Below are 72,089 nucleotides of genomic sequence, written 5' to 3'. Positions count from 1 at the left end.
AAACAGTCGCCCGTGTAGATTGAGTCTAGTGAAATCCTACCCGGGGCAGCAGCTGTATGGAATCTGCTGCATTGTCATAAAGACAGATGAGGACGAGTGTGTCCACGGAGCACATCGTGTTGTTCCTCTGATTAACATGTTTGCTCACAGCGGCAAACCTCTGCAAGCGCAGCTATTACAATCAATGATTACTCAGGCTAAGTGAATTCATTGACATGCTTTCTAAAAACATGATATGGATTGTAAGATGGCAGAGATAATCAGTTTCCACAGGCGGGATTAATCCTCAGTAATATGAAGAAAGCACATCTGAGGAGTCCTGATGCATGACATGGTTCAGGCTCCTTCCCTCACATCTCTGTCTCTCCGTCTCCTCTGACTGCTTGTAAAGGCGGTAAATCAGCTGATGTCCATGTTGTGATGAATAATTAACTCATATATATATGATATTAAATCCTTGGATTGCTCTGAGGAAAAATCACTTATGCATGATGCTTAACCTTCAAAGCTCAGTGGGAATGTTTGCGCCTGCAGAAAGCTGCATTTACATTCACTGTTGATGATATATTAAAAACCTCAGCTCGGTGAAAATGTGCAGGTCACTGAAAATGCTGATTAATTATGATTCAAGTCTTTAGGTTAAATTGAAGATGATTCAGTTTGATAAATATCATAAGTTTAAGGCCTTGAGAGTTTGAATTCTAAATATTAAGGTAATATATGGAGATAAATAGAGTTGTGCTCCCAGCTTCTAATATCATAAAAAGGGGGTCATGAAATGCTGTCAAAATTAAAAAGCTACTTATAATTGAACATTTCATCCATTATTTTTAATTAAGAATAAAAACTTAAAGTTAAGAATTATGTAAAACCATGCTTAATTTTTTTTTGGATCTGTTTTCTGCATTTCTTTGTCACCACTAGACCTCAGCGGTAACTAAGCACGAAAAGAGTTTGTCAGGCCGAGCTCCAGTCTAAATCTGGGGTTCATTAATTGTTTGTCTTATCCTCTCAACTTCAGTGTTTATTGTTTATATTTTGGTGATACTCACATACTTAATCTTTCGGGGTCCCTATCACTGCCAGATAGTCTTTTGTACCTTGTGTCAGAGCATCTTAGCGTACCAGTTCCCAGTGTGTGTTCTGGTGTTTTTTTTTACCTTTGCCGGCGTTCCTTGTTTTTTGGATATTTTGGCTGAATTTTGCCCTCCTGGTGTCAGACTTTTTCTGCCTGACTTTGGTTCCTGCATGTCCTTTGTCAGGTCCCTCTGCCTGTTTTTTATTGCCACAATAAAGCCTGATTTTGTTTGCGAACCCAGTCTCCGCTGAGCATTTTGGTCCCTGGCAGGGATGGCAGCAGATTCATTTGGGAAACAGCAATATGTGAAGATCTCATTTTCTACCAATCAGCTATATTATAAATCTTATTTATAAATCAAAATTATAAACCTAAATCTATTTATAACTACATAACAAAATAATAATTTGTGTTTTTTGCTTTCAAGCCGACACTAAGTAGAGATTGTTCATTTGTCTCTAACACATATTAAACGATAGGGCTGGGAAAATAATCTAATTGCGTTTTTTTTTTTTTTTTGACCAATATTGCAATTGCGATTTAGCATGCAATTTTTGGGGGGGCATTTATCCTCTGCAATGTTCACTAAACACAAGCTATAAATCATATTATAGGATGACCAACAAGACAAACTGTACTGTTGACATTTAAACAGGTCTTTCTTGCACTTTCTAATTGAAAAAGGTAAAGAAACACTGAAAGTTTACTGACCTCCAGTTGTCAGTAACAGAAACAAACCATACAGAATAAAGTAAACAAGGGTTATAGCTCTGCCTGCAATAATCATTCTACTGTATGGATCTCTGTAGCTCACAAAAAAACAGCATATCGACTTTTGCTGGTTTCAAGGAAAAATCAGTACAAGTTCCTATATTCTCTCCAGGTCTGTGACCATGAAACTTTTTTTTTCCTAATTGCAGCCTTTGGGATCTGAAAATTGCATTCTATTAAATTGCAATGTCGGTGTTTACCCTAATTTTTTGTTTAATTATTTTAAATGTGATTCTTTTTTTAATTCAAATCTAAGTCTTTCATTTCGGTTGTTGTTTATGAGCTGGATTGAAAAAAATTGAGATGTCAGATCCCCTAAATCAGGGATCTCAAACACGTGCCATGGAGGGCCAAGAGGCTGCAGGTTTTCTTTCCAACCAAAAACTCCACCAGCTGATTTCACTGATTAGCCCCTGCTCTCTGGTTGAAGATGAGGTAATCAGTGAAATCAGCTGGTGGATTTTTGGTTGGATAGAAAACCTGTAGCCTCTTGGCCCTCCATGGCACGAGTTTGAGATCCCTGCCCTAAATAAATCTTAAAAGCTGACTCACATGTGATGTTCATTTTTGAGGAAATTCATTCAATCATTCAACTTTTTCACATGGTCTGGTGTTAAAGAAGTAAACTGTAAATCTCAAAATTGGAAAAATCGAAGAAATGGAATTTCAAATAAATTGGCACCACAAAAATTGTACAAAAATCTAAGCGAGAGAAAAGCACATTGACCCAGCCCTAATAAATAACTTTAATAATTACATAAACTATGCATCAAATAGCATATATAACACAGAACACACAACTTCCTTATCTTTGACAATCCCTACAAATTTGCAGCCTTCAAATATTTGTTTTATCTATCCAGAACGTGCACTTCTATAAACCCCATATAGGGCCCACTTTAACCGGTTCTTTGAGAAACCAGTGCTTGTGAGTCAAATAAAAGACAAAAAAAAGAAAGTATGAAAAGCTATATCGCTATCTTGGTTTAGTCTCGCCAGGGTTTTTTTAACAAAGAAATGTTAAAAAAAAGATCAATAATTTTCTGTTTGCATGGTTTTATACCAAATATAGCCTCTATTTTGTTTCTGTCTTCACTTAAATGGATAAAAAATGCCATTAAACATGACCCCACTTTGGTAGACTATTTGCCTTTTTAAGCTGTTTCTCAAAGGAACATGATTTAAAAAAAAACAAAAGCTTTAAAGACTGACACAGAAGAAGACTGTGAGCCAGAGGAAGACTGACACGGGGAAAAACAGGGAGACAAACCCAGATGGAGGGAGAGACAGATACAAATAGAGAGATGTGAATAAACGCCTCAGAGCCAGGAAGGAATATCCATTTCACTTGACACCAGACAGTCACACAGCTTTGGCCAATGGGAAACCAACACAGGCTAATTGCCAGTTAGGGAGCCTGTCAGTCATCAGGAAATGCTGCCTGAACCTCATTTGCATAATTTCCAATCTATCCTGGCAGCCGGCTCGGGAACACGCTCAGCGGCCGGAGCGGAGGTTGAGTTTCTGTCGTCACATTTGACTTTGGTGGACAGCGATGGCTCTCCAATTCCAAATTTCCCCTTTTTGAATTATTCCCATCTTCTTGTGTCTGGTTTGCATTTGTGCACGCATGAGTGAATATGCATGCGTGTTTGTGTCTGAGTGCGTTAAAGTGTACACACCCCTTTGACTGGTGGCTGGTAATTGAGAGGAGGGGGTTAATAACAATGCTGTCAGACAGGCCTGAGAGGAGAGCATTATTAGTGCCTCGTTACACGGGCTACATGCTGGACAAACACACACACACTTACACACTCATACACACATGCAAAAATCCAATTTTATTTTTTTCTAAGAAGGTATTGAGGAAAAAGATGAAAGGAGGAAGCAGAGGAGGAAGTGAACAAATGTCTCTGGGCGTATTGTGTGTGTTTGTGTGTGTGAGACATTGTGTACACATATGTTCTTGAGTTACGCTTCTGCTGTCGAGTGTCTGGCACATGCCTGCAGATGCAAATGTGCCCTATGCTGTTTTTCTGATTTGACAACTGCAACAAAAGCATCCTTCCCCAGAGCCGCCCTCCACCCTCCTCTCTGCCCCCACTTCCTCCCCGTCTGCCTATCAAACGGCGTCACCTCATTCTTACATCGTGACCCTTAAACTGCCAAATCCCTGTCACCCCCCACTGTTACAAATGTTTTATTGACTCATCCAGCAGCGGCTGGCTGTGATGGTGAATCTGAGCTTCATAAAATAAGATGAACTAATCAGGAAACCAAATTAGCATTTTAAAAAGATGAGTGGTGAGGAGAAAATATGAATAGTTTGTATGACCAGTGTCTCAATTTCCTCAACAGCTGTCGGGGTTTGTTATATCAGTCTCTGACAGAACAGCACGTCATCCATTGGTTGCATGACCGCAGCAGTTTGATCCACTGGTCCGAGTTGTTTAAGGATAATCTGATTAGATAAAAGATATCACATTGGATCAAAACTTGAAAACAGGGATTACAAGATTGTTTAACATCATTTAATCCACTGTTTTTGTTTATCTCTATGTAGTTTGTGTTGTTTTGGGTAAGGACTGGGTCAGCTTTGATTAAAGAATTCTGGATTATCTTGATCTGTAGGACAGTAGGATTTATACTGAATCACATGGACATTGTGTTTGTTGACTTAGAAAAATTGTAGGGGAGTTAAACTGTGGTGTTGTGGAAAAAAAAAGTCCTTTTAAAAGTGGTTCATCATTTCTCCTAAAAAAATCAAACATTAAATACAGAGAGCAACCATTAGTAGGGATGGGTATTGATGAGATTGTATTGATACCAATGCCCTTATAGATCCAGTTCAAAGGTTTTCTGGGTCAAAACATTAAATTGAGTTTATACCTGAATAAATATGTAATTGGGCATTGCTTCTGTATATCTCTGGGCGTAAAAAGGGGTGCACCAATCACAATTATCTGGCCGATCACCGATCTTTCAAAAGCCTGACCTGCCGAAACTGATTTGGGCTGATACCGATTTTTATTTCTTTATTTTTATAATTAAAGCATCTACCTTCAATGTTCCAACCTTATTTAATTGAAAATCATTCAACAATACTTGTGAAACTAGGGATGGGTACCTTTCACATTTGAAACAATATGGTACTGATGCCCAGTACCTGGCAATCAGAACCGCTACTCAACGGTACCAATTTTTGGTACATTTTTGTGTTTATGTGGTTATAAATGTCAATTTGTTTAAAATAAAGTACTTTGTTTTTTAATTAACATATTAATTCTTCATTATAGAAACCTTGCAATGTTGTATTCATGTTCGGTATGGAAAATTGCCTACTCCTCCATTCCCTCACAGTTACAAGGATGCATTTAGGTACCTAAACATGGTACCATTTAATTTTTCATAAATCTTGGTACTTTTGACAGAATTTGGTCGATACCCATCCCTATGTGAAATCTTTATGCTTTAACCTAAACAACCACTAAAGTGTCCTAGGTTTTAGGTCTCAGAGCTAAAAGCGACAAAGGCTGGCTGTCAGACCTTCCCATGGGTATCTAAGATCAGTGTCATATGTAAGGATAGGCCGATCAGTGATCCCTGACTCCTGATAACCGATCACCCAAAATCTAGGAAATCGGCATTAATCAATTGGTGCATGTCTAAAAAATACAGAAACAAGTAAAAATTTCACGTCGTTTGACGTTGACGTACTGTTTTGTAATATATTATTGACTAAAGTAGGCCATCTAGTGTCTCGAAGTGGCATTATTCTAAGTTGTTTGGAACCTTGCAATAGCTATAAAGCCAGCCATGAGCCTGCACGTAACTTTTCTTTCATTTACCTGTGAGTATTTTGACATTTGGAGTTTTCAGGTTTTTCTTTCTTTTTTTTTTTACAAAGAGTAACTGAGATATGTCTGTGATGAAAGTTGAAATTCTATTCTGAAGCCCAAGTCACACCAATATATGCTAACTGCTACTATATCAGTACAATTTCCCATATATATTAGCATCAAGCTAGTGCTATTTTGATTATACTGTTTTTGGTAAATAAGGAGATTTATACCATTTTGAATGTTTTGATTAGGAATCTCCTGTGAGAGAGTAATGGACATTTTTTGTGAGTTCAGTTCTTTGGTAAAACTTCAAGCTGAAAATTATGAATCAGAGTTTTCTTGGGAAACTGTTATCTAACTGCTAAGCTTAGATAGTTGATGTAAGGTCCTGCAGCTCTGGCATCGTGTAAAGAATTGATAAGGGAATTGTTAAGCTGAAAAGGCAACTGATATCAACCGATTAAAACTTTTTTTTATCAATTCTCAACAGGAAACAGTTTTTGATGGAAGTGGACAAAAAATGGGTTGATCAGTGGTAATTTGGATTTAGTAATATAAGAGCCGTCAAGGGTCTACAGTAGCAGAGTCAAAGAGGGTCTAAAGAAAACAGACTGGAGCAAAGCAGAAGAAAAGAGAGGACTATGAACCACAGCAGCAGGATTCTCTTTTTGTCTTTTTTCTTGAGAAATAAACTTTTCTTGCTGAGTTATCTGACATTTTCCTCTGCCCGGATAAAGACTGTAGTTAAACTGAAGACTGTCCGAATAAAAGAGATTTGATTTTTGCTGAACTTTATAAAAAGCGAAACAGATTTTTAGAACTCTGTCCCCATTTTCTTTACAACAGAACTACCAAGAATCCACCTTTCTCTGAAGGGCATGAATCTGCAGTACCACTAAACAGACAAACTGGTGACATCACTGTTTTGTATTTGGTGAGTGGATGACACAATGCACCATTTTGGAATATAGATGGTATGAAATAAGGTAGTTTCCATGACATCACCCATTTAGTTAAACCTGGGATTTTAACCCTTTATCTACTGCGGCAGTGCATTTGGCACTATATTTATCTCAGCCAGTATTAGTACAATAACTGTCACATTCAGGAAAATTCAAAGGTCATTAAAACCTAAGAATGTGCACTTTCTAGTGATATTGTATATTGTTCATTACAGTAATCACAAGAATGTGACAAAACCCTGCAAAGCAAAACAACGGAATTAATGCAAAAATGCCAAATGGCCATAACTCCTGAAGTTTTAGCACAAACTGGAAAAAATCCAACGGTTCAGAGGGCCGAGAAGCTGTGATATTTGTTTTTTTTCTTCTTTTAAACTGCTAATACTCCCAAAGGCCGCCTCTTTCCCTTATCTGAACTTAGGTTTTTAATATGGCACCCACCAACAAAGGGCTTCAAAATTTAGCATCAGAAACAGAAGGGTGATGTCACAAAGACAATGAACATGAACTATATAAAGTCTATTGTTTTAAACGGGGATCTGATCCCTAACCCTTCAACATTGTAAAAAGATTTAGACGCTGCCTGGTCGGGGTTGATACATGATAGTCTTAATTACAATTTGGGTGGACCAAAGTAAACTTATAAACTGTGGGCTCCTTTGTGAATCCTCTTTCCTGTTCTTTCTAGCATCTGTATGATTTCTTTTCTTTCTCTTTTTCTACATCAACCAACTTCCTCCTTTGCTTCACTTTCGACATAATTACTATGGCCCCAATACATTGTTACTTTTATGTAACTATGAGTCACTGCATCTTATCAATAGATGAAAGTGGCCTGTTCAATAGAGTAGGAGAAAGAGTAGAGCTCTACAACTTCATACTTTTAAAAGACAACATTTTTCCTGGATGACTATCATACAAACATCTGGTGGTTTAACTTGTTTTGAGGCAATACAATGCACTTTACAAATCACTGGCTGACCTTTACCTGAGAAGCTACCACCGGCCTCTTGTATGTGTCAGTTTTACAGTGTTTGCTCATTCTTAAAGCTGATATGCCTCTACTTTTACATCATCTTAAACACTGTAAATCATTTTGCTTTTGGCAGCACAGACAGATGAATACATTCCTCACCCAAAAAGCAAATTAATATGTAAAGCCTGCAGACAAAAAAATATGAAGACTGAAAATTTCTGTTGGAACGAGAGCCATTACAAGGCAACAACTGATTTAATATAGAAGTGACAGCACGCTGGTCATAAATGTCCCCTAGGATATCGCATCTCAAAGTAAGAGCGTCAGAGCTTTGTCTCATAGATCACAGTCGCAGGCAATCTCACGCTCAGCACTGAAATAATAGCTCTCAGGAAAACAACTCATTTTTCTTTCTGTCTCCAGTAACTCAGCAGTTTTATTCCTCTGTTTCTGGAAGAACTTGTTGGAGACTTTTAGTCTTTATGTGGTGTTGTCTTAGTGTGTTTGGACTCTACTTGTGTGTTCAGTGTGTGTTAAATCACGCCTGTGGGGATGCTGTGTTGAACATGACCTACTGCTGATGTGGAAGATGAGTCACCTTGTTCAAACATGCAGCTGGTACAACAAGCCATGCATGTCCTGGAACTGGCATGATGTAGTTATTTATGCACTGCTTTCTGTTTTCCTCTTGTTAAACACAAACAAACACAAAAACAAACTATTTATCTCTGCTCTTCTTTTCCATAATCGCACTCCTTCTTGACCCAATTTTACTACCTCCTCTCTATAAGATAAGACTCCTCTGGCTACAACAATGCCATCATATTCTAATCATTCTATGGTCCCTCAGTTTGTAAACCTTGATGCTTGAACACAATTTATGGCAGTTCAAATGTGCTAAAGTCAGCTGACAGGTTTGACACTGTGAGCATAGATGCAGCTGCAGAGTGTGACCTCTGACCTCTGTTCTATATGGGCCTGTCAATAGAGATGTGTTCCTCAGGCAGAAAGCACAGTGGGCAGAATGAAGACTTCTGACTCTGAGTGTTATTCAACTCACCAGCTCTCACCACAGCGTTATCTCCTCAGAGAAGGGAGTTCAAATTGTGTGTGATTGCAGTTAGTCAAACTTACATATCACTTAATGCAACTTTTTAGCATCTCTTGGATGTGACCTCATGTATTCCTCTTGTCCATGACAGAAAATCTCTGGGAATAAGTTTTAAAGGGAACCCTGAGTCTTAGCACTTGTTGGCCTTGTTGCTATCTCCCTATTCTACAAAAATTCACTGGTAGTGACAGAGAAATGTCCCAGTTACTTAATTTTTTTTTAACTTTGCTATCTTTTTAGACAAATGGAGGTCACCATTTTGGCCAGCGAAGTGCATTCTGAAATGATTACATAAAGAGGTTCATGAAATATGGTCTGTGTTGCCACTTTAAGCAACTTTACTGTTATATTTATTGAGTTTTCGGACCCTTCTGGCAACTTCTTTTCAAAGATGCGATGACCAACATTTAACAGCAACATAACAGCCCAAAACACAAACACTGATCCAGCATCATGTATCACAAGAGCAAGGCTGGAGCCAAATATTTCAGTACAAGACTCCACCTGAGGCCAAAACAATAAAAAAACAAACCCAATCACAGACTGAGCTGACAACCCTGTTATAACCATAGACTGTGTGTAGAGTGGACAGCGTGGCTCCATCTTGTATCACTGGATGGTTTTGAAGCCAAAATATCACCGGAGGCGCTGCCATTGTGCAGGCAGAGTCTGCGTAATAGAAGCTATGAGGAACACAGAGAAAATCTGTGTAGAGCCGGGTGACAAAAATATATATTTTTTTCTTTCGAGAGTCTAATCTCTTCTTGGCTCTCCCTCCCGACATATTTTACAATCCATGAAAAAAATACACAGGAGTGGCAGCTGTTGATCTTGTTTTTAACCTCACATAATTAGTGAAAACAAGACTTTTCAGAAAAAAAAGGAGGACTAGAATACAAGGCAGCCAATAAATATCTTAAAAGCGCCACATCAATCGGATGTGAGAAACTTTTACAAGGTATATTTTTTTTTTTTTAAATTCACCACAGCTCATCTGGAATGGCTGAGAAGGCAGTTTTTGACCTATACTGCGGCCAGCCACCAGGGGGAGCAGTTTTGTGGCGACCTCACTTCGAGCCGAACAGTCTATGGTTACTGCAGCCTGTCTTTTAACAGATTACACATGAGCAAACTTGAAAATGACTGGTAAGAGTCATAATTCCATATATTTTCTGGCAAGTTGGATGGAAAAGATTATAAAGTGTGGCTATAGCTGCTTCTTAATTGCCTTTTGTTGCATTTCATACATTAAACAACCAGTAGCTTCAGTTAACTCCCAGTTAGCCCATAGCTTGTTAGCTATCATTACTAGCTCACAGCCATATTCCTCCACTCTAAACACCCACAAAACATTCTGCGTCATAAATGAACAATGTTACTCACCCATTGACGACTATTTTCCTCATAAACCCATTAATCCAGCAGCAACTGTTGTTGGCCTTAACTTTGATATCCACCCATCGTGCTTCCGCATCGCCATTGAAAGAAAATGGGTCCTCTAGTTCATTAAAAGTAACGTGTTGTCCTCGGTTGTTGAAAGTAGTCCTTTTGCTGGTTATCCTCAATCAACTGAAGGAACGTCTTCATATATCACTTCTGTGAGCTCAGAGAGCTGTGAGTAGCTCAGCTCCGACTTCGTGTCAGTCTCATGAATATTTAATTAGCCATGTGCTGCTTACGTAGCTCGATAACTACATAGAAGAGGGCTGAACAGAAGGCATTGTAGATCCACTGTATGTCGTCAGGACCGCAGCGGCAGAGGTCCTGTTCAAGATTTGGTACGGGTAGGATCGGTTAAGCCCGATCTTGTTTGTGTTTCCACAGCCAACCGTTGCCCCCGCCCCGTAATAGGCGGCTTGTAAACCGAACGCCCAGCGTTTGCACTGACGTCAGGATTTGAGTAGTTACCCGGATGTGCGGCGACAGTGGAGGTACACAAACGTAAATAATGAAGGATGAAGATAGAAGTGCGCGATAAAATGTGATTTTAAGATTTCTTATACGCAAACAATTGTGGAAAAGCCCACACTGAAACTCTTTGTGAAGGATTCAGCCAGCAAGAAAGAGAGATATTTTGAAAAAATACGCGAGAGTACCCATACGAGGAGTTAGCATCTATACATCATTATCAACTATCCAAAGGTATGAAAACACAGATGTTACTACGATAATTTTTATGGAGAAGGGGGCCAACGGAATCAATGATGTTCTTTTGGGAGAGGCTCACCTTTCGGCACTTAAAAAAAAGCCACCTGAAGGCACTAGGTTTTGTACTATCTATCTTGCCATGAATTACCTCTTCAATATTATATACATATTTATTTTTTACTGAAGTGTGATTTTAAGACGCTTTGGACAGAGCGCAAGATCTACTGAGGGGGAAATGCTGTGAACAGACTGGAATGTTAAGATTGATGACAGATTATTGTCTTGGATATCCCGATGGAGCAGCTAGCCACAGAACTTCTCTGTTTTTCAGACGATTGTTTGCACCCCTCACCCCGACCTGCAATAACTTTTGGTTTTCAAAAGCATATTGATTTTTTTTTTGTCTCAGTCCGACTGAATATTGCAGCAAAAAACACGGCAGTAATTTGCCATTTTGTTTGACAATAATCTTGTGTACAAGCGAGCTCAGTTCCATTCTGTTGTGAGAGTGCCTCCAACATGGTCGAGCTCAAGTTGATTACATCACGTAAATAATAATAATAATGACGCAAAGTAAAATAATAAATAATAGTAGTAAAAAACATCCTGTTTTATATGTGAGGTTTTGGTTTATGTGTGTTAAAAAAGTAATGTAAACCTGACAGGTGAGGGTGGTGCTGTGTGATGTCGAGGGTGACAAACAGGAAATGCTTCGTAGACCGGACCGTCTCAATTCAGTTGGCCCTTTGTAGTCTATGCAGGCTACGAAGGCTGGGTCCTCCGAAGGCCACAGCCTTTGAAGGCTGCAGCCCCTGAATTGAGACACAGCTTATAGCCGCTTCTGTTACGCAAAAGCGTGACGCAAAAGCGTGACGCCAAAGCAACGCGACACTGTGTACCTGGTTACTAAATCCAAAGGAGAAGAGTGACGCCATAAACAAAGCTCAACAACGGAAGGCATCCAGCAATTTGTCTTCTTTGTGATTTCTATGTGGCTCTTTGTTACAAAGCGCAATCAAGTTTTTTTCAGAGAAGGCTATATGCTGCCAGGAGAAATACCGCTGCTGTTGCACAATAAGAAATGTTTATTTTGACCAATCAACAGTCTGCAAAATTATAGCTCTACCGTCTGGGTTCAGATCACTTTAGTCTGGCATTTGGGTATCTCTCCTGGGATTAGTCAGTGAAAATGCCACAAAATATGTGCCCTTCCGAGACAAATCAATCTGAACCGCTTGGTGAAAACCGAACTTAATACAATCAACAACACAGAGGAATACACCATTTAATCTTGTTACCCAGACTGCATTGTCATTGTTCAACAATGGCGGCCCACAAGCAAAATTAATGTATTGAAATTAACAAAACTAAGCTGTCTGTGGCATTTTTAAGATAGTGATTTACAAATAGGGTCCATCAGGGCCCTAGTCAGGGCTCCCTTCAAATCAGTGTCACCTGAGTTCACAGTAATCTGTTTCTGTATGCAGTAATATGGCCGTCTTTACTATGAGTGCTCTTTTATCACTGGAGAGCTTTGGTCGTGAAACTGGCCGTAACAAATTCATTGACTTTTCCATTTCCATGTATTGATTCATGCTTGACTGGAGTCTCTGAATACATAGAGCATTGTAGCCTTTCTTTTCATCTCTCTGAGCTCGTTCTTCTCTGAGTTCACTTTTCTCACATGATTCCCACAAGCACATTAAATGCTACCAATATTGACATTCGTAAGTTAAAACGGATAAAACAGTCAGCCTACATGTATTTTTTTTCACATTTGCATGTGTGAAGAATGATTCATGTGGTAAGAATTTTGAACGACATAAAAGCCTCTTTCTTGCAATTTAATGGGGAGCATTAAATGGTCAACGGTGTAGATCCACTCTTATTCACTCGCACTCTTTAGGAAAAAGCATTTTGATTAATACCTACTTTTTTGGTGTGATGACTTTGAAATACTTGTGTTTTGTTTCAAAAAAAAATTTCTAAAGCAAATTTTATCTGCAACACTGAGGAGAAAAGGCAAAATTTATTACTTAATATTGAGCTGGAAAAAGACTTGGCAACTCTACAACTGTTATGAATTTCTGTTTTTTAAACACCACAACTGTATATAATAATAGTAATAATAATAATAATAATAATAATAATACAATTTATTTATAAAAGCGCTTTTTTAGGCACTCAAAGATGCTTTATAATGGATAAAACAGCATATAAATGTAAATGGTAAATAAATGTTAATAAATACAATCAATCAATCTTATTATAAAGTATATTGAGGTAACATTAGCTGTGAATTGGGGCTATATACACAAAGGTTGATAAATCGATTGGTTGATGTAAAAAAATAAAACAAAGAAAGTTTGTCAAACCATTCACAATATTGGTATTATGGTTTAACTAGCAACTATAGCTCTGCTAGTCGTGAATGTTTTCTGTATTTGACCACTTGTGATGTTCCTTTGAAGAATTTAGTTTGTGCTGAGTTTGGTGACCCCTATGGACAGGAGTTAGTCACTACTTCTAAATCCACATTTGTTCCTAGTAACATGCTTATACTTCTTCTTTCTCTTCCTTTTTTAAGTCAGTAGCCACAGTTACATAACGGGGTTTTCGTCTCTCCGAATGGAATCTTTCCGAATGACTTTTCCAAAAACACTAGTATACATGGAAAGGAATATTCCAATCTCTGGTCTACATGCACCGCTGTAATCAAACAGAATAGTCAATGGGGCATGCGTAGAAAAATGTAAACATCACGTGATTTATCAAAGAAGGAGGATGCCAGTTTGTTTATCACAGTGTTGCAATACTCTGTACTGCAAGTTTGTCGTCCGTCCAGTCTTGAAATTATGTTCATTTCTTTCAAAGTTTGGATCAAAAACAAACCTTCCGCAGCAGTCCAGTGCTGACGGCTCGCGGCCATTTTTAAAGTTGAGGAACGTCTCTAGTTGCGTCTTACATCATATCTGAGCATGCGCTGAAAGAACGTACCCTGACAACTTTCCGTTTGAGTGGATACATGATACCTCAATCCGTTTGAGGAAAGGAATATTCCACCCCTGTGAAACCGATTAAATGTCCATTTGGATTGGCACTTTTTCTTTTGGAATGAGGTGTAAACAAAAGTAAAATTCTTTCTGTTTGAGCAAATACACCGAATGCAAGCGGAATATTTGGGTCCATGTAAACGTGGCTACTGTTCAATCCTTGAGATTGCAATGACTTGTGTAAATAATGCTTCATAAGTGGAGCCTGATTGATAGATTAAAGAGTTGTTCCTCTAGATTTGTCTTGTGCATCTGTAGAAACAAACCGGAAAAGCTTTTCTGCAGTATCTTTTAGTCACTTCTGCAGCGAGGCAGCTGTAACAGGCATGAAAAATATCTTAGAAATAATCACTCCTCTGGCTGTTGATCTTATTTACTTTTGTAGGTCATGCAGATGGATCCGTATTCCTTTTAGTCTCTTTTACTAAAGCTTAAAACTCTTCACAGCAGCTCTAATAGAAAATAACCAGCTGATGTCAGATTTCATTCCAGTCATGTTTGGTCAGTTAAAGCGTGTGACATCCCTTTTTCTATCTCTGCCCAGCCCACCTGCTGATGGCTTCTATGAACATTCATTCACAGCAGTCGACTGTGAATCATAACAGCCTTAATCATGTACAAACCTTTAATTTTCTTCACTTCCTCTGACAGATATTCTCCACACACTCTTTATACTTCTTTTCTCCTCTTTTACCATCATCCAACGAATCTATCACTATCCCCCGTTGTGTACTTTCCCTATTACTCACATCATCCTCATCCAGTTGTTGTCTTTTTCACAGACCCATATCAAACTGTATCGAGTGGTCTTCTTCTCCCTTGTATCCATATTTCAGTAGCCCCAGCTTGTCAGAGTTATTAGAAGTCCATTACAGCTTCCCCATCGAAGCCGCTCATCCACAAGCCTCAGCCTCAAACCCCTTCATCTCTCAATTCTTACCATTTACGTCCCCAGTGGATTCCCCACTCTCTGCTTCTCCCCCGGTTTTACAGCTCTTGCCTTATTTTTTTTATTGCTTTTTGTTCTTTTTTTTTCCTCTTTGCACTTTAAAGATGAAAAAGAAAGCCTGTGAAAGGATCAAGACGGGAAAATCAGTTGATCTGCTTTCACTGCTGAAGCAACGTATGCTCATAAATACTTCATTTCATAAACATGTAACACAGTCAGACTGTTAGCCTGTAATTGTATGTAATAGCTGGCATAAACACTGCGCTATAAACACAAAACAGTAAACCAAACGAGAGTTCTGCATGTATGCCTGTACTCTGTCAGACGTAACCCCTCTGAGGGTTTATCCCCTGGCTTTAGATTAAATCACCCTGCTTCAGTATTTATAGGCTGTTTAAATTTTATGAAAAGTTATTCCACATATATGAGAGGAGATACAAGCAGATAAAAGAATAGAGACAAGGGTTCATGGATGTGTTTATGGCAGTCAAAGCACAGCAGACAGTGTTAACTTGTCTTCGTGGTGTCCCCAAGGTCTGAAAATAACACATTATCAATCTTTCATCATGAGCTGTTTCGTCCCTTTTACGCTGCTGCAGCCTTTTCCTGCTTCCTGTTGATGGGAAGGAAAATCACAACAACGCTAGGCCTTAAAGTGACACTAAAGTGACACATTTATGACTTCTAGGTGGAATAGAATAGAATAGAATAGAATAGAATAGAATAGAATAGAATAGAATATATACTTATATAATTTTTAGGGGATTTTTTTTGTCACACCATGCACAGATAAGTGCACAAAATTCAATAATAACAATAAAAACAGAATAGTAATATGAATACAAAATTAGAAATATGAAGAAATATAGAAAAGTAGAAATTTAGTTGACAAGTCAATTGTAATACACACTTGCTGTGTAATTTACACTGCTGCACAGGATGTATATATCACAAAAATTAGGGATGCACCAATACCCATTGTTGGTATTGGTTATCAGTGCCCGTCAAAGCTGGATCAGTATTGGTGGGAAGAGATCTTTGTTGTCGATCCAAGCAAACAGCTTTAACCTCCTGACTACCAGTAGTTCAAATTTGTCCTCTGTGGAGGACATTTGAAAACCTAAAAATCTTCCACTTACTTCACACGACTGAATAAACTCCTCATGCCATCTACAGAGGACATTTAGGGCTTTTCAATAATACCAAATGTGAAGGGGTGGGGCTTTGGTACCTTTCTCTTTTTCATTAAGGAAAATGGCATCCATCAGTGGAAGTGCAATTTATGGGAAGAGGAAAAGTAAGTAGAGGTCGACCGATATGGGTTTTTTGGGGGCCGATGCCTATGCCGATGCTTTCCAAATTTGGGCCGCCGATGCCGATATGCATAGCCGATTTTTCCAATTTGATATTCAGGCCGATTGTTAAATAAATATATATTTATCACATTTTTGTGAACAAAGCAATTTCTGAGCAACTAAAAGAAATCTATTACAACAAGTCGTGTCCAGTCCTCTGAACATTTATTCAGCTTTCAAAACAATGAAATATTTTGTCTGAGTAAACACACAATGTAACAAGCAGTAGTAAACATTCACACTCTTCTTAAAATGTTAAAAAAGAAATTTAAACTTATTAATATATTTTGAACAAAAGTATGTAATGTATCCAAGTGGTTCCACAAGTTTGAGGTGCTCATCTTTTTTGTGCCTGATCAAAAATTGCGTCATTTTATACAACGGATCAAAAATCGGCTTTTTAAAAGAAAATATGGCCGATGGCCAATAGAGACAAATGTCCAAATATCGGCCCGATATATCAGCCAGCCGATATATCGGTCTACCTCTAAAAGTAAGTGTATAAACTTTTCAATAAGCAAATTTTTGCTTGCAATTTTGGTGGCATATTTTATATGGGACTCTTAACAACACATTTGAACATTGTCTGAATAATTTTTAGTGTATTTTAGCATTGTAATATGCATTGTAATATACATAATATCTGAAATATAAAAACCATTTTTTTTCCAAAAAAAATGTGTTCAGTATTCTAATAACCTCACAAAGATTGGGGAATCTTAAAATCTTTGTGATTGGACAATATTTTTTTTCCTGGTAGTCAGGAGGCTATGCGTTTTTTTTATACCATTGCTCTTTGCTACTTGATTTGAAATGTTGCCTCTGATGCACTTTCTTTGTTTTTTCTGCATTATCAGCGAACAGGGTATAAAAGTCTACATTCGGAAAAAAAACTTGGCTTTTTGCCAAACCGACTGCTACACTAGCAGTGCCTAATATTTATGGCTGGAATTTAGTAAATAGTTGAAAACTTGCAAAATCTGCAGTATGCCAAAAGTTCCCAGATGTCCTACTGATCCAGAAAAATTTCTCAGTATGCAACAGACCAGTCTACCTGGCATACTGTTTCCCACAATGCACAGCGCTAATGCTGTTTGTTTGTTAATGCAGGTGGCAGGTTTCGGTGAATCACCGCCATCTACTGGAATGAGTCTGCATTACAATCACAATACAACAACATTAATGTTAGACCAACAGTAAATCTTCTCACTTTTAGTTGTAAAAGAGGTGTTTTCTTCTACAGATTCATTAAAGCCCATATAAATAACTAATTACTGTTTTTTAACCATACCTGGATTTTATGGAAGGTTATTTTTCTATCAGCTGTAAATACAAAAATCCAGATTTATTTTCAGTCAGTGATATAACTTTTGGTGTAAGATTAGAAATCAAGAATGATGATTCCGCTGCGATATGGTTAACAAAATAACTAAATGCCGAGAACTGCCCATAGCTTGTTTTGTATATTTATATAAAAGGCAAAACAAACCAACATCATCTGTAGCCCCGCCTTCCGAGACTGGAAACCAGAGGAGTATACCACAAAACAGACCCTTTAGAAAAGTCATACTACATGCAAAAGCAGTTGGTAGTATTCAGTGCCTACTACCTACTCCATTCACATGTAGTAGGTAGTAGGTGGTTTGGAAAACAGCCCTTGTGTACATTCTGAAGAATTATTTTGATGTTAAAGATTTAAATATTTCATAGTTAAAATGAATATTGACTTCAGTCACTCCATACACTCATTTTTTTGCCTTTTAACAAAACATTACTAGTCTTATCCCACAGTAGGCAATGCAGTTTATTACTTAACACTGGAATTGGATTGGTATCAATACCAAAGCCCAGGTATCGATATCCGTATTGTAACCACAAAAGTTGGACCGGTGCATCCCTAACTAAAATACTTTGAGCTTGAGCAAAGCATACAGGTGCAGATATTCAGATTGATGTCAGTGGGCAGCCGCATCACAAAAGCTAGCATAGCACTGTTGCAGAGTGTGAATCACAATAGACCTGTTGATGAAACCAATTAAAGACACAGGAAAAACTGCTTTACATTAATATCGACATTAAATGGTTTAAAATACAAAATATTGTGATTTTATTTGTGATTAAAACAGTTACAGGAGAAGAATTTCTGGAAAAGCTAGCATTAGCGCCAGATATGAAGACTCTGGTTCCTCTGACTACCTGCTTCCACGTGACTCTAACCAAGGCCTGTTTGTTTAGAAGCAAAGAAATGAAGATCAGATTGCATTTTCTGAATCGAAGGCAGATCAAACACAACAGAGCCATGTCACATGACTATGATGTACTGAAAGGGGTTTATTGTCCTCTAGGAAGGATGTTTGTCACAAAACTACAGTTTTATCCAAATTCCACACAATGTTTGATTTCACACTTGTGAATTACAAAGGACAAGAGCAGACGTGATAAAACTGAAAATCCCATTTTTTTAATTGTTAAACACTAAATGACCAGTGAAAGCTCCGAGAACTTAGGAGAAAAAATATCATATCTTGACTTGAATTCAGGAGAAATCCAAGACATGTTTTAAGCGTTTGAGCAGAAAGAGTAAACAGATGTTTAAACCATGATAGTTCAGTAGAATAAAGCAGAATAGAGTAAAATCAACCACAGATGAATGAAATAAGATAAAGACACATACACACTTACAACTGTGTCCTACTAACAGCCCACTGTGTCTCCTGATGAGGAGTGGCTCACCCGTCCTGCTGTGTTCCTGATAAAAATAAGCTGCATCTATCAACCATAATATCTTCCCGCACAGAGCCGTAAAACTTGATTTAAATGCTAATGTCTGTTTGACAGATTAGCAGCCGTACACAGGTGCAGTGTATGCTCTACTGTTTGATTTGGCTCACAGCAGGAATATTTCAATCAGGAGGGAGTCACTTGGCTGTTTGTGGCTTCATTTGAATAAAATGACGACTAAAGTGTTGTGATATATTACCCGCCCGTGGGAGCTTTAAATATAACCCCTCACTCTTCAGAGGAGGTCAGAGTTCAGGTTTAGCGACACAATTGAAAGAATGTAACGTCTCAACTTGTTACTGGCCTGGGTGGCTACATGCTATTATGTTTGAATTAGAGAGAAGAAGGTGAACAGAATAACTACAGACAGATAATTCAGGGGTTTAAATCAACCCAGAGCTCAGTCTGTCATTAATCATATCTTTAAATGTGGGAGAACTGAACTAGTTTGAGCAAGTATTGAATATAAATCTCACATCAAATGAAAAACACTGTTTGATCTTCACCTTTTGACTGAAGCTCTCACTTTCAAGGAGTTTTAAGATTCCTGAAAGATCACTAAAGTTCAATTCAGCAACTTCAAACATTATGAAATTGTGATGAAATGTATCATTTCTTTTTTATTTTCAGTACTGGGATCATCCTGTATTATCCTGCTCAAAGCGAAAGATTTTGAAGTCTTGAAGCCAGATTCATCAAAGGCCCCTGACTGCTTGGCCACGAAGCAGAGGTAAGAGGAGGGTCAGGAAAGAAGGATGTTACAGCAGCAAACAGTCGAGCTTAGAGGCTAATATAAGGTAGCTTTTTCACTGTTTACAGATATTTAAGAGTTTAAATCCCAACTTAGTTTTTTTAACAGTTCTTTCATCCAGTCTTTGCTTTTTGCTTTCAACTTTCTTCACACAAACCACCTTTACACAAAGTTTTCACACAGTTTCAGTATATGTTTTGATTGATAATATCTTATTTATTTATTTATTTAAGTAGGTTTTAGTCTGGCTGACTTTAAACTCTAGTGAGGGCATTTGGTTTGTGTTGATTTTGCACCCCCTAAGGACAAAAGTGATATGAGTTTACTCACAAAAAATATGATCACATATGTTTAAGAAAAAAAACTACTTCATTTTTTTATGAACATGTATTTAATGAGTTTTTGCAAGTTACAAAAGACATTAAACATAACGAAGGATAGATCCATCAAATTGTAGAACCCCCCCCCTCAAAAAAAAAAAAAAAGTAAATCAATAAATAAATAAAAAATAAATAACTGGGTGGCAGATGCAAATTCACTTGAGTTGAAATTATTTAACTGTCCACGCGAATTCGCGTTAAGGCTGTGCCACGGCAGCCAGTCAGCGATGACATTCCCCCACGACGTCATTGATTTGATGACGCTGGGGGGGAACCGCCACCTGCTCTGACTCCAACCCCGCCGGAAGATGGAGGAGAAAATAATCTGTGCGTTGTGTCATTATCCAGAGTTAAAAGATATGACGTGTGTACTCTACAGAGACCGGAAAAAAAGCAGCAAGGCTTGGGTGAAAGTCTCTGAGGAGACAGGTTTTGAAGGTAAGTTCTGTAAATAATCGTTTTCAGCTGGATTGGCCTGCATCATCACTGAGTCCGACTGTGTTTTCCTCAGTGGAGTTTTGAGCCTGATAGAGAGGAGGGAGGAGCGGGGCAGGGGCAGAGCCAGGGAAAAGATTTATCCCCAGGGAGACCTCCGGGAACATGGGTCGAGGGGTCGGGATGAGATTGCAGGGAACAGCCAGGCAGGGCCGGTGGATTACCAGGGACAGGCAGCAGGCCTTGATTGTGATCTCCAAAGCTTTCACACACTCTCCTGTCATGCTTTTGAAACCACAGCTCATTGTTTTTCAGATGCTCTTTTGGGCTTTCGGTCTTTAAATGAATAGGCTCTCTACTTGGCATGCGCAGTGCCGCACTAAGGGGCGTTCACCCCTCAGCTTGTCAAAATAGTCCAGCGTCCAGACTCTGGCGTTCACGTGGTGTGTCACAGGCGATTCACACAAATAAATTTGCGAGTTTGCGTTTGGTGTGGCTGCAGCATAAGAATGCAAGAAAGGGGCTCCAAATATCTTTAAATTTGGCAATAATTCTCTTTTCGGCCTACTTAAAGCCAGAATTAGCATGGTAATTCAGGTCAAAAGACCACCAGCTTTTTGTCTCTGAACAGCTTTGACATAGATTTATCTTGGAGTTGTTGGATATGTATTTGCAGGAAAAGGAACAGTGGTGTGCACCCTTTTGGCCCAGCTGCTTAAAGTCATGCACTAAAATGCCTGCTTGGGTGCCAAAATGTGCGCTAAACTGCCCTCTTAGCTAAAAAAAACGTGTCTAAGTCCCCTCTGAAAACACGTGGAACATAGTGCCCTCTACAGTGACGAGAACAGGCTGAATTAATGTGCCTCTCTTTTTCACCCTTACCTTCAAAAAATCTATGCATGCCACTGCAAGGGAAGTTATCTCATCCCTACGTATAGACTCAAAGGCAAACACAGACAATTTCTTCAGAGAGAAATATAATGCAATGCAAGCTATACGCAAAGCTAAAAATATATGTTCAAAAATACAGTTCACAAGCGCACACTGAACCAAAGTTGCTGTAGTGTTTCAATGTAAAACTGAGAAATGAGGCATCTCAGCAACTACAACTTCTTGCCGCTGGCAGTGGAAGAAGAAACAACTAAAACCAGACAGGAATAAGCAGAAAAAGTTATAATTTATTCATATTTTCCTCTATTTTGACTCAGTAAAGTTTTGAGACATATAAAGAAGTAAACTAATGACATTTTATATTCCTGTCGGAGTCTCTTCAGAGCTTGAACTCTACAAAGAGGCCAAGTGATCGAAGGATATCTGCTCTGAGCAGCGGCAAATCTATCCTCCCTGTGGAGCTCTGACTGACTGAAGTCAATGATGCATCATCACTGTGTTGTATGAGAATTCAATGATCATATCAAAGGGAACATTTCTCACTGTACACTTGCATCATATTCCACGACTAAGCAGTTTTCATGCTTGGCATCAGTGTTGTTTTGCTGTTGCTGCTGCAGGGTTTAGGCTTAAAGAGTGTGATGTCTGTTGAAGATTAAATAGCTTAAAAATCAATATGAATATCTGTTTAGACTACTGGATACAAGTTTGCTTGCCTAAATTGGAGAACAAAAGTGGCCCTTTCTGTGTGGAGTTTGCATGTTCTCCAGTACATGCGTGGGTTCTCTCCTGGTACTCCATGTGTGCGTGAAAAGTTGTCTGTCTGTCTGTCTGTGTCAGCCCTGTGATTGACTGGCGGCCAGTCCAGGGTGTACCCCGCCTCTCGCCAAATGACAGCTGGGATAAGCAGTTTAAAAAATGAATGGATGAATGAATGAATCATTAATAAAAAAACAAGCAAGCAGCAGTAAGCTCTTAAAGTGATACACCGGCTTGGAACAAGTTGGGTCCTATCACAGGGTTTAGGGCAGAAATTACCCCTACAGCAGTGTTTTTGTGCAGCAGAAGCCCAGAGCACTCGCACCAAACACCCCCTCCCTGCTCCTCTGCCGGTTTCCTCTGCACTCAGACGGGGCTATTTTTTACTTGACCAAAAACACAAATAAACAGACTCCCACCGAAAAAATCTGATATCAGTCTGCATTCACGCTTTATTTAGAGAATTTTCAGCGCGTTACTTTCACACAAAAACACAGCTAAATAAGGCTCTAGTTGTCAACGTGTCTCTTCGTCCTGGCAGACTACCTGCGTTTGTTTATATCTGGCACGCCGTGTGCGCGGACTGATACACTAAGCAGCGAGCGCCTTGTATCCAGCTGTGGCTCTGCAGCGGAGGTAGCGCCGTTTTACAACACGATGAGAACTAGAGCCTTATTTAGCTGTGTTTTTTGACCTGATGGAGAAAAACTGAGACCAGTTTGGATTCTGCACCCAAAAATCAGTTAGGAACAGCTGTTAGACCTAACTCAACAAAAACTGTGTTCCCCACTGTCAGTCTCACCTGGAAACAAGGAAGGAGACAGGGAACACACAAAAAGAACACACAGCTGTAACACTTGTCTCTACATCTACATGCCTGACTTCAGGTACCCTTAAACCTGAATGTAAATTGTAAATTCTCCATATCTACAACAAAGAAAAGTTATTTATTGGTTTCTTTTGGAGGCTAATAAATAAAGTGTTTGGAAAACCAACAAACAAAAACGAAATGAAACAATAAAAAAAAGCATGAGTTGAACTGTAAACACCTCCAGACAAAGACGGGGGACTGTGGATCTGATTTAAAGAGAATCTTTAGACTGAAACTTATAAAAGATACATTAAAGCCTCAGTGGCTCTCTTTGTAGTGAGAGTGCATACAGTCTTGTTTTGGCTCAGTTGACACCTATCTCATATTTATTACCTTATTTCTTTTGAAGTTGGAAGAATTCCAGCTTCAAAGCAGAAACCTGTGATGTCCAATCCTCCTCGTCTTACACCGTATTTATTCAATTTCGTCTCCCCCTCTCCTGCTCGCTCTCAGGAGAGGGGATACACTTTGTTTTTTGAGCTGTCAGAGGGAAAACAGTGGGGGGATGTGTGGTTTTCATTTCTTCATAGCCTTCTCTCAACGTCTTTTTGCTCCATCTCCCACGCTCTCCTCACATATGGAGGACGGTATGGCATCATTATCCGGGAGGAGGCATTCATCCAGTCAGAGAAATCAACAATTAGGACCCAATAAAGTGGAAAAGCATATTTCTGTATGCTAATGAGTTTCCAGCAGCCACACTGGATGCTGATTTGGCAGCACTTCCTTCAACCAAATATGACTACTATTATTATTTATTCTATTTATGTAAAACTCCATTTATTCCTTCCATCATTGCATTTATCAGGGCCACAGTACGGGGCTCCAGCTTTGAAAAAAGTGACAGCCGAGGAAAAGAAGGCTAATTTGATTCATGAGTAGATTTAATGGAAGAAACAGTGAAGCGTGAGAGCGGCTATAATGTACCCCCAGCGACTGTTCTCCATACATCCTCCCGAGCTGTCACAGCCACTCAGCGCAGGGCAGAGATGTGAACATACTTTTGTAGTGAGAGCGGGCGCCAAAGTCGAGGAGCATGTGCAGAAAAGCTCGCCCTTTGCTTCCTCTATCGCGCTTTTCATGATCAAACAGGAGTGTGATATAGAAGATTCACAGCGAGCATCCACTCATTCTCTCCTCTATCGTTGCAGAGGAACTCAGAGCCAAATGTCAGTTAATGCTTTCTAATTAGTATCTGCAGACACTTTGAGAACAGGAAAACATCAAGGCCATCTATTTGTGTTGAACTTTGATGTTCTGGACCGTGTTTGTGGCTCTTCAAAGCGTGCTGAGCTGTGATTATCTTAAACAGATTTTTGTGTATTTGTGTTGTTTGCGCATCCCGCCAGAATAAAATGACATTAGAAGCCATTAAATGGAGCTCCCTGGTGCTGACAGACATTCAAGAATAATCTCACATTTTGTCATAATGATGTAATTTGCAATGCAAAACATCTGTGAGAGGCCTCTGCTGAGTCTGCCACAGACCTAAGCACCTTCATGATAAACTCAGCAAAAAAAAACTTTTGCTAAGGTCTGAGAAATTCACATTTGCATTTTACCATTTCAAGCAAACACATAGTTCATTGATCTGTTTGGCTAAAGCCTGGCTTACACTACAGGATTTTAAAAATCTTAAAAGATTCTGAAATCGGGTTGTATCTCACACATAAGAAGAATCTTCACAGATCATCTTCTCTTAAATATTAAGCACACACTAACTACAAGATTTGAAAATACTGACCAGCACACACTACAGGATTTCACCAAGATTATTTGACCAGAGAGAGTGATGCACCACATGTGCTCAGTCGTTTGATCTGAGGTTTTTAACGCTGAGCGTCTTCTGACTTCAGCGGGGAAGCGTGGAGTGGGTTGTTCCACTGTGGAAACAGGACGGTCATTGGATAAACCCTGGGCTTTGTCCCGCCCATCAGACGCTTAGCGTCTCTGGGGGTCTATGAGGCAGTGGGCTGGCCTGGACGCTGGGCTTCTGCATGATGATTGGATGATCTGTCTGAGGCAGAATCCCTTTTTGATTGACAGTGAAATGAGCCAGTCAGCGATCTTGAAGTATAACCCTCCACCAGAGCATCTTCTGAGTTGTTCTGGACTGATCAGGTGGCTTTATTGATCCCCAGCGAGTTTACCTTTCTTAAAAACGACGATCGTTGAGAGAACACTGGTAAAATCCCTAGGAAAACACCCAGTTGGTACGACAGGGTCACAGATCATTTTCTTGAAAAGGAACAGGGTAGAATTTGCGTTTAAATAAATAAACAAGTTTATGATGTAGGCCGGAAAAAAATGAACTTCCCCTTCTTGACTGACCAGCAGCCGCCACTAGTAAGTATACAGTGTACTCAGTATTCTTTAGGTCAGGGCACCAACGGCTGAAATACACCAGATGCTTCAGCAGTCCGTCACAACAGATCAAATAGGTTTCCATTCATTTCAGTGTGTGTCAACTTACACAGGATCCACTCTGTTGCAGTCCGTCTGCATGGCTGGTCTGTCATGTCGCAGATAATACACAGTCATCCTATTTTTTACAGAGGCGGAGCTGTGATGCATAAATTCAGTGTAGGGAAGATTGAGCGGGACAGGAAGTCGCGACCAGTAACTACCTAAAAACACCCAGTGACTTTTAAAATAAAACAGACCGTGTCATAAATCAGTTTGTATTTAGCTTGACTATGCTGTAAACAGACATAATGAGCGAAGCCAGACCAGGAGTCAACAGGTTTGAGGTTTTACAGCCCAACATGAGTGAGAAGAGATTTATCGGTAGTGTGACTCCAGCTGTCTGTCAGTCATACAGCTGGTCAGACTGAGTTCACAAATGCAGTCGACTTGCAGTATCCGACTGGAGACAGAGGAATCCCTCGGGCTAAATTTAACACTACAAATCCTTCAATTAGCAAGCGACATCACAATCAGATTATCCCAACATTTTATTCCCTGCTGAAGTGAAGTTGAAAGTTGAACACTTTAACTGAGGGTAAAATTGGCTCTAAACTCTGCTCCTCTCTCTTTCATCAAAAAGTGCAAGGTAAGCAAAGAACACTCGTTGGGTCTAATCGGTTAATCAATTTTTTCCCCTTTGGTGTTTTATGAAACGCTGCTAAAGGGAGGGCTTATTCATCAGAGGTCTCATTACACAACAGTAATTACACAAGCAGAGTGCTTTGCTTTGTGTCTCTGGGGATATTGCTTACCATTCATAAAACTCCACCTGCGGGGAGATCGCTGGAGACAAGCTGAGAGACAAAGGAACCAATAAGGCTGCAGAAACAGATCTGATCTGATACCAGACGTAGGGAGGAAGGGGCTAAATTGGGATGCTCCTGTGTTGCTGTTATTGCAGCCCAGGTATCATCATCATCATCATCATCTCTGGGAGGAAGGAGTGCCTTTGTATCTCACGCCAGTCAGGAAGACAATGGATCAAAAGGGTTGAGATTGGAAGAAAAAGGGGGAGAGTGGTGGGAGTAACCTCCCTCATCCCACCTCTGTGGGTGCTCTGATGTTGTGTACAAGAAACAAGGATGAGGAAGAGGAGAGAATGCCAATGAGACAAGCAGAAAGTGAGAAAGGGGCGGGGCTGCCTCAAAATGCGATGGCGCTGCTGTGTCTGCATTATTTAAAAGCTCTCATTATCCCGAACCTGGACAAGAGAAAAATCAATAGTCACCACAAAGACACAAGACATCCCAGGGTGCAGACTTCAGGATCACAAGGAGATATAATTGCAAAGATGGGGTTAAATTCATTCAGGGGAGATAACAAACCGCTGCGTGCAGGTCAGGGATCACCTGTCCGCCATCGATCTCGCCTGAAACCAGACGTGTTAAATACAGCATTGATCCTGGCGTAAGAGTTTGTGTGATGCTGCGTGTCCCCCGATCATTGACGGCCCACGGGGAGCTTTGTTTGTGTGAAGAAAGTCACCTCAAAGAAGAATCCAGCTCCGAGGCCTGAGGGGGGAAGCGTTTTTGATTTACTACCAGCTTTAAACCTGACGTTTTTTCTCCTCTAGGTCAGTTTATCTTCACCGCCTCATTGCTCTTCATTTACGTTCATGAGATCATGACAGAGCTGTCATATTTTATCAGTATCATTTTCATCAATTTGAGTACTGTAAGCAGCGTTGAAGCGGTGCCGTGATTTATTCTGACAGAGCAAAATAAACTGAAGTAGATAATGTGACAGATGGAGGATGAACCAAAACACAAATATTCGCCTCTAAAGTCAAAGCTGTTTTAGGCATAAAAGCCAAATTTACATTTTATAGTGAATCAGAATAATTTGTTTACTTGCTGACCTTCTGTCACTGATTTGAGCGTCCTTTATTACACTGAAGTTGGGCATGGGGGCTGATGGGAAAAGGGGCTGTTAAATAATTTAATGCAATCATTTCTTTCACTTTGACACCGTAGTATGAAAGCATCAGGCTGTGGACATCATTTTCTGGAATTACAGTTTGTTTGGTTTTTAATCACATGTCATTTTGTTCTTTTTGACTCCCCGTGGTTAAACTGTGGTCGTGTCTTCCTGCTCCAGCTTTCAGTTTGATGGAAAACAACCGTACGAAGGCGCTTTTGAAAAGCAAATTTCACCTTTAGACACTCGCCAAGTTGACAAGTCAAAAGTAGAATGCACTTTGTGTCAAATGTATTTAAAATATCTCGTAAATACTTTAAGTTTGTGCTTTAAGTTTGGTGCCCCTGATATCGGTGGGAAGAGGCCGAGCCATGATGCCAATCCAGGTAACCAGCTATGCCTTTTTTTGCGGGTAAACATTTAGATATTTCATAGTTTAAATTAATATTGACTTCAGGAATTCCTTATACTCATTTTTTGCCTTTTATCCAAAACCAAGTTACCAGTCTTATCCCCAGAAGGGGATACTGGTTATTATTTAACAACTGGTCAAAGTCAAAGTTTATTTGTACAGCACGTTAAAAAAAAAACCTTGGTTGACCAAAGTGCTGTACAGGGGTACAAAATAATCTCTCATACACTTTATATTAAAAACCAAGTAATGATAACAGAACAGTCATGAAAATAGAAACAGCAAAAAAATAAAATCAGCCAAACATTGAACATGCATAAAAACAGAAATAAAATAAGAATAAAACAATAAAGAGGGGTAAAAGAGAGGATAGGGAGTAAAAGATAAGGGATAAAAAATACAAAAATAAAAGGGATAAAAGCCAAGATAACTCGTTTTGCTGGGACTGAACACCAAAGAATAAAGATGGGTTTTTAGCAGTGTTTCAAAGTGAACAGTTGACTGTGCAGCTCTAACCTGGATAGGTAGGTTGTTCCACAGCTTTGGTGCCGCCACCGCAAAGGCTCTGTCCCAACATGTAGAGAGCCTTGTCTGAGGCACTGCCAGGAGCGACTGGTTCGATGACCTAAGCTCCACTGGAAGTCATATGAGGCTTTAACAGCTCAGATAAATAAGGTGGAGCCAGACCATTCAAGCACTTAGTATTAGCTCTGTATTGGTTGATACCCAAAGCCCACGCATCCATATCAGTAATGGAACCAGAAAAGTTGGATTGGTGCATCCCTAGTTTGGGCTACCACCTGTGAGTTAAGCATTCTGGTGCAGCTCATCATACTGATGCCAGCAGAGAGCTGACAGAAAAATACCAAATCATAGAAATTAACTTGCTAAATGGCTAACAACTGATTATAGGTCACCTAACTTAAGGCGACTACGAGATGGCCCCAACTCGGCAGGTTGATACTGAGCAGGAACCTCCGGTCTTAGGCCTGAACCACACATATATGGATATATTCCTAAACGCACATTTTTCTGTCCAATTGGGCCTCTCAACCACACGAACACGGTGATTTCACCCACATAAATAGAGATTTTTAAAAACGGAAAGTGAAGAAATAAAAAAATATCTGGTTGAGTGGATCCGTGTAGCGGTGTTAAACGGAGCTGGTGTTGACGCGATGACGTCAAGCGCCTAGCAACAAGTCACTGTGTTTGACTGCGCATGCTCATAACGTTCTTCTTCTATGGTTTTTACATTTTGCTAACCTGCCACTTATCAGCCAGGCTTGGCATTGCAGGCTTCAGAGGTGATCGTTTTCAGTTTGGCCTCTATGTATGGACAGAGATATTTCTGTGGTGTGGACAGAGATTTTTTTTTAAACGAGGTCAAAGATATCCGATCAAAAAAATATCCATATTCGTGTGGTTCAGGCCTTAGAATAAGAAGCCGAAACATTAGAGTTAAAACCTGAAGTTCTTTGAGAATCTGCTTGATGCTGGCTGCATAAACAGCAGCATCCATTCAGTGTAAATAAACATGTTTACAGCCTGATTAAAAAAATGTGTTCAGTATGAATACCTTGTTTTTCTATTAGCACATGATATGGGGTGAAGTTACATGCTTTGCCCATATAAGGGCATAGCTGACTTGACTTACAGGTGGGTATCCTGTCTGCAGAAAAACTGAAGACCCGCCCCTTTTCCTCACCCAGACTTCGGCATTTCTGTTATGGTGCTGATGACGATAGGCTTCAAAACTCCACATCGGAAACAAATAGATGATGTCACAGAGACTATGTCCACCATGGGGTAAATTACATTCAAAATGTTGCATATTTTTTTGGAAATCTCTGGATGTCAGGGATCAAATAATAATTCTCTCTAAGTAACTGCAACCAGCATTTTGCCCTCATATTGCTTAATGTGTATAATACCTTTAAAAGATTAACACTAAATAGCATAATTCACAGAATAAACCCTTTGAAGCTGTGCCCTGCTTCTACGTCATGGTTTCAGGTCACGCTGGTGTCGCAGTGCAGCATTTATTTGAATAATTAATCAATATGTCAAGATCATAAACAACATGTCATTGCATTTATATGATAATCGAGTCAATTACATTTTAATATGGACAGGCAAATTGTTTGTAAATGCAAAATAACTGAACTTTAAATATGGAATAAATTAAGTGATTAATCTCGATTATAAAAAGTTAATCATCCATCGCGGTATAACGGCTGACAAAACATAGAAATGTGGTTATCTAAGATCACTTGTTCAAAGAAAGAACACAAAAGAAAAGAAGTAAAATGCCAGAAGAGAACCAGGGAAGAAGAAAGGACAGGATGAACTGTAGGGCAGAGCGAGATGTTGAAGCCAACAGCACAAAGTGTCGGCTCTAATGGACCATGAGGAGGGAACTTCTGGCTCCTGGAGGATTTTCTTCAGGTCATCAAGCATCACATCACGGAGACGCAAATGTAACTATGGCCACAGCTATAACCAAAGCCCAACCAGAGACACAAAAACACGCACACAGGGAGCTAAAACCGGCCTTTGTTCCTTTTTTATGACCCAAACTCCTTTCTCTTCTCTTTCTCTTCAAGGCAGAAACTGTGTTCAATAAAAACAAACCTCCATTTTCTAAACTACTTGGATAATCTATGAATAGTTTGTGGTGTCAGTAGGAGAGTATTTTGTCTTAAAAAGCCCGTCCCTATTATGAAGTTGTATCTGATTATTAGACGGTGGAAAAAACTCATATCTTTTCAAGTGTTTTTGTCTAATGTTAAGTAAGAATTCTCTCATTACACTCCATATGAGACACATTCAACTAACAAGTCCAGAAAAATGTCTTGTTTCTAGTTATTTAGAGACAAAAATGAGGTCTGAATTGCTTGAAACAAAAAAAAATGGAATCTTCCAATGGAACAAGAAAAATATGATTGAAAATTTGCCTGAAGCTAGAATAATGTTTTAATGGAAGTATTTTTTTCTCTTGTTTCTGTGGCAGATTTCTTTACTTGTAACAAGCAATTTAGACCTTATTTCTGACTTAAATTAACTTCAAACAAGACATTTTTCTGGACTGGTCTGGTGAATGTGGCTCATATTAAGTCCAAAAAGATATTTTCTACTGAAAATAAGACAAAAACACTTGATAAGATTTCAGTTTTTTCCAGTGGACATACAGTCCTAATTAAAATCTTAAGACCAGTTGAAAAACTGCTAGAATTTACATTTTGCACATTTGGACCATTAGTAGAGCCACAATATGCAAATGCAAGAAGGAGGGGGTATGACAAAAAACATTTGGAACCTGTAATTAAAAAGAAAAAATACTGGTTGTTTATCACCTGATGAAAAGTTTAAGACCACAGGCCATTAAAGCTGAAATCTGCTCATCATGCCCTCCTGATGGCTAAAGCTAAGAAGCTGTCTCTTCTTGCACGTGGTCGGATCGTCGAACTGCATCAGCAAGGCCTCTTGCAGCGTGCCATTGCTGCTGAGGTTGGACGCAGTAAGACAGTCGTTCTACATTTTCTGGAATATCCTGAGCATTATGGGACAAAAAAGTTAAAAAAAAATTACACCTGTGCTGAGCGGAAGATCCGATTTGCTGTCCGTCAAGACACAGGGAGGTCCAAATTAAGGCCCTCACTGGTGCCGACTGCAGCGTAATAACCATCAGACGGCATCTGCAGGAAAAGGGTTTCAAAAACAAACAAAAAAAGAAAAAATTCAAAGACTTTGTCTCCTTCAACGCCACAAAACTGTTTAGACTTTGCCAGGGAGCATCAAACATGGGACGCTGAAAGGAGGAAAAAAGTTTGATTCTCTGATGAGAAAAAGTTTAACCTTGATGGTCCAGATGGCTTCAACGTTACTGACATGACGAGGAGACCCCACCTGAGATGTTTTCTAACCGGCACAATGGAGAGGGGTCCATCATGATCTGGAACACTGGAGCTTCAGGTGGTGCAGGGTGGTCAAACGGCGGCTGGTTACGTGCAGATGTTGCAGCGGGCATCCTTCATGACTGAGGGCCCTGGTCTGTGTGGGAACAGCTGGTTTTTCAACAGGACAACGCTGCAGGTCACAATGCTGGCTTGATGAAGGACTTCTTCTTTTGGACCATCCAGCATGTTCCCCTGATTTAAATCCAATAGAGAACATTTGGGGATGGATGGCAAGGGAAGTTTATAAAAATGGCCGTCAGTTCTAGACGGTTGATGCCCTTCATGAAGCCATCTTCATCACTTGGAGCAAAGTTCCCAAAAGCTTCCTGGAAACACTCACATCAAGCAGGTGGAGCTATGCATTACTGAGTCATACTGAGAAAAACTTTTCTTCTGGTTTGGAGAGTTTTTTCGCAATTTTTTAAACAATGGTCTTAAACTTTTGATCAGCTGATAAACTATTTCAGTTTACTTGTTTTCTTTACTTGAATTCTCATTAAGATCCAAATGTGCAAAAGGTAAATTCTAGCAATTTTTCAAATGATCTTAAGATTTTTATCAGGCCTGTATCACATCATGTGGTACTCGGAAAAGACAGACTGTTCTAAGGAAAGGAAATGTGGTAAAATCATCTGGAAAACAAAGTGAAAGGAAGAAGAAAACATTAAGGGCAAAAGCACCCAAAAGATGTAACAAAAGCTGTAGTGAAAGTGGAAAAAAATCCCCACACACTCCTGAAATGATGGCACTAAATGTGGGTCTAATAGCTCCATCAGGTCACGGTGGTCTTTCTTCAAAATGCTGCCTCTAAGAAATGCTCCTTGCCCAAAAGTCCACATAACTGATGGAAAGAAAAAGCTGAATTTCCTTTCCCTTTCTTCAGCCGACCGTTCCTTGGCAGCGCTCATAAAAAAGTAAAGCCCGAGGCTGAGATGACATCCGTTTCATCTGATGCCAAAATCCCACATTTGTTTAAAAAAGCCTTATTGGAGAAAGTCAAAGTAGGTGATTTTACAGTATTTGCAGAGACTCCCAACAGGATGTTTGTTATTGTTGCATCCAGCGACACTTTTAACGCTCTGCATATTAAACAGATCCCCAAACAGAACCTGATTGTGTCTAATATGATGAGGTTAGGAGTGCGTTTCTTCGAGCAGGCGTTTGTTCTGTCTTAACAGGCTTGACAAAGTCACATACTCTCTGAGGTGCAGGTTTAACCTCCGTTGGAAAAACTGTCAGCTTAATGGCCCCTGCCTTACGCTGATAAGTGCTCAGGTGTCTCGGGCTCTTTGGAAGTAGGTGGATAAAGGTGAGAAAGCCTTTGTATAAAAGCTCCGTGAAACATAGCCCAGAGTCTTCTTTATTTCTCTCTTTGAAGTTAATTGACATTCAGCTCAGGATTTTCCTCCCCAACTCCTCTGTTTTTCTTCTCAAAGTTCAGCACATAACAAAAAGTTGGTTCAGGAGCTCTCGTCCTTGAGTGTAACTTCACCGGCTGCCTTTTTGTGCTTTGTTTGTTCCTTTCAAAAGTTGATTGAGGCAGTCAGTCATAAAGGGAGAGGCAGATGGAGGAGGACACGCCAGCAGGCCGAATGGTGGGAGCAGAGGAGTCTGTCAAACTCCATCTCAGCTCCGAGGATGGAAGAAGAAGGGCACTACTCTCAGAACAACCGCAGGATGTGGAGGGGAGAGCGTGGACGAGGTGGATGTGTGAGGGGAATGCGGGAGCGACATGTCACTGCTGATGACAGTCAATTTGTGTGAGAGCGGAGGGGCACGGAGAGATGCACTCCATCGCGAGCAGCAGCAGCAGAGATGATGGTATTAATAAAGGGGATACTTACCTTGTTTCCTATGAGCGTAATGCACGACACCATGTGTGACCCTCACATTATGTACCAGGCCAGGGCAACAATTTCCCTGTTTTCCATTTGCAGAATGCTCTTGACAGAAAATTGAGAGCTTTTGTGGTTTGCTTTTAGGCCCGATACAACCTGTGTTTATGTTTTTCTGTGAAGTGGTACCTTGCAGGCATGCAAATGATGCGCACTCTCTTTAACAAAAGCAGCAGCAGCAGGAGAGCCTAATGGAGGGAGTTTGTGCAAAGAAGTGTCCTAAATGTGAAATATCTCATCTTCTCACTGTCAAAGTCGACTTTGTTGAACCAAAAACACATTGTTTTTTTTTCTGTTTTCTTTTTTGTAGCTCTAGGACAGGGCCTGCAAGCTGAACATATCAGTGTTTTTATTTTACCTACACTTCGTCCACAATAAGACGACCCCCAGCTGTGATTGACTTGGTTTAATAACCCCCAAACAATGATCTTCTTTAAACCTGATAGTGTGAGTGTGTCTCTGTCATCTCCTGTTGTTACAGTTTAAAGAGTGACCCTGCAAACTGGAGACCTTCAGCTACAAGTCTGCAGTTTCATTAAGCAGACACAACAACACAAGCAAGAATTTAGACAGAAGGAAAAACCTAGTTAGTGCGAAAAAGTACTACATGTTATTTGGCTGCAGGTGCTGCCATTAAGTGCTGACAAGTAACCACAGTAATCGCTGAAACAATACTTCAACCTTCAACATCATTCAGTGATAGAGCTGAAAATTCACCAAGAGCTGGGTCTGAGACCTTCAGACGTATTCTACCCCTGAGGACAAAGATGAGAAGGCTCAGATTAAGTCTCTAAGGCCTGAACCACACGTATATGGATATTTTTTTGATCGGATATCTTTTCCCTCGTTTAAAAAAAAATCTCCGTCCACACCACAGAAATATCTCTGTCCATACGAAGAGGCCAAACTGAAAACGATCGCCTCTGAAGCCTGCAATGCCATGCCTGGCCGATAAGTGGCAGGTTAGCAAAATGTGAAAGCCATAGAAGAAGAACGTTTTGAGCATGCGCAGTCAGACACAGTGACTTGTTGCTGGGCGCTTGACGTCATTGTGTCAACACCAGCTCCGTTTAACACCGCTACACGGATCCACTCAACCGGATATTTTTTGATTTCTTCACTTTTTTATCCGTTTTTAAAAATCGCCGTTTACGTGGGTGAAATCTCTGTGTTAGTGTGGTTGAGAGGCCCATCGAACAGAAAAATGCGCGTTTAGGAATATATCCATATACGTGTGGTTCAGGCCTAAGGGTCCCTTGAACAGATGAGTCTACAGACATCTCTTTAAGTTTTATTCAACCATTTGGGAACAATAGAGGAGAAGAGTCTGGCTAGAGATTCGGAGCCGCATTGGGCTGGGAGCACCAGGCATCTTTCACAAGCAGAGTGTAGTGGGCCAGAAGGAGTGTAGACTTGGATGAGGGACCCCAGGTCGGCAGGAGAGATTTGCAGTGGAGTGACATGTGCTGTTTTGGGCTGGTTAAATACCAGACATGCTGCTGCATTCTGGGTAATCTACAGAGGTTTAAATTGATACACAGTGAGGGGCTGCTGTAGACGATGCGTGAAATCACTAGCGAAACATGTCAATGAATATCCAGTTCACAACAGCTGTTCAAACACAGAGGAAGTCCTGAGGAATGCATCCTACCTTAGTTTTATATGAATATATATACCAGTGTTAATTTTGTCAATTAAGCCCGTGACGAAAAAAAATTGTCAGCAAACCTTTTTCACAAACATAAAATAGATAAAAGTGTCCATCAGATATGATGACAAAAACTGTGACAAAGTATAATGTACACTTTCGTCATCAAAAAATGACAAGACAAAAATGTTTGGGAGGGTTGAAATGTATCACTGAAGCTGACAATCCTGTCCCCAGACTGCCTGCCCTGGCAGTTTTTTTTCTCCTGTGCAGCCACCTGGTACTACAGAAGAGGATGAGGGCCACTGACAAAAAAAAAAAAAAAAACCTTCCAAAAAAAATTTGATACTATTTTTTTCTGGGGAAAAAAAATCATAATTCTGTCTTTTTTTTTTTTTCAGAAAAAGTAGTAATAAAAAAATTTGGACTTTTTTTTCTCATTGGCCCTAGTCCCTGTCCATACTTTACCTGGACACCATGTCCTAGCACACGCACATTCAGCAGTGCTTGTCAGAGGACCATGAGAACGAAAACAAACCTTTATTATTACACAGTCTGTAATACAAACACAAGAATACAGACAGTAAGAAGAGCAAGGGTGGAGCTAAAAGGGCAAGAAATGAAGAGGAAAAGCAGCTGATGCCACCACATGAGCTGAACTTAGTCACTTTTTTATCAAGACGCTTCAAGAAGCTGAGGGATGAAAAAGAAACTCTAGATGGAGAGGATGAAGGCAAGATGTTGGGTTAGTTAAGTTGTTTCCATCATATCTGAACAAAATCAGCAAATGTTTGGTTGACTAAAACTGGACTAAGACTAAAAGACTTAGGGCTAGACTAAGACTAAAACTCTCATGGTATTAAGTCAACTAAAACTAGACTAAGACTGCATGGTTTCAGATAGCTAAAATATGGCTAAAACTAAATGCTGTGTTATTCAAAAGACTAAAACTAAATCAAAATTTGCTGTCAAAATTAACACTGATGTATACATGACGCGACCCTGAACAGGATAAGCAATAGAAGATAAAAAAACTGTGCTCCAAACAATAAAGTTAGTCAATGCTGAATAAACTTGCTGTTTAGACTCTTTAGAAACATCATTCATACTTTGTGTGTGTTTGGTTGTGCAGACATCATTTGTTTCTTTGTTATTTAGAGAGAACTCTGCTCTCTGTGGAGTGTAGTTAATACCAAAGCTCCCAAAGCTCCCGGGCACTGAGTCTCAGGGGAGGCTCTCTTTGATATGGACAGCATTGCTTCCTTTGTGTTCATCCCTTTGATACACAGAAGGTCACTGTGGCTGCTGCTTCTTCACCAGCAGTATAATGTGGAACGCTGTCCTCTGTGTCCTCTTCACAACCTGCAGGTGTGAACATTTCCTCCTTCCTACATGAGAATGCCACCAAAAAATCATCCGACCAACCTGTGGTTCTCATCTTTACTGGAGTTTCCTGCCAGGATTATTGACAAAGACACCGTCAGATGATGTTTGTGTGGATCCTATTCTGAGCTCAGCTGTCTCTGAGACACCACCTGCACATCACTATCTGACTTTTAACCCTTAATGAGCTGAAACTCAGTCCGGGGCACCTCTGGTTGTTGTTCAGTCTAGGATCATTGAAGTACAGCAGGTGATATTTTGCCACCTGAGGCCCTCAGATGCTGGATATGATGACAGTGATTATACTACAATACAAAGCCCCGTTTCCACCAAGTGGTCTGGTGGGGATCAGTACAGTTTTTTTTAAGGGCCGGATTGGTTTATCCTGATCCTGTCAGGATAGGTAGGTGGTGTGTAACAGCATGACAGAATAGCAGCTTGACACCCCACTAATAAATCCAAAGAAGAAAAACATGTCACAGTTTAATTCTGACAGCAGTTTCACCTGTTTCCTGACGCCATTTTCCAAAACTGGTCCCGGGCAGGCTTACGGTCAGGCTTACTTTAGCTGCATCTCAGAGAAGGTCTGATAGGCTTCTAAAAGACGCCTTGTGGACTCCATGTGTCACATTAAATTAATCTAGAACTGTAATTAGTGATGTTCTTGTTCGGAAACATAAATTGAGACCTTTTGGTAACTTTTCTGTCATCTCCTGCTTAAAACCCAAAAAGTCAGAAAGATTGCAAGGCCACGCTTTCACGGTCCGTATTAATGCTGAAAATCAATATCAAGCGAGGTTTTTCCCTTCAGCTCCACGGGAGGTTTCTGTCCTCCCTAAACTCCCCTTAGGACACCTGTGTTATCCTTTGACAGGTGTACCGCCCCAGTCATACTAGACTGGAATAACCGTGAATCAAGACATGACAGATACTAGACTGTCTATCCCTGATGCAAGAAAGTCAGTGGCTGAGTGGTTAGAGTGCAGGACACAGACTCGCAGTTATCTGTGTTTTACTTTCGGCGTGGGTTCGATCCCACCAGTGGTAACTATTTGAAAACATCTGATTTTCTTTCTTCTGTCGCCCTCAAAGTACAGTCAAAATGTAACAGAATAAAAGGCACAAATCGTCTTATGATATAAAAGGTGACAACAGCCACAATTTTCTATATAAATACCTTCCTTTTACCAGCGGTCCGTTCCGATCATGATCATAATGTAAAGGTGATCCCAAATGGTGAGATGACTTGCGCTGAGATTGCAAGGGAAGCTCAGCTTCCCCTAAAATGTCCCCAAATAAGTGGTGATATGTTCCGCTGTGTGTACATTTCGTTGACAAAATCTGAGCTAGAATCCCTTCATCTTTTGTTTAGAATCAGCTCCTATCACAGGTAACTGGCTCCACCTCCTTCTCATTCATCCCCGCAGCGTCTAACACAGTTTAACACAGTCGGACGCTGAGCGTCTTCTGACTTCAGCGGAGAAGTGTAGAGTGGGTTGTTCCACTGTGGAAACTGGACGGTCATTGGATAAATACTGGGCTTTGTCCCGCCCTCCGACGCTCAGCATCTCTGGGGGTCTATGAGGCAGTGGTCTGGCCTGGACGCTGGGCTTCTGCATGATGATTGGATGATCTGTCTGAGTCCGAATCCCTTTTTGATTGACAGTGAAATGAGCCAGTCAGAGATCTTGAAGTATAACCCTCCACCAGAGCATCTTCTGAGTTTTACAGTCAGTTGTTCTGAACTGATCCGGAGGCTTCATTGATTGAGTTTACTTTTCTTAAAAACAATGAGCGTTGTGTTTAGAGATTTTTTCTCTTTTCCCCAATAAGCAGCTGCAGCTACAGCTGTAGGGCTTCTCCCCCTGTCACTCACACTTACAGCCTGTCGTAGTCTCACGTAGCATATATATATATATATATATATATATATATATATATATATATATATATATATATATATATATATATATATATATATATATATATATATCTTTGTGAAACATTAAAAGCAAGATTTTATAACTTTATTATTGTTAGTCTTCTGGTGAATTAATCATGTATACTCAAATAGATCAGTGTTGGCTGCATATGACCTTTGACCTCAACCTCATACTTACACTTATTTACATCATTCACTTTTTAAAATGTACCTAAACAGGAAAGTATACATTTTACAGCCCAAGAAGTCCCACGTGTGAAGAATCTACAATAATTATTGAAAACAAACTTTTCATTTTTTTAAACATTTTATTCTCAAACGTAAGATCAAATCTCAGACTTTTGGTGGTCGTATCTCCCTTGGGAGCCAGACTCAGCAGCAGCCAGGTGCACATTAAATATCTTTTTAAATGTTTAGGACAGTCATAAACATAATAAGGTAATTACTGAAGTAAAAAGTGGAACTTGTGGCTTCAGCGTTGTAAATCCACCTTAATTGATCCTGTGAGGGACTACACTGATAATTAGTCTGACTACGGCAAAGTGAAGAGATGGAGATCAGTTAATTGAGTTTGCTCTGTCTGATTCTCACCTGGAGAAAAAAAAAACTGCCCTGGGTGTAATTACTGGATTACACCAGAAGGGAGCAGACTTTTCTTACCACAGCAGTGCAGCCTGTGGTGTCTGCAGCAGCAGCTTATTAGTGCAGACAGGTCAAGGAAACAGATCTTTGACACATGCATGAGCAGTAAGTGTGTGCCGCTGATGAAAACCTACTCTGCACATAAAAATAAAGCAACTACCTGATACGTAATTATAGTAACACCAAAATTAGACACAATTCACACCATTTTTGGATCACTTAATGATTCACTCAATATCAGCGTAATTACTTTTAAAAGGTGAGAATTAAAACGAGTCACTTTTTATACCCTGATGCCAAAAACACTTATCTACACAAGCTCTACAGAGGGAATATTTATGTATTTTAATGGTTTTGGATTATTCTGTTCAGGGCTTCTAAATGGTGACACTGGAAACATCCGGAGAGCCATTAAATCATTGAATTATTTAACAGAATTATGAATAAATATGAGTGTGAAAATCACTCCGAGGTAATATGAAAATGTGATTCTTCCTCCCTCCGTCTGTCTTCTTTTCTGTCTCTCCACCCTCGAGCTCAGTCTCCCTAAGGCGCGTGCGTAATTAGTCCGTATTGTATCTGTCTGGTAAAACACACAATTCACACATATATGCACGCTCACAGGCATATAACAGGAGTGTGTGTTTTAAAGTTTAAAGACAGCTCAGCTCTCCCTGTATAATTATTCTTATTATGAAAATTATAATTATGCTTCTTATGAAATAAACGCTGCAGCTACTCTAAATAGTTGGTGTTAATTTAACATCAATCGTTAATTTACCTTTTTTTTCTGCAAGGTTTTCTTTGCTTATATTTGAATCCTTACATCTAGAAAAGTCATAGATGTGGGCCTGGCAAAGATCCAAATCTAAGTTGAAAGATGAGAACAGCTCTGAGGTGGGCAGGGCAGGGCAGGTACGGGTGTTTAAAGCCAGAAGGGGAGTTCCTTAAGCTTCAAAACGGGCTTCCCCAAATCTCAGCTCCCCGGGTCCCACGCCAGGAGCTCGGCATTGCGGCCCGGTCCTCTACCCTCTTGTCCTTGGAAACCGAGTCAGAGCGCAGCTGAGGGATGCTGAACATTTCAAACTTCTGGCGGTAGGCTGCAAAGTTTCCACCCTGAACAGCGCGTCATGTAGCCGCAGCAGCAGCAGGAGGCAGGCAGGCAGGGAACCTCTCGGCTGTTTGGTTGTAAATAGTTGCTGGATAGCTGCGGCCTTTTGAAGCAGGGAATCTTACCAACTAGTGTGTCATTTCCGTTTATTGGAAGCTGATTTAAGCTTTCTGTGTTGCATGTTTATTAGTCTGGAGTTGCGCCTTTTGTTTTTCTAATGCGTGCGTAAATAACACCCTGCAGCTCCACCGACTTTAATAAGAAGATGCATCATTTCTTTCTTAAACAGGCCTTCTTTGATAAGCCAACAACTCAGTAATAGTTTATCTGGAGCGTTTTATTTGTTATTCACCTTTTGCGTAAAAGTCTGCTCAGTCCGGAAGCGCTTTCAGTCACAGATGTCCTCTGCGCTGAGGAGAGGCCTGCAGCTGGAGACATCAGCAGCTCTCGATGTGCTGAAATCAGAGGAAGTAACTGACTTGACAAGTCCCGACGGATGCGCAGAGCAGCGCGGCTGCCCCGGGGATCAGGAGGAGAATAAAGTGACCCTTTCTCCGGGGTGCCTTCAGCAGAGAGCACGCAAGATGACCCGGAGCCCCAAATGCGCGCGCTGTCGGAACCACGGCGTCGTCTCGTGTTTGAAAGGCCACAAACGCTTCTGCCGCTGGAGGGACTGTCGCTGCGCGTGCTGCCTGCTGGTGGTGGAGCGGCAGCGCGTCATGGCGGCGCAGGTCGCGCTGAGGAGGCAGCAAGCAGCGGAGGTGAGGAGATCACAGGGGCAGGGGAAGAATCAATTCTTTAATGCTTGAAGTCAAAACGACAAAATGTTTCCTTATGATTCTTAAAAAAAGAACACACTGATGTTTATGAGCCGTCCATGCATTTATATGTCATACAGAGAATATTGCATAAATATTAAAAAATCTACATTAACTTAAAAATTAAAGACAAGGATAAATCTGCACAATTCCACAATTATTCATCTGTTTAGTTGAGTTTTCTCTCTATCAAATTTCTTTAAGCTGAAATAGCAGAAGTCAACTTTAAGGAGTTGCACAAAGACTTTTCTTAGCATTTGGAAAGAGAAATGCACAAACTATTTTTGAATGGATCAGATGAGACCCTTAATGTTTGAGTTAAAGTTTATTAGTTTGTGGTTTGACTCTCCTAAGTCTGAGGAATGCTGCAGGGTTGGTTTGTAAAGTTTTATTAAGTTAAGAAGTCACACAGGGCATCAAATTCTCCTGATGCATAAAATTTAAAAAAGTCAATGAATTAAACTTTAAATATTCCTCTGAGGAGTGACTGATTTACTTTTACTTTGTTTAGCACCTCTAGGGTGAATTTAAACAACTTTACTCAAATACTTGAATGTGAATTTAAAAAAAAATGCTTACTGAAAACATACAGTTTAATAATTCTAATACAGAGGTATTCATTTAAACCGTGTAGTCATGTTCCTGCAGCATCACTGGGGTCAATATCTCATTTTAATACCATAGAATTACACAGAGCTAAACTTGCCTTACATAATGTTTTAATTCCCTTTAATTACCCCTGGGCCTCAGAATCAGTTTAATGCGATTGTGTCTGAATGTCTGATTCCTGTTCCCATGTTTCCTGCAGGGTAAGAGGGGGGTCAGGTGTGCTGCTCCGCTGCGGAGGACAGCGTATCAGCGTTACAGCCGAGCAGCCGAGCAACCGAGCAGCCTGGCTAAAAGCCTCCTGCAGGGTAAAGTTTAATTATCATCTCCTCTCTCATTAATGTTCTGCTTCTCTACAGACAGAAAGTGCTCCATTTTATTTTTAACTACATCTGATAAAATCCTAACAATCTTTACAGTGAGGCTTTACTGAGTTAGATTCATGCATGACTGCTCATCTGACTTTATTTGTGCAGATTTTTGTTGCTGTGTTGTGTTTGTGATGTTGGAAAAAATATTCAAGTATGATTTGTAAATGTAATGAAAAATGACCAACCTTCAGGTATGCCAACAACAATTTTAAATATTTATATATTAATAAATTTAAGTGTATTGGAAAAAAAAAAAAAAAAAAAAAAAAACACTCCAGAGCTTGGTTCAAAAATGAGTTCTACTTCCTGTATTCAACCATCAACACCACTCCCAACCTCAGTCAGACATTTTTGATTCTTGTCCATCCATCCTCACAACAGCATAGACACTTTCTTTTCAGATTATTTAGTTTGTACAATATTTGCCATATTTCCTCGTAAATAACCACATTATTCAAATATAGCACCCCGGTATTTAATATTTAATCTTAATTCTGATTTAACTCACTGCTGCTACTTTGGTTGACTGCTCCTATTTGTGTGCAGTATCCCTTGTAAATATTTATGTCCATAGTATTTGTACTCATAGTTCCTTGAATTAATTTAATTTCATATACCATATATTATTCATATTTTTTATACTGTCTTCATGGCTACCCAGAACAAAATGAGGAAGGACATTTTTGACTTTTTGAACTTATCTACAAACATCAAACATATATCAAAATATAAAATTGAGATGCAAACAAACCCATCATTTTCATTTTATTCTTTATTAAAGGGGATGTGAGGAGTTTGAAAGTGATGGTGGAAAAAGTCTCCCTTCTTGATATATACCTGATTGTAATCCACACTTTAAAATCAGATTACTAGCACCAGTGTAAGTTATTTTGGAATGGATTGATTTATGTAACGTCCAGGTCTCTGTGACAACAACATGCCTGCTGACGAAGTTTAGAAGTGAGAAGAGAAATCTAGTTTTCTGTGATTAATTTTGTAGTGATGGTGGACACAGGAGCCTAACTGTCAGACAGAAAAAGGACAGAAGAGCAGAAGAAAGGTCAAGGGGAGAGTGTTACAGCCCGAGCTAAAGGCTAACACAGGGGCTTGACTGTTTATGCTAATGTCCCTTCCAACCCACAGTCAGCAGTTATTCTGCAGTGGTCTGTTCAAACTTGAGAGTCTATCAATAAAATGAAGAGTGAGGTTACTTTAGCTCTGCTAACTGGCAGGACATAACCAGGATTCACTTACGTTACACATTATAGACACGTCTTAGAGCACCGAGCTGCCAGCTGCACTAAATATATTTTTATTTATATATTCTTATTTATAATTTATTAACATTTACGGGTCTAGACCTGTAAATGTTTTTATAAAGTGTCTTGAAATAACATTTGTTAAGATTTCAAATAAGGATTGATTGATTGATTGAATATAGACAGCTATTAAACTACATACAAACTGACAGTGTTTCCTTGTTGCCACGTTAGCCTACAGATACATCGGAGCACTGGGCTGCCGATAGCGCTACATATAGTCAGCTACTACAACGTTTGCTTGATGTCACATTTCAAACCGTAGCACTACGTAACTGTACTGAATACTTTACCTCGGTGTGTTGTATCCAGTAAAGTTGTCTTGAACAAAGAAAATTTGTTTCAACCTGATCTGCATTTAATTCCAAAACAAACACACACACCTCGCTAAAGTAATTTACGACAGTGTGCGGAGACTCCGGGCCACAAGATGGCGAAAGAGTGCGATTAAAACAGATCCTCCTCATAGCATCTTTAATGAATTTATCACTGGTAGTAGGAAATGAAGGTAGAGGAGACTTGCTGACCTGCTTGTGTTTTTAAATTATTTTTAAGACAGGGATGCCCTGTTTGTTTTATTCATAGCATAATTTGAAACTGAGCAACAACCAAAGCTAAATAGAAAGTAAAGGAGGGACTTGATGAGGACCTCTTTTGGTCTTCTCAGGGTCATGGTCTACATAATGTTTATACCCAAGCCATTAATACCAAGAACTGCTCATTGATTGAAACAAACCCGATCATTCTGACGTCTCTATTGGCCATTACTGTAATACACAGAGAGCGTTAATACCTGCTGGCATGCAGTCAATTCCTGCTGCAGCTTTTGTCTTCTTTATGGACCTCTCAGCCCCTCTGTGCTCCCACTAAAGCAAAACTGACACCGCTAACCAAGTGGATCATTAAAATAATAAAGAACCAAGTACACAAACATAAACACAACAACTAATTGGTAGACAGGACGTCATTATTCATAACAGAGTTATTTATATGAAACCATAATGTGTCTTTGCTCTCTACACAGGCCTGAAACCAGCGAGGTCACTGGAGGACGATGCCCCCTGCTGGCCCAAGCAGACACAGCGCAACCAAACAAACTTCCCGTGCCCCTCCATCAGCGCTCGCATGAGGAAGAGGAGAGCCTTCGCAGATAAGGAGCTGGAGAACGTGATGCTGGAGCGAGAGCTGAGACAGAGGGAGCTGCACAGTGAGCGTCCTTTCTCCTCCTCCACCTCCTCTTCCTCCACCCTCGTCCCTGTGTTTCACCCTCCGCCCTTACCCTCCTCGCCTAACCTGCAATGCTGCCTCCTGAACAAGGACCCGGCTGCTCCAGGGTCCAGTTATGTGCCTGTGTATAAGTACAAGCCTCTGTATGAGTGTGACTTCCAGTTCTACCACTTCTTCCATCTGAAGAGCAGATCAACAGATTGTGACCTTTTGTGTCAAATGTCAGAGCGAGTCGGGGAGGAAGAGGAGGGGAAGAGTAGCAGGAGAGGAGGGGAGAAGAAAGAACAACCCGACCTGATTCCTTTAACGCTGCAACAAAGACTCAAACATCACGGCTGCACCTTGTCAGGTCCAGACCTTGTCAAAACTGCTTCAGATGCGCCAGAAATAATGAACTCAAGTGGCTCCTCGGCCGTCACACACTCTATTTCTGGATCAGATCAGTGTTTCTCAGACGGGCAGGACGTCAGTGCACCCAGCAGGACTTTTGATCCCAGAACCCTGATGGGTAAAAGCTGGTGTGCAGACACTGCCGACAACCAGGCGGGCGCTCATACCGACTCTGTCAAGAGCGCTCATAGCAGCTCAGTGAGGACTCCCGCTGTGAGGCCGTTACCTTTCTCTGTGGAGGCTCTGCTGAGGGCCTGATGGGTGGATAAAGAGCGGCTTAGTGCACTTTGTTTATGCGCTGATGTTAAGACTACAAATATGACATTTGTATGATGTAAGAGGCTTTCAAACACGTGGGGATAGATTTGTATTTTTATCACATTTTCATGAAAATGTATTCAGATATTTAACTCTTATTAAAAGATGTATCTAAAAAAATTGTACGTCATACTTTAAAACTATTTTCATGCAAATACACGTTAAAAATATGACCCTAACTTTTCCTCCTCGGTCAGCAAAGTGCAGAAAATATATTTCACCTCTCCACATAAATCCCAGCACGCTCTCTTTTCCCGCTGCAGACATTTACACAGCAAACCCATAAAACAAAGCTGATGAAAAACTCAACTAGCATTTGAACTCGTGCCCATTTCTCCCTTTATGCTTTGATTTTTAAATCAAAGAGTAGATGTTGCTGGCGGATCTGTTGCTGCGCTCGTGGGTATTGCTGTATCATAACAAACCAGGTGCGGGGTAGAGGCGTCTTTAATCTGACTAAAAACCAACAATGAAAGAAGAAGCCTGAGGTGCAGCAGGTGGTGACAGTCAAAGGAGCAGATATTTTTCTAAAAGTGGGAGAAAAAAACTTACTCACACTCCTGCATCTGTTTTCTGCTTTTAAAAAAGTAAATAAAAGACAGTCACCAACAAGGTACTGGAAACATTCCTCAGAGAGTTTGGTCCATATTAACATGATAGCATCACACAGTTGCTGCAGATTTGTCGGCTGAACATCCATGATGAGAATCTCCCGTTCCACCACATCCCAAAGGTGCTCTATTGGATTGAGATCTGGGGACTGTGGAGGACATTTGAGTACAGGGAACTCATTGTCATGTTGAAGAAAGCAGTCTGAGATGATTCCAGCTTTATGACATGGAGCGTTATCCTGCTGGAAGTAGCCATCAGAAGATGGGTACACTGTGCTCATAAAGGGATGGACATGGTCAGAAACAATACTCAGTAGGCTGACTACTCTTTTTTTTTTCTTTTTTCTTTTTTCTTTTTTCTCTTTTTTTCTTTTTTTCCTTCTTTTTTTTCTTTTTCCTTTTTTCTTTTTCCTTGTTTTCTTTTTTTTCTTTTTCTCTTTTTTCTTTTTTCTCTCTTTTTCCTCTTTTTTCCCTTTTTCTTCTTTTTTTCCTTTTTTCTTCTTTTTTCCTCTTTTTTTTCTGTCTTTTTTTCCCTTTTTTTTCCTGTGGACTTTAAACCATGCTCAGGTGGTACTAAGGGGCCCAAAGTGAGCTAAGAAAATATCCCCCACACCATTACACCAGCAGCAGCAGCCTGAACCGTTGATACAAGGCAGGATGGATCCATGTTTTCATGTTGTTGACGCCAAATTCTGACCCTACCATCTGAATGTGGAGCAGAAATCCAGACTCATCAGACCAGGCAACGTTTTTCCAATCTTCTATTGTCCAGTTTTGGTGTTGCTGTGTGAATTGTAGCCTCAGTTTCCTGTTCTTAGCTGACAGGAGGGTCACCCGGTGTGGTCTTCTGCTGCTGTAGCCCATCTGCCTCAAGGTTGGACGTGTTGTGTGTTCAGAGATGCTCTTCTGCAGACCTCGGTTGTAACCAGTGGTTATTTGAGTTACTGTTGCCTTTCTATCAGCTCCAACCAGTCTGTCCATTCTCCTCTGACCTCTGGCCTCAACAAGGCATTTTGGCCCACAGAACTGCTGCTCACTGGATATTTACTATTTTTGGGACCATTCTCTGTAAACTCTAGAGATGGTTGTGGGTTAAAATCCCAGTAGATCAGCAGTTCCTGAAATAATCAGGCATCAACAACCATGCCACGTCCAAAGTCACTTAACTCACCTTTCTTCCCCATTCTGATGCTCGGTTTGACCTGCAGCAGATCGTCTTGACCATGTCTACATGCCAAATGCTTTGAGCTGCTGCCATGTGATTGGTTGATTAGAAAGTTGCGTTTACAAGCAGTTGACAGGTGTTCCTAATAAAGTGGCCGGAGTAATGGTGCTTCATAAAGTCTGTTTTGACGGGAGAAGTCACGAGCTGACGTGCTTTCCTAGTGTTACCGTGGTGACATTGTTCTTCATTGTATGTCGAGCCTGACGCCAGCTGAGTTTGTTTGAACCTGCGTGCGATCTATATCCACTTTCCACTTTTTCTTTCCCTCTGTCTTTCGCTTGTCATGCGTTTTAATCTGGCAGAGATGGAGGTCAGATACTTTTGACAACTCTGGACCTTGTGGCGTCAACACAGAGGCGATAGCGCACTGCTCCGTGTCCTTGTTTGCTCGTATCTACCGGAACATCAGAATGTCTTTTCTCACTCAGACAGACAGAGAGGAGAGCTGCACAAAGGAAGACGTGGGCCTGAAAGCACCTTTGTTTGTTTTATTGTACACTATCTGCGTCAATTTGACAATATTAAAACTGCTTCCCTGCCGCGAATGCAAATGACCATTTCCACCCTGATGATAAAAGATAAGCATCAGTCACAAAGGGGTGATAATGACTTCTGTGAGGAATAACACAGAGGATATAAATCAATTTCCCCCAAGGAGAAGTTAAAGGAAAAGCTCATTTATCCAGTCCCCTCATGTTTCATTCCTGAGCGCCCTTCCACGAGGTGTGTGGCAGCTTTACACAGAAAGACAGGCCGCTCTCAAATGCCACTCACGTTCCAGCGCTCTTGTTAGGGTTGTGCCAGGGACGGACAGATTAGCCTCATTGTTCTGTGCTCTTTGGAAAGGGGTGCTTCAATCTGCAGTCCCCAGTTTATTAACATTTTCCTCTGCGGGCCAGGGGAGGAGAGGAGAGGAGAGGAGAGGGGAAGCGTGTTGGGGGTGTTTGGACTCCAGCCAGTTTGCTGACAAAGCAGTTTCAACAGGTTGAAACATGTTTTTGAATTTGTAACAGCCTCAACCCTTCCCCTCCTTCACCCTCTGCCTTTTGTCGCCCACCTCTGCGCTCCTGCTGCTCATTCTCTCTCGATCTGCCTCATTTCCATTTCAGCAGGATTGATTTCGCTGTGCTCAGGGTAGAAAAGCTTTGCTTTGGCATTTCCCTTGTAACTCTGATCTTCATACTTCCATCACACAGACTCCATTAGCTGCAGCAGGACTTTGTAGGATGGGTGAAAACGTAAAGAGCTGGAGAAAGATGTGATGCTTGGTAGAGGTGGGCGATACTGGGAATTTTAGTATCAATCCAATACATAGTAAACACAGGGCCAGTATTGCTGATATTAATACTGATACTGATTCTTGTGATATTTTCTTTTGATTATGTTGTTCAAACTTAGGACAGAGTTTGGGCAAAGTTTAAAGTCGACTACAAAATACTTTGGTGTCATGATCATTGACTGTAAAAAAAATGGACGTCATCTTGTTCGGCTCGAAGTGAGGTTGCCAGGAAAACTGCTCCCCCTGGTGGCTGGCTGCAGTATAGTTTAAAAAATCCTTCTCCCCAGTCGTTCCAGATAAGCTGTTGTCAAACTTTGAAAAAAATGAATACACCTGGTAGAAATGTTTCTCACGTCCGATTGTTGTGGTGATTTGAAGATATAATTCGGCTGTTTTGTATTCAAGTCCTCTTGTTCCTGAAAATTTTCGTTTTTATTAGTTATAAGAGGTTAAAAACGAGGCTTTACATCACGTGTAACAATGATTGACAGCTGCCAGCTGGGGATCGTAAAATATGCTGGAAGGTAGAGTCAAGAAGTGATTAGACTCTGTAAAGAAAAAAATAATTATCATTTTTCTCATCCAGCTCCACTCAGATTCTCCCAGAATCGTCTCTACTGCGCAGAAACTGATACCAATGGCTGCGCCTGTGACGGGGGAATTTCGGCTTCAAAACCGTACTATGGTAAATGGTGGAGCCACGCTGTCAACTTTATTTACAGTCTATGATCATGAAAAACATCCATGTTTAGAAACAACAGAACGGCAACAAAACAAATTTTCCCCTAAACATTCTTAGTGTGGAATTCTTTTCTTAAGAAAATAAAGTGCAAAAAGTAATCACTTTAAGTTAAAATTAAAATAAAATATTTTTTGAGGTACAGAGTTGAAGACTACAATACAAAAAATAATAAAAAATCTCCCATTATTGCACACATTAGACAAAATTAAAATAATTAAGTGTAAAGAATTATTACACCAAAACAAATGTGTTAAAAAATTTCGAATTGGTATCCATATAATTGATATTTGGATCAATCCGCCCACCTCTAATGTTTGGAGCTCCAGTAAACTCCCAAAATGCTCTCTTTCTTAAAGGTGTGTTTCAACTGCAGGAACTAGGGTCTGAATTTAGTTCTGGTAAATTTTCACCTGAAGCAGCTCAGGTCCAGGTTTTCCAGGAACTTTGGGGGGCGGGGCTGGAAAGTTTAACATGCACAATAATATCACACACATCAGTGAATGACTTCATTTAATGACTCCTTAAAGGATCATCGTTGTTCATAGTTTGAAGAGTGACCCTGTAAACTGGAGACCTTCAGCTGAATGTGTCAGTACATACTGGGAATAGGTGAATGCATCAAAGTGTAGTATCTATGTGTCAAAATTTCCTTATGAGATAGGTTTTTAATGATGATCTTCAACCATTCTAGCCTCTTAAACCTTTCTGCCATCTTTGCTTTACAAGGCAGAGCAGTCCAGTGCTGATGCAGTTTGAGATTTTGGAAATGGCTTTGACCAGTGACGGCTTTGCAACCAGAGTGTATCTCCTTCCAAGTGACAACAAAACCATCTGCAGAGTAATAAAGCACGGTCAAAACCAGCACAGGTTGGCTGAAGTCCCCCCTAAACCCTGGGCCCTTAGGGACTTATTAAGATCACCTGGAAAGTGTCTGAGTGCATGAGTCTGCAAAGGCTCAAAATGGTGTAACTCGGGTCGGGACAACACTTCTTGCAGTATGAATTTATGAATTGTTATTAAACAAGCTTTAGATTGAAATAAATGACATTTTACTGATACGTTCCCATAAGTTACAACAGTTTTTTCACCAAACTAAAAGAAATATGAATTTACAAAATCTAAATGTATTGATTAAACTGCACATGCTGTATGTGTAAAGATATAAATATTTGGGAAGATTAGGGCGGTTTTGTAAATTTATTCTTAAGGACAGGCTGACTTAAATTTATGAAGCATCAAGACTGGTTTTAATTTCTGCAGTTCTTGTTTGTCGTCTTTCTTTTTTCAATTTCCATTTTACGTGTTCAACCTGTCATGTTTGTGGGCTTCCCCCTTTTAAGTCAGTGAGTGTGGACTCTGAGATTTAGCAGTTGAATTTCCTCCATGCGAATAAAAATTCCAGGCTGTTTTCTCCTCCTATGGTGTCATTTTAGGCCTCCATCACTGTCTTACTGCCCTCTACTGGTCTGGCGGTGTGTTACATTTACATTAATTTCTTTATATGTTGCTGTCATGATTTACATAATCTACCCAAGTCTTTAGCTCATGGTGGAAACGCAGGCAAAGAATGGGCCATAGGAACCCTGTAGTTCCTGGGAATGTTTCACAAGGAGCTAAATAGTTCCTGGAACTTATGTTCAAAAAACACCTTGAGACAATGATGTTGATTAACTTGGTGTAGTTTAAAGTTTATTCACTGTTGGAACCTCCTAACAGTCTGGGGCCCAAAATAGTGACCTGATGACAAGCAGCACTCATCAGTGATCTCACTACATCAGAATCAATGAATGTCTTAACATTAAGAGAGGTGTGATGTGTTACTGTAGCCTTGTATCTGACATTTGATCATTTATATCATCAGATCTGATGAAAGGATCAATCAGAGATGCTTTCTATTCATCCAAAACTGACTCCAATGTTGTCAAATCTTTCTGATCATTTCTTTGAGCGTCTTCATCTCTCACTTATAGTCCAAACTCTACCTTCCTCCGTCTCTGGCCTTGCATGGCCCATTACACAACAGCTTCACAGCCGAACTATCGACATGACCCCTGTTTTCCTTCATTTCCTTTAGCACCTTGCAGTGTTTACTCTCGCTGAGTGCAGAGAGCAGACGTGCAGTAAAAGTCAAGTATCATTCCAGTGAGTTTTTAACACGACTCCTGCCTTCCTTTTAAACTTGAATGAAGCAGCTACCAGACCTCTACATATCAGCTCCGCCTTCAGACAGATCATCAGTAACATTTAGTATCAGGGTTCAGTGGAAAGCCTTTGATCATGGTGCCAGCTCTCCTCATTACAGAATGAGAGTGGACTAACAGCATATGTCTTCGTGTGGCAAGGTCATTTCCCTCGGCACTTCTGAGAGGGCTGCTGTCTGAGTTGAATAGTGCAGATGTCTAGTTTGATGAGGAGCCCGTATCTGACAAAGAACAGCCCGCCTACCCGGGTTATTTTTAAAGACTGTTTGTTTCTCAGCTTGATGAAGCTGCAATCAAAGTTAGAAAACATGAAGATAAACCTGGGATGAGTAAAGCCAAATTTCACAGTTACAGATCAATTTCTACCAATGTGTTTACATCCCAAGCATTCACCTCAAATGTTTTCTTATTTTGCTTTTGGAAAAAATCTTTGTTTTCCTCTGGCTCCAAGAACTAAAGCTAAACCTCCAAGCCAGCCAACCAAGCGGGAACAACCAAGCTAGATCTACCATTCCTTCTGTCGTAAGTTTATCAAGCATACTTATGAAGAAACATCAAAACAGAGCCAGGCTGAGCTACAACAAGCCATTGCTTCTGACCATAGTGTGTAAAAGAAAAATGGACGTCATCTTGCTTGGCTCAAAGTGAGCCAAGCCACAAAAACTGCTCTCCCTGGTGGCTGGCTGCAGTATAGGTCAAAAAATCCATCTCCCCAGTCATTCCAGATGGGCTGTGGTCAAACTTTGAAAAAATAAATACACCTCGTAGAAATGTTTCTCACGTCCAATAGTTGTGGTGATTTGAAGATATTATTGGGCTGCCTTTTATTCAAGTCCCCTAGTTCTGAAAAGTTTTGTTATCATTAGTTGTAAGGGGTTAAAAACAAGGCTTTACGTCACGTTTGACGATGATAGGCAGCTGTCGTTCTGGTGTATTTTTTTCAGGGATTGTAAAATATGTCAGGAGGGAGAGCCAAGAAGAGATTAGACTCTGGAAGGAAAAAAAAACTATTTTGTCCCCCACCTCCACTCAGATTCTGCCATAGCCTCTACTGCACAGACTGTGGCTGCTCTCTATCTACAGTCTATGGGTTGGACACGGTAAGACAGTGAAGACTCTTTCAAAAAAACATTCACAGACACCATATGAAGACTTTATTGGCTCTCGTTTTCCATAACCGATACTCACATCTGGAAAACTGGTGCAAAAACTAAAATTCACCAATCCGTGATAAGGAGTGACAGTTTTTAAAAACATTCAAACTGAACTGAGGAGGAGGACGTTTCTTGACATGAAGAGAGGAAGTTATCTGCCCTGCAATGTTTCAAAGCTCTGAATTTATTTTCTTATTGTGCTGGTTTTTATTAACACTAAGTTTTCTATTTTTGTTGTTCTGGTGCCATATTGGATTCTTGTATTGTATGCCTTGTAATATTAAATTAAAATGTTTTTTTTTTATAAAATTTTGCGGGGAAAAAGGTAAAAATAAAATTTTAAAAAGTTTTTTTTTTAAAATCTTTATTGTTACTATTATTATTATTATTATTATTATTATTATTATTATTATTATTATTATTATTATTATTATTATTATTGTTGTTGTTGTTGTTGTTGATGATGTTTTTTTTAATTATTATTATTATTATTATTATTATTATTATTATTATTATTATTACTTTTATTATTACTTTAAAACCTTTTTTAAATTTATTTTTTTCCGCCAAAAAATTATAAATTATTTTCATTATTATAAACAAATAAATAAAGAGGTTACTCTTTATTTCTTGAAGATCCTGGATGTTATGGGACAAAAAAAATGCAGGCCCCAAAACTATTTCCCCTGCGCTAAGTCAAAGGATTCAACGAGCTCTCACTGGATAGTTGAATGTGATTCCTTGTCATTTCCCCCCTGGCCTTAAGGACTTTGTGTAGGAGAGGAAAGCAAATATTGGGTTGAAGCTCCCTGTGCGTCATATCACACTTTATTTGCTTCCCCTTCTGATGTCAGGAGCCTCAAGAGAAACTGCTGCTTCCATTTCTTTTATTTGCACTCCATGGTCCAGATTAAATCAGCTCTGCAGCTTAAAGAGCTCAGTGTGCTACAGCTGTAAATTAAACTTATTTCACTTAAGGAGGTTTTTAGTGTTTGAAACTGATCAATAAAACCAAACAACTCCTTCAAAAACAGAAAAAAATTGTGTAAACAGCAAAAGGAGGAATGAATACAGAAACAGATGAACTGTGAAGATATTAAAACACTCAGAAAATGCTGATATGAATTATATTTTGCTTGATTCGCTCATAGTATTAACTTGTCTCTGTTTGAAGTCATAAGCTTGGATCTTATTTTTCACTCAGTTAGGACGGTTAATTCACTTCCCCTGAGGTTTAATACATCAACACGAGTTTCATTCATCGTGTTATCCGTCAGACGACTTTGTATTTGTAAGAGCGCTATTTTAGCTTGCTGATGGATGTTATCATTACACTCCCGGCAGTATTCCTTCTATTTATTCCAAAGAAGTATCTGCAACATTTAGTATGAGGGTTCACAGCGGAGGCTTTGATGTGTCTGCCAACGTGCCAGGCACTTTGGATTCCCCCCGTCCCACCCTGCCCTGCAACAGCCCAGCGTGCTCTCTGGTGTCAAGCCCCGCTCACAGATACTGGTGTAGTGTTTCGCTACAGCTGTGGGGCATTGCCTCACTTAGCACAAAATCATTTTGATGCCATTTAATGACCTCTCAAAATGAAAGACTGAGAATACAAGTCAACAGGGTGGACTGTGGTCTCAGTCAGGGGAGGAGAAGAGGTGGCTTCACCTCTGAGACTGTGATCTGAGTGAGCTGGATGTTGTATAACCTGCCAGAGCTTGAAATGCCAACCTTTAATCATACTGACCCCTCCAGCCAATGATGTCATTTTTTAGACACCAGAAAAACAGTGCCAAGAGTCATCCATCATGTTTTGTTCCAAATGATGACAATGACATCTGAGAGATGTTTGTGCTCTGAATTCTGACCTTAAGTGATCAGATCAGTCTTGAATATGGTCTGAAGATGTACGATCCCTGTCGGAGTCAGACCGGCAGTGTTTGAGAGATCACCTTAAATAACTTCTATGAGCGATGGATGGAGAGACTCAGACAAACAAGACGCGATCAATAGATCATATCATCAGAGTTTAATCTGTCTCCACAGTGCAGACAGAGTTTGTGTAGGCCACACTGAGAAGTCAAGGACGAGGATGTCTCAAGAAAACGAAAATCTAAACAACTGTAGAGTTACATTCTTTTTCTAGAGGTCAAAGTTCTGACCTCTTGGAAGCCATTGAAAGTGATTTTTTTGTTTGTTTGTTTGTTTTTTTTAAGGAAGGACTTCTCTACAATGCTTCTTGTCCTGTCCTAGAAGCTGAATAGTGAAATGCTTCTTTTCCCCTCAGTGAGGTATTTGAGGCCTTTCTGCTCTGTTTTCATTCTTGATCAGTTATAAGAAAGTCTTTAGGCAGTCTTGAAAAATACAAGTTGAACTGGGAAACCAAAAGAGTGAAGTACACCTGTAATAATATGTTTTGAGCATGCATGAACCAGAAGAGGTTGAACCTGGAACAGCTTGTGGATGACTTCCTGGTTCCAACTGAGCAATGATATACAGGGTGTCCTTAAAGTCTCTCTACGCTTACAAAATTTATGACAAAGGCAGTTGATGAGAAATCTTAATCAGATTTGTTCTTCACATTGATAAAAGAGGTTCTGTTAAATTAACCCCTAAAACAGGGGTCCCCGCATTCTTTTCAGTGAAGGGCCAAAAACGAACCTGGGTGGGGCCAAAACTAATCATTCATGTTCCAGTGCATGATATTATATAGGCTTATAGCATTATTGTGCAAAATAAATACGCATACAAGTAATTTTGAAAATGAAAACACTTTTCTTTACTATTTTTCACAGCATGAAATTACTAAACATCCATCCGGCACAAATACTAGGCCTGTGTGTTCAAAGACTTTTAGTGCAATTTAACCTAAACAACATGGGAAACCAAATAGTGCATTTTCATCCTTTAAAAATAAGGAATAGTAATAAAACCTGCACCTGCTTTAGATTTTTTATTTTCTCTATGAATGAGTACTCTATCTACATTAATTTAAAAATACCATACTCTCTTTTTTAAAACAGCGACTTTCTGCGCCACCCTACTCCCAATATAACACAGCATTAATTTGTGGTCAGCAAAGGAAGTGCAACAAAAATAAATAATGAATGAGAAATTCAGACTGCTGTCAGTGGGAAAATAATTATGATAATAAGAAAAATATATATAATAAAACTTCAAACTTGGACAGTGGGGCGAGAGAAAAAAAATGCTTGTGGGCCAACTTTGGCCCACTGGCCCCAAATTGGACAACCCTGCCCTAAAAAAAGCTACTACTCAAGAAAAAGCAGAATGTGTGTCATGGCTTATTTGAACAAACTCAGATCAGCAGACTCATTGAAATTACAGGAATATGTTATAATATATTATAATGTATCTGTGATGATTTGTGCAGCAGGACCCAAAATGCAGACCGGAAGACAGAGGAAGTTTTGAACAGGTTTATTAGAATGGATAGGTGCTGGGGGGAAAGGGGATATCCAAAGTCCAGGGTGAGCGAGAGAATGCTGGGTGGTAGGCTGGTGTGAGGCAAGGAGGGAGGCACTGAAAAAGAGTGAGAAGGCAAAGGTCAGTCTCAAAAAATCCACGCACATAAAAAGTTCAGTTACTTGCTTAACAGTTCCTGATAGTAGGCCGTACTACCGCTCGTGAAGGAGACAATACTCTGGCGCTGAGGCTGGAGTCTGCAGCAGTCTTGTAGCTCCCTTGATTGCAGAGTGGAAGCAGGTGAGAACAATCAGCCTCAGCGCTCTGGAGGGAAGGGAGCTTCCTCTGGGGAAAGGTGAAGTGGGAAACAAAAACACAGCCCACACAGGAAACCCAAAATAAAAGCGTGTAGGGTGCAGCTCACCACAGTACCCCCTCTTCAACGGACGCCTCCTGGCGTCCTTCCAGGCTTGTCTGGGTGTGCAGCATAGAAGTCCTGCAGAAGCACATCATCCAGGATGAGCTTCTTAGAAATCCACGACCTTTCCTCTGGGCCATAACCCTCCCAGTCGACAAGGTATTGATAACCCCTACCACGAGGCCTGACGTCCAAAATCCTTGAGACTGAGAATGCAGGATGGTTATCGATGATCCGGGGGGGTGGAGGGGCGACGGCTGGAGGGCTCAGGTCACTAGAGGCAACAGGTTTCAGGAGGGACACATGGAAAGTGGGGTGCACCTTCATAGATTCAGGCAACTTAAGTTTTACTGCGGAGGGGTTAATAATCTTGACAATGGGAAACGGACCAATGAACCGGGGTGTCAGCTTACGTGATTCAGTCTGCAAGGGAAGGTCACGTGATGAGAGCCATACCATTTGTCCAGGTTGGTATTCGGGTGCATGGGAGCGATGCAAGTCTGCTAGCCGCTTGTTCCTTTCTGCTGTGCGGGTGAGCGCAGCTCTGGCGTTCCTCCACACCTCCCGCAGTCTCCGAATGTGCTCCCTCACAGAGGGGACAGCCACAGAACGCTCCTGCTCAGGGAACAAGGGGGGTTGGAAGCCATAACAGCACATGAATGGTGACATACCTGTGGCTGAGCAGGTAAGAGAGTTGTGAGCGTGTTCTATCCACGGGAGGTGGGAGCTCCAGGAGACTGGGTGGTGAGCTGCAACACACCGCAGTGCTGCCCCCAAATCTTGGTTGGCCCGCTCTGTCTGGCCATTGGTTTGAGGGTGGAATCCTGAAGAGAGGCTTGTAGTAGCGCCCACAGACTTGCAGAATTCTTGCCATACCTGGGATGTGAATTGTGGTCCGCGATCTGATACGATGTCACAGGGGATTCCATGGAGCTTGAAAACATTATTGATTAACAGGTTTGCAGTCTCTAGGGCAGAAGGAAGTTTGAGTAATGGCACGTAGTGAACATATTTAGAGAACCTGTCTATGATGGTGAGTATGACTGTATTACCTTCTGATGGAGGAAGTCCAGTTACAAAGTCTAAAGCTATGTGAGACCAGGGGCGGTTTGGAATGGGCAGTGGACGCAGCAGACCAGCAGGGGGCTGATGAGAAGATTTGCCTCTGGCACAGACAGAGCAGGCAGCAACAAATTCCCTGGTGTCCTTGGCCATCCCAGGCCACCAGAAGCTCTGACGCAAGAATTGGAGGGTCCTATGGGTTCCAGGATGGCAGGTTAACTTTGAGGAATGCCCCCACTGAAGCACCTCAGAGCGAGCTGTATCCGGGACATACATCCTGTCAGGGGGTCCAGTCTTGGGGTCCGGCTGTTGTCTCTGCGCCTCTTTGACTATGGCCTCGATCTGCCATGAGACCGCTCCAACGATACAGGTTGGAGGGAGAATGAGGTCAGGCCTTTCTGACTCAGAGGAGAGACAATGGATGCGGGAGAGGGCGTCTGGCTTAGTGTTGCGGGATCCAGGGCGATAAGACAGTGTAAAATTGAACCGACTCAGGAACAGTGCCCAGCGGGCCTGACGAGGATTGAGACGTCGGGCTGAGCGCAGGTAGGCCAGGTTTTTGTGGTCGGTCCAAATAATGAAAGGGTGTAGAGAGCCCTCAAGCCAGTGCCTCCACTCCTGAAGAGCCCAAACCACAGCCAGCAACTCTCTATTCCCGACATCATAATTCTTCTCTGCTGGGGACAAACGGCGTGAAAAGAATGCACAGGGGTGCAGTTTGTGTGTCTCTGGGTCCCTTTGAGAGAGCACAGCTCCTGCTCCAGAGTCTGAGGCATCCACTTCAACAATGAATTGGAGAGAAGGGTCTGGGTGTCGTAGCACAGGTGCAGATGTGAACAATGACTTTAATCTGGAGAAGGCAGAGGTGGCTTCTGGGGACCACTGGAAGGGGAAGCTAGACGAAGTGAGCTGAGTGAGGGGAGCCGCCACCTTGCTGAAGTCCCTGATGAATCTTCTATAGAAGTTAGCGAATCCAAGGAACCTTTGCAGTTCCTTGCGGGAAGTGGGGACAGGCCACTCGGTTACGGCCTGGATCTTGGCAGGGTCAGGTTGTAGTTGTCCCTCAGCAATGATGTAACCCAGAAATCCAACAGAATGTGAGTGGAATTCACATTTCTCGGGTTTAACATAAAGGCGGTTCTCCAAAAGTCTCTGGAGGACGAGGCGGACATGCTGTTTGTGTTCCTCAAGTGAACGAGAAAAAATGAGAATATCGTCTAAATAGACGAAAACAAACCGGTTCAGCATGTCACGGAGAACATCATTGATGAATGCTTGGAAGACAGCAGGGGCATTTGTGAGGCCAAAAGGCATGACTAGATACTCAAAATGCCCTAGAGGGGTGTTAAACGCCGTCTTCCACTCGTCTCCCTCCTTTATCCTGATGAGATGGTAGGCGCTTCTGAGATCCAACTTAGTGAAGAATTTGGCATTGCACAGGGGCTCAAAGGAAGGATCAATGAGAGGCAGAGGGTATTTATTCTTTACCGTGATGTCGTTAAGACCACGAAAATCAATGCAGGGGCGCAGGGAGGAATCTTTCTTTTTAACAAAAAAGAATCCAGCCCCTAGAGGGGAGGAGGAGGGACGGATGAGACCTGTGGCTAAAGAGTCTTTGATGTAAGTCTCCATGGCCTCCTTCTCTGGGCGTGACAAGTTGTACAAACGACTACTGGGGAGGGAAGCACCAGGAAGGAGGTTGATGGCACAATCGTATGGGCGGTGGGGGGGTAGGGACAGTGCCAACTCCTTACTGAAGACAGTAGCGAGGTCATGGTATTCCTTGGGGACCAAGGTGAGATCTGGCTGAGTGGGGGTGACTAAAGGACGGCGGGAAAAAGGATTGGCTGAGCGGAGGCAGTGTGAGTGACAGTGGACACTCCAGTTGGTAATGGTGGCCGTCTTCCAGTTTATTTGAGGGTTGTGGAGTTTAAGCCAGGGGAGACCAAGAACTATGGGAGAGTGGGGAGATGGGATCACATAGAGCTGTATGTCCTCTCGGTGATTGCCAGAAATGATGAGTGTTATGGGGGGTGTGCGATGTGTCACCGTCGAGATAAGCCTGCCATCCAAGGCTGAGACATCTTTGGGACAGGGAAGGGTCTCGAGGGGAAGGTTAAGCTGTCTCGCCAGGGTGTCTTGTATGAAGTTGTCATCTGCCCCAGAGTCAATGAGGACTTGCAGTGGCAGAGAATCCTTCTCCCAGAGGATGCAGGAGGGGACAGAGATCCGATTAGGAGAGCTGGAGGTAGAAGTTGTCTGGCTCATCAGTGTGCTCTCCTCTACTGATGAGCCTGGTCTTTTAAAGTCTGAGGGCAGGAAGCAAGAAAATGGCCGGCCTGACCACAATAAATGCACAGTCTCTGATTAATTCTCCTCTGTCGCTCACTGGGGTGCAGCCTTGCCCTCCCCAGCTGCATGGGTTCCTCCTGGGAAGCTGAGGAGCTAGCCTGGGAGGTGGGTTGAGTAAAGGGGTTTACTAGGCCAGCAGAGGGAGCCCGACTAGGAGGCCTGACTGTTCTGCTCAAAGCTCTTTCCCTGTGTCTCTCTCTTAGGCGATTATCAATACGAATAGCTAACGAAATTAACTCTTCGAGAGAGCCTGGCTCATCTCGAGAGGCCAATTCATCCTTCAATTCCTCAGACAAACTCTTCAAAAAGACCCCCTTAAGCTCGCGCTCACCCCAACCACTCTCTGAAGCTACTATACGGAAATCAATGGAGTAGTCTGCTACGGACTGGGGCCCCTGTGAAAGCGAAAATAAACGTTTAGCAGCTTCTTGGCCTCTTAGGGGGTGATCAAAAACTCTACATAACTCAGCTGAAAAACAGGCGAACGAAGACAAGGCAGGAGACCCCTGCTCCCAAACAGCTGTTGCCCACTTAGCAGCCTTACCTCTCAATAAATTAATGACATAGGCAATCTTAGCTCTATCTGAAGGGTAACTAAAGGGCTGCTGGTCAAACACAAGAGAGCATCGTAACAAAAAACCACTACAATTTCCTATCTCTCCAGCAAAAGGCTCTGGAGGGGGAACAAAGGGCTCTTTCTGAAAAGGAGGGGGTAGTGAAGGGGTAGCGGTGTCCGGTGGAGGTGGTGTACTCACAGAGGGATGGTCACTGGTGGACCTGGGAGAAGGGTTGGAGACCTGGAGCTGGTCAGAGAGGTGAGAAACCTGCGTACTGAGGTTCTGCAGTGTTTCCATGATTCCTTTAAGCATATCCTCATGCTGTCCAAGGCGTATTCCCTGATTGGTGAGAGCAGTTCTGACTGCATCCGGGTTTGCTGGGTCCATCGTGGCCAGAGTATTCTGTGATGATTTGTGCAGCAGGACCCAAAATGCAGACCGGAAGACAGAGGAAGTTTTGAACAGGTTTATTAGAATGGATAGGTGCTGGGGGGAAAGGGGATATCCAAAGTCCAGGGTGAGCGAGAGAATGCTGGGTGGTAGGCTGGTGTGAGGCAAGGAGGGAGGCACTGAAAAAGAGTGAGAAGGCAAAGGTCAGTCTCAAAAAATCCACGCACATAAAAAGTTCAGTTACTTGCTTAACAGTTCCTGATAGTAGGCCGTACTACCGCTCGTGAAGGAGACAATACTCTGGCGCTGAGGCTGGAGTCTGCAGCAGTCTTGTAGCTCCCTTGATTGCAGAGTGGAAGCAGGTGAGAACAATCAGCCTCAGCGCTCTGGAGGGAAGGGAGCTTCCTCTGGGGAAAGGTGAAGTGGGAAACAAAAACACAGCCCACACAGGAAACCCAAAATAAAAGCGTGTAGGGTGCAGCTCACCACAGTATCAAGCAAAGATACAAGATATCACTGATGATCTGAAGCCAAAGCTCACTGGCTACGTTTACATGCAGTCAATATCCAGGTTAAGGTCAGAATTCCAGTTTCTGAAAAATTCGGAATAACCTGTTCACATGTATGAGCAAACATTTATTCCTTTTCACATGGTACACCTATCAAAACAGCGATGCATGGACAACGTGGGTCATCTCTGCTTCGTCTTGCTGTATCCATAGCAACAGCTACAACAAGAGCAGCAGCACAGCGAATTTCCTGCACTCAAAAGACCAAGATTCCTTGCAAACAGAACATGCTCAGAACACAAATTTAATGACCATGACCAGATATTCGGGTTGGTAAAGGAGTAACTCAGGGGTGTTTTGGGTTTTTTTAAAAACTGGAGCATATTCCATTTTTTTCCAAAGGGTTATTGCTAAAACCAAATGCAGCCACTGATGCCATTGATGGAGCTATGTCACAGCAAACATCGCAAATAATCGAGAGCTGTCTTGATGTGCGTCTTGCAACTAAAGGTGTCCATAGAGAGGTTTGTTAAATTAGTTAAAAAAGGAACTTCACTATCTACACCTCATTTTGTTTTGATATAATTATGTTTTTAAATTAAACAAAGACTTTAAGGACACCGTGCAGCCTTCAGCCGGTTCCTGCCAAAGTAAAAAGTCTAGATTTCCATATATCTGTTGATATCCAAGTTTTTTTTTGCTTTGGTGGTTTAATATTCTGTTAAATCCAAATGAAGTGGTCAAGTATCAAAGTCGTATAGTTTAACAATGTTTGCAGTACCAACCATAGTATCCAGTTTTTATTTATAGTATTTTAGTCAAGTTTGTCTATTGTAAATCTAAACTGGGGACAACAGACAAAAAGGTGTGATGAGGATCAGGCACAGGTGGGCAACAGAATAAAAATACAGCTGTTTCAACTCAATAGTTCCTTAAAACAGATAACATATGTAATGACATGTTGATGTAAGCACTGTGTGTATACCTTTCTCCTGAATTAAAGGGCAAACATAGCTCTCAATCAACAAGTTCCTCTTTCAGATATCTTGCCGTGACATGCAGTCATTTAGAGCAGCGGTCGTGACAGCAAATAGAAATGAAAAGTGTTTAATGGAGAACAAGCGTCTGGTCTGCCCTTTGACAGAGACATTCCTAATTGACTGTAGTTAAGTTCCAGCCCGACCACCGACACCCCTCATTTAACAGGAGAACAAACACACCAACTCTGGCTTTAAAAGACAGGCCTGTGTGTAACCCAGCCGGCTGTGGTTGGACGAGAAATTTCACAGCTTTAAAAACATCTTTGAAACAGGCAGGGTAGAGTTCTCCCCACTTACCCCCATCCTGGACTATTTGGGTTTTTCCATACACTGCTGTGTGCATGTACAGTATTTGTGTGTGGGGCTATCCTGTCGCTATTCCAGCAGCCTTGGGGACGACCAACGGTGCCCGCGGCTGCAGCTGTGTTGCGATCCAGTTACCGTCACATGGTGCCGCTTGGCCGCTGAAGAACTACCTCTGCAATATTAGAAACCAAAGCAGACCACAAGACTGCACTTTCTCTCACCTCTCACTCTTTCTCCATAGATGCCTCTCCTTCCAGAAAACATCAACACAATGATGAGGAGGTGGTGATTCATCAGCACACAGCAACCTTGCTATTGTGTGCAGAGATAACATCCTGTTGAAGTCATGATGAAATCCTTTTCAGTTTTATTGAAGCATAAAATGAGAATCTATCTGTATTTATGGAGAACTGATGGTCTAAGCAACAAACTTGTAAATCTATCCTGATACTTTGGAAGTTTAAGTCCCAGGAAGGGCAGTCGATGATGATGATGGTTCAGGATTCCTTTCAAAGCTAGCTAAAGGTTTTTATAGCAGAAAAAGTCATGTATCTAGGAGAGTTTGTGCAATTGCAACCACATTTCATGAATATGTAAACATGTTATCTGTGAGCCACCATGACAAATTTGGTGCCGTTTGGGAAATACAGTATTGTTCTGAATTTAAGACAATGTTTCTTCCCGGGAAATGTCCTTTGAAAAAGTGGAGTTGTTTTATTTTCATCCGTGCCACCTCCTCTGTCTCTGATTTGACACTTATCACTCATCATTCGTCACAAAACCTCCAGTGATGGCTAACGTATGAAATGGTAGAGAGGAGCAACATACCAGACGGGCGTAGCTCGAGAGCTGTAAAACTGAGCAAGCTAATCAGGAAAAGCTATGATGCTAACTTTAAGAGTATTGTGATAAATGCTGCCGAGGCATTCAGCAAGGTTCAAGCGGCTAAACGTGTGATATGTGAAGATGGCGTGCTTTATAAAAATACCAACTAGCCCCAAAAGTGCCTGCTTCCAAGAAACTGACACACAAGTGTGTGACTTCGCTGCAGAAAACATAACTATAGTATACCTCTTACAAGAGCCACAACAGCCTGCTTTGTTTGATATCGTTTTTATCGATGTTTTATTAGAATTTTCGATAGATTTTTCTTCATGATAAAACAAGATTTTGTTATCAAAAAGTCCCTTTTCCAAAAAACTGCTTTGGATAAAGGAAATCGTCATATCCACCATCGTCTTTCGGCTGAAACACACCAGATGCGTCTGCAGTGCATGTTCATTCTGTCACGGCACAGATCAGATAGGTTTCCATTCGAGTCAATGTGTCAACTTACACTGGTTCCATTCTGTTGCAGTCGGTCTGTGTGGCTGCTTCGTCGTGTTGCAGATAATACGCAGCCATCCTATTTTTGCTGGACGTGGAGCTGTGGCGCATAAATTTAGCGCAGGGAAGATCGAGCGGGACAGGAAGTCATGACCAGACCATCCTTAAAAATGCCCACTAACTTTCAAAATAAAACAAACTGTGTCAAAATAGGTTCATATTTAGCTTGACTATGAAGACAATTGGACATAATAAGCAGAGCCAGACCAGGAGTCAACAGACTTGAGGTTTTACAGCTCAGCATGAATGAAGATGGACTTGGACTGAACAGACTGAACATGCAGCCAGTGTGAGTTGGCAAACACAGTCCAGAACGGACTCAGACTGCAGACTAATCTGGTGTATTTTAGGCGTTATATTCAGATCAATAAGGCAGATGTTGATACAGCAGTATTATCTTACCATAGGTAGTGATTATTTCCCATTTTGATGTTAGATCATAGAATTTAGTTTCAACACAGTAACAAGCTTTACAGTGGCGTCACAGACTGTTTAAAGGGCAGGGGCGAAAAGGGGGAAAAAAGCGCATTCATCACACGTTTTTGCCACCCAAGAGGGTAGTCTATTATATTTCAACCAGTTAAGAAGGTACTTTTGTGTTGTTGTTTTTTTCCTCCAAATAGGACAGTTTGGGGTGTTCTGCCAACAAGGAGACACTTCAGCACTCATTTTTCAGCAAGTGGGACATGAGGGGGCAAGGGGAAGCTGTACAAATGTTACAAAACAAAGCAAATGATCAATGAGAAATGACGGTTGTATTATTTAGGTGACATTAGCAGTGAAGTCAGTAATAGTTGATGACGTAAGCAGGGAATCCTACGTAGACCAAACAGTCTTACTCCAATTTGGTCTTTAGGGTCTACACAGGTTATGGAGGCTGGGTTGTCCAAAGCAAGTGGCAACCTTCAGTCCAAGAATACAAGACAATGCGGAAGTGCCAAGACCTGCTGTTTCTTGAGTGTCCGCTTGAGGCTGGCTCTGGAAGTACCAGAAGTCAAATACACACCAAGCCAAAAAAAGCCGTTTTCAAAGCAGAAATTAATCTATTTACAGCCTGGTTCAAAAAAACTTTTCCTGTCTGAGTCGCTAATTTCACTATTGGCGCACACTGTATGGGGGTGAATTTTTTTCCAACTCAGCCATTTAGAGGATGTTAAGATTGTGAGGTCACCAAATCAACAGTGGCGTGGCGTGGAGATTTTTTTTGAGGAAGTCAAGTGAGACAAAAGCCTCTTATCTGTATATTTTTTAGGAAGTGGGGTACATAAAAGGCTATGTTGCAGTTTGTATCGCTATTTCATGTAATGGAACGACCTGTTAGAGCGCCCAGAGAGCGCTCATTTTACTTACTTTGAACACCGACACACGCCCTTTCACTCTCCCACTCTCACTCACTCATTCACACTCATACATTGTCCTCTTGACTTAGCTTAAACATCTTGTTAATTCATTCAACCGCCCACTTAAACACACAACCGGCCGCTTCATGCACACTGCTAATGTGCTAACCTCCCTGATTTCATTCAGTGGCTCGATGATGACGATACTGTGATTTGATTGGTTTGAGGCCAAAGACGGGGTGGCTTCCCTTGACACAGTCTTGGTCAATCACAGATGAGCAGTGTCATGACCACGGCCACATCTGATTGGTTAATCATTCTTGTTTTTTTCACCAAGGGATGCCAACTTAGCTTGGCTTCCTTGCGGACAACAGCGTGCAGTATCGTATTTTCACCTCGCATTTGCCACAGAACATTTAGGAGGGCGCTGTTTTACACATTGGAAAATGCTCAATAACTAGAGGAGAGGAATAAGGAAGAGATGACAGTGACAAAACACAGAAGAAGTATCGAAACTGTTAAAAAGGAATATTTTCATTAAATCACAGCTACAGTCTAAAAAAAAGAGAGGAAGCATGGCTTCCCTTGGCCTCCGGGAGAAAACGCCACTGCAAATCAAAGGCACAACTCAGCTCACATGACTGACAGGTGCCCTATGGCTATACTCAAAACCCCTGTCACTTCCAAAATGGCTGCGATAGCCGATATGCTTCAAAAGTCAGTTTCAGAAAGAGACAGGTTACATCGGGGAGACTACATCCATTAGTTAGACAGTCTATGGCCCAAAATCTGCATCCCATGGACTAGGACACAGCAGGTGTCTCTGGAGGCAGCACTGTCCGCCTGTTCTGACTGGCTACGGAGAAAAACCTGATGTATATCTATCATCCTTTCTCCAAACCATCAGACCAAGAGAGAGCATTGTTCTTTTAAGCCAAGCAATCAATCCTGCTTGAACCAAATGGAATTACAAATGAGAGCGTACTCTGACAATGCTCCAAGAAGCATACCTCCAGCCAAGAACTGTGTATTTTTTGTGCATCAGAACCTTACCTCTCATTAATATGCTTTCTTAATACTCTGCTCTGTCTCTTATCAGTCCCCATCCCTCCACTGCTCTCTCTGCAAAGAATGAGCCACTTTCATGATGTGAAAGCAAACAGAGCAGGGAGAAAAAGGAGAAGAGTGCAGTAATCTTTTTCATCAGATATGATTTCTTTAGAATATAAGTACATTGTAATACGGGTTATAAATGTCAGCACTTTCCTCTGAGACATTTAAAAAGCTTCTCGCTGTGATCAGCTTGGCACAGCTTTAGCATAACCTTCACAGCTTTGAATCACTGGCCCCAAAGCTCTCACCTTTAGAAGCTAAAACCGGCACACGCTGTGCGAGTTCAGGAACTTTATAGACCGAAGGTGGCAGGAATAACATTAGTGCAAAAACAACTCAGACTGCAAGACCATTAAAGTGGTATTTGTGCAGCTTGGTTCAGATTTTATTCGATAGAAAACTGCAAAACCCAATTCAAACAATCCCTTCGACCTTGTTCTTACTCTCAGCAACCTGATCCCTCCTGTGTTATTCATGCCCTGATCTGCGAGCCCCCCTGTATGCTAACATATTGGCACCTTTTGATTGATTATCTCCGATGAAGAGAGGACAGTGACATATAAAACTGTGTTTGGATGTCAGGTCCACACACCTTGAAGAATAACAGCTCGCACAAGCTGATGCTGACAGGGAGCAGTGAGCGTTCAAGGAAAAGTGTGGGCAACCTGAGATGGCGTGATAGCAGGAACCCTGTAGCCCACTATAGCCCTTAAGTGTGACACAACCTGCCAAGATCAGCAACATGTTTTGGCGCATTTCACTTTCCCTTTTAGTCAAGAGAGATTATGCTCACAGGCAAACCCCTCGACCATCCGAGTGCCAAAAGTGGGAGATTAAAAACACAGAGGGGAGACAGGGATGACATATAATTTAGTCTAATAGCCTCTGCAGTATAAATAGAGTCGGTAAAAAGATGTTATTATACATCTCCAGTTTCAGCGGATCACATGCTAAATCCATTTATGGGGAACAAAGTGTCTATTTTGGGTCGGTGTTTTGACTGGTGGTGGGAAACACGGGGGTATGAGGGAAAGCTTGTCACTCCGTCTGTCCGTCTGTCTGTCTGCTAAACTGCCTCCTTACTTATGAAGTGTTTCCTGTTTTGAAATGAAACACTTCCCTCAGTTCAGACACGTGTTCTGCTTTTGACAGATGACCTTGACGAATCCTGATCCTGTCTCTGTCACTCCCGCTAAGCCAGGCGTGGCTCCTTCTGCAAGCTAACAGACAGGTTCAAACATCTAAAAACATTTCTATAGAAAATATTTCACTTTGAGGAACAATTTAACCTCATTTAATTTATAATCTCAGCAGGAAATGAAGTAGATGCCCTTATATGACCTGACTAGAAGATTTTTCATTAGATGGTAATGTGGCCTTAACACTGTGTGCTCTTTATTACACACAGATACTCAAACATGGCTGGAATATAAAATCACTTTGCAGCAGTGGCGATCGAATTTAATGGCTTAAACACAACGAAGCAGACTCAAACATGTTCATAATACAGAAAAATATGGCTAGATATTTTACAAAACATCTATACAATGGAAGAGATTTGGATGGGCATACAAATACAAGTCCAACCAAAGTAATTTGGGATAGATAATCAAATTATTAGATAACTGCCATACTAATCTTTTGCAGTGGCTCCTTTTAGCTTACAAAAATTGTGATTGAAATAAAGAATTTTTATTTTTCTTACAAAGAGTATTGATGATTTAAGACACTGACATCCAATAAAATCACAAGTTAACTTTTTTTCTTTTCTTTTTTTTTTTTTTAACTAAATATGCATCACATCTTGCAATAAAGCCTGCCACCGTGCTACTTCACCTCCTACAACATCAACAGCCAACAAATTTCCTCAGACCTACCGGCTAACCTTAAGTTTTACATACTTGGTAAGAAAAATAAATGTAGAAAATTGTCAAACAACAAAAAAAAAAAAGATGAGTTAAGCAATTGCATAAATATATGTAATGAAATTAAAATATTCTTTCAAAAATTATGGAAGATAATTATATTTGAATTCTTTTATTTTTTATTTTTTTGCAAATTTGTTAAATTCAAATTTTTTTGAATTTTTTTTTCCATATTTTTAAGTTTACATTTTTTTTTAATTCTAAATTTTTAAATTTTGTGAAATGTTTGAAATTTCACGTTTTTTTATAAAGTTTGCCATTTTTTTAAATGTTTTTTTAATGAATTTTTGCAACTTTTGAAATTTTCAAACAAAAAATTCAAATTTATTCAATTTAAGTTTTTTTTTTTTTTGCTTATTTATTGAATGTAAACTTTTTGAGATTTTTGCATTTTTTTTGAAAATCTATTTTTATGCATTTAAAAAAATATATTTACAAATGTATTAAAAAGAAAAAACTAAGCCATTACATGTTCAGTGTTATAAACTCAAAAAAAATCTATAAATAACTTTTTACTAGATTTTTTACCATGTATAGAGTTTTAGAACACTTTATAGTCTTCATTGTGACAATAAATATATTGTAGCTCCAATATCCTCCATTAATTTCAGATATAAATGTTTTTTTTTTTCTCTTTTTTTTTCTTTTTTTTTTATTCAGAAAATGCTCAACTGGAGCCAAAATACAGGAAAACTTAATTGGTGCTGGTTTTAATGGGGCAAAAAAAAGAAAAAAAACACCAAGAGTTTTTGTTGGATGCTCAAATATAGACAACGTTACTAGAAAACTTTGAAATAAATGCAAAATTTAAGCTCAGACATTTGGAGATTTTTGGGTGGATGCTAGAAGAGAAAAATATTAGTATACACTTAAATATGACCCAGATACTGGCGGATTTTTGGTCAAATGGCTCAGTAAGTTCTGAAGATCTGTGCTGGTTTCCTGGTTGTTAGTGCTCAAATCAAACTACCATCTAACACAAACACTTTTATGTTTCAATGGCTGACCTTACCCAATTTAAAAGATATTATGACTCCTGAATACTTCACCAGGGGATTAAGCTGATAAGTGTTAGTGGTGGGCATATGAAACCACTGTACATACGTTACGTAGCAACCAGGCCGACACAGAACCATGGAGAGATTGTTCAATGTACCTTTGACTGCATGACTGCATCCAACTGCAGTCTACGCAGATCCAATTTGAATCTGTCTGCGCTTCAGTACACTGCCCACTTCCACCGTGCTCGCTGCGATGAATCACAAGTCTAATTAAAAACCGCTTCATGAGCAGCTCTGCTAAAGAGGGTTCAGTGTAAGGAGAAGCAGTTCAAAGAAGTAAACAGGTGAAGTACTTGAAGCAAAAAAAGGAGGAAGTGGTCCCATAAATCTCTGAATCTAAGGCTGACGATTAATTGGAACTGAAAGGTGGAGGAAGAATGGGATGTTCCAGGCTGGTAAACAAACCAAAAACTATATAATTGCATAATACATCATTCATTTGTCAGTTACAGCTCAAGTATTTCATTTGAAGATTTATTAGTTAGTTTGAGCTATTAGAGGACTGTCCTGTCTTGTATTGGAGTTAGTGTGTGTCGGATCATTCAGGTTGTCCTGGGACTGTTTGACAGAAAGAAAAAGATGAGATGATAGAAAAACTGAAATAAACTAAGACTTCTTAACACAAACTTTATCCAATATTCTCTGGCCCCTGCAATCAGATTTTTTTTATTTTATTTAGCTCAATATTATGCTGTTTAGTTCACTTTTAGACAGTAAGAAACATGCATTTGTGGGATAAGCCACAGTATAAGGGTTGCACACATGACAACTTTGCCAAATCTTCTATGTCCATGCCAAACACTATTCAGTAAAAGTAAAGGCCTAAAAACACCAGATGCCTCTCCAGTGAAGCACCCTTCCGTTAAAACACCAGTTCAGATAGGTTTCCATTCAAGCCAATGAGTCAGTTTGCACAGGATCTGCTCTGTTGTGGTCCAGCTGCATCCCTGCTCCAGCACCATCCTATTTTTGCCAGATACCAGAACTGTGATGTGCAGATCGAGCAGGACAGGGAGTTGTGCAAGAAAACTGTCTACAACAACCCCAGTGACTTTCAAAATAAAACAAACCATGTCAAAACAGATCATATTTAGCTTGACTACAACAACAAACAGACATAATTAGAGGAGCCAGACCAGGAGTCAACACATTTGAGGTTTTACGGCCAAACGTGAATGAAGAAAGGCTCATTAATGGAGTACCAAGCGCTGTTCGACTGTCCTGCACAAGGGACCAAAATCCATTTTGGAAAATGAAGCCTATGTGGAAATGCTAAAAGTTGCTATTCATTGAGAATCTGGACGAGGCTGGCTGCAGGAAGACCAGCAACCACATACACACCCAGCCAAGAATACAACTACAAAAAAACTGATATCATATCAAGTATTTTGTCTTATTTTCAGTAGAAAATGTCTTTTTAGACCTAATCTTAGCCACATTCACCTGACCAGTCCAGAAAAATATCTTGTTTCAAGTCATTTAAAGACAAAGTGAGGTCAGTGTTCTGTAAACGGAACTAAAGATGTTGTTTGCCACCCGGAGTTATGGATGTGTAACACACATGTTGTTGCTAGTAAACGTTCCTGCTGAGCACACGACGAGCCTCCGTGTAATTATTACTTCACGTCCGAGTGACAACATAACATGGTGTCAGAAGTAAAAGGAAATTAAAACAAGAAAGTAGAGTGAGTGAAGTAGAACTATGGAAGAGAGAGGACGAGGAAATGCCGCACAGCTGGCGCAGTTGTCTCCGCCATGCAAGTTTGACTTCGCCAACGCTAATGAATGGCCGCGCTGGTTGAAGAGGTTCGAACGCTACAGGATAGCAACTGGATTGGACAAGCAGTCACAGGAGTTTCAAGTAAATGCCTTCATGTATGCAGCCGGCGATGATGCCGAGGATATATTAAATGTGTTGCCGCTGACTGAAGAACAGAAAAAGTCGTACGAAGCGGTGACGGAGGCTTTTACGGGTCACTGTGTCAGCAAGAGGAACGTTTACTAGCAACAACATGTGTGTTACACATCCATAACTCCGGGTGGCAAACAACATCTTTAGTTCCGTTTACAGAACAGTCAGAATTGCTTGTAATGAGTTGAAAAAAATCTGCCAGTGGAACAAGAGAAAAGTTACTTGTATTAAGACTTTATTCTAGTTTCAAGAAAATTTTTCTTGTGCCATTGGCAGATTTTTTTTTTTACTTGTTCCAAGCAATTCAGAACTTTTTTTTTTTTTTTAATAACTTAAAACTAGGCATTTTTCTGGACTTATCAATTGAATATCAGGTGTAATAAGACCATTTTTTCTTAAAATAAGACAAAAACTCTTGATTCTCACGACTTTATAAGATTATTTACAACTTGGTTCAAAAATTGGCTTGGGTCTGAAACGGGGGTGTTTTTTTTTTTTTTTTTTTTTGTTAATAACTGAGCAGTTTAGAAGATATCAGGATCA

General features: G+C 40.7%; 1 protein-coding gene across 2 annotated transcripts; it reads left to right on the top strand.

Annotated features, from left to right (window-relative positions):
* Positions 1-19,653: 19,653 nt before the first annotated feature.
* On the top strand, positions 19,654-45,522 carry dmrt2b (doublesex and mab-3 related transcription factor 2b). 2 transcript variants are annotated; one of them, XM_074668736.1, is made up of 3 exons: positions 40,887-41,249; positions 42,115-42,220; positions 44,627-45,522. In XM_074668736.1, exons 1-3 carry the CDS (start codon positions 40,887-40,889, stop codon positions 45,475-45,477), a joined length of 1,320 nt encoding a protein of 439 aa, XP_074524837.1. In that variant the 3' UTR covers positions 45,478-45,522. The 2 variants fall into 2 exon arrangements, 1 of the variants encoding a protein (XP_074524837.1); XR_012598201.1 differs by lacking the exons at positions 40,887-41,249; positions 44,627-45,522 and adding an exon at positions 19,654-19,756 and having other exon boundaries at positions 42,115-42,192.
* The last annotated feature ends 26,567 nt before the right edge of the window (positions 45,523-72,089 follow it).

Source organism: Halichoeres trimaculatus, unplaced genomic scaffold, assembly GCF_033239565.1.
Source record: "Halichoeres trimaculatus isolate MK-OKI-2021-1 unplaced genomic scaffold, fHalTri1.1 fHalTri1_scaffold_4, whole genome shotgun sequence".
Classification (NCBI taxonomy): Eukaryota; Metazoa; Chordata; class Actinopteri; order Labriformes; family Labridae; genus Halichoeres; species Halichoeres trimaculatus.
This window is presented reverse-complemented; position numbering and strand designations above follow the sequence as displayed.

Excerpts from the sequence above, each read along its gene's own strand:
- dmrt2b (XM_074668736.1), top strand. The coding sequence starts at position 40,887 with ATGTCCTCTGCGCTGAGGAGAGGCCTGCAGCTGGAGACATCAGCAGCT. Across the intron at positions 41,250-42,114 it reads GGAGGCAGCAAGCAGCGGAG|GGTAAGAGGGGGGTCAGGTG; the intron begins GTGAGGAGATCA and ends TGTTTCCTGCAG. Across the intron at positions 42,221-44,626 it reads GGCTAAAAGCCTCCTGCAGG|GCCTGAAACCAGCGAGGTCA; the intron begins GTAAAGTTTAAT and ends CTCTCTACACAG.